General features: G+C 39.7%; 1 protein-coding gene across 1 annotated transcript; it reads right to left on the reverse strand.

Moving 5' to 3' along the window:
* Positions 1 to 1,185: 1,185 nt before the first annotated feature.
* Positions 1,186 to 37,801, reverse strand: LOC104275773 (prolyl endopeptidase-like; the record flags this gene model as incomplete). Its single annotated transcript, XM_009871817.1, has 5 exons — positions 37,724 to 37,801; positions 35,258 to 35,486; positions 26,137 to 26,334; positions 21,200 to 21,303; positions 1,186 to 1,322 (listed from the first exon to the last, which is right to left on the reverse strand). Coding segments are annotated over exons 1-5 (746 nt in total), but the record flags the coding sequence as incomplete, so codon positions are not given.
* Positions 37,802 to 54,047: the final 16,246 nt, after the last annotated feature.

The raw sequence follows: 54,047 nt of genomic DNA on the forward strand, positions 1-54,047 counted from the left end.
TCTTCGTTTGCAAAGCCTAGCCATGATGATAGTCAGTAGTTAAGTGAGTCAGGACTTCAATCTTTTAGGTTCTGGTTATATAACTGCATCTCTCAAAACCTGAAGGAAATTAAAAATGTAGCTTTACAAAGCAAATAAAAAGCTTTCAAATAATCATAGAACACAAGATGGGGAGTCCATTGTTAGACAAGGTATTTGCTAGAGAGAACGAGAAACTGTAAATGCTATTTAGAAATACAATCAGTGACCTGGAAAAGCAAGTACTACAAAGGATTTCTCAAAATGCGCTGATGCCAAAGCAAGACAGGTAGCACCTAAACTTAATAGTATGTTTCATAATAGATTATTTTTGTGTTGGTGAGTTGCTCCTCTATTTGGAAAACTGCTCTCCATTCAGTCCTTTGCACTTCTGTTTTCTTCTGTCTCACCTAGGAGCATTTCTTATGTATTACAGAGAATCACTGCCTCTTGGTAAATGTATTCAAATCCCCTTGCTGAAGAAATAAGCCTCTTCTTGAAAGAGATCATCTATTCAATAAAGCTTATGGCTTTTGAGGGCTACAAATCCTGTTATGCACACAGCATTTTTTAGTTTACAAAGCACTGCTTTGCATATGCAGAGCCCATACCACGTGCATCTCAAGACAGAATCATCCTTCCTCTTCCACGAACATATGGGAATACAGTAGGAGTTTGCTTCTGATGTAATCTCTTCAAAAGTATAACATGAAAATACAGCCATATTTTAATTACTGACATTCTGATTTTCTATAATGTTTAGGTATAGGTAATTGTATAACTTGTAAAACAAGAGAACTTCCCATGTTAGTAGTTCAGCAAAGGTCTCAAATATTTGCTCAGTCTATGTCCACATGCTTTTCTGCTGAGCTCAGTGATCGAGCAGGAAAAGCTTCAAGTGTAATCCAAAGGGCAGGGTGCCTGCTCTAAAACTCACAAAGAGCACAGCACTTCTCTGCTCTGACATAAATTTATTCTGTGACCCTGGGTGAAACCCCTGAATTTAGAACTAACAAAGGAGACCAACGATGCCTGGACACTGACAGCACCCCTGGTCCGGGACCTGAAATACCTTACTCTGTCAGAGCCACAGCCCTCGCTGCCTTTGGTCTGTGGCAGCTGCTAACACTAGACACTTCAGAAGACGGTATAAATTACCTCGCTTACCTGTAGCTTGGTGTAATTGATATGTTGAAGCCTCCATATCCATACAAGAAGGCAGGATGAGAACCATCCAATTTAATTCCTTTCTTGTGAATAATAAACATTGGGATCTTCGTACCATCTTTGCTGGGGTAGAAAACCTAAGACAAGAGAAGAACAAACCCGAAAGGCTGTTATAGTCACTACACAACTTGGTAACAAGAATCAGAGGTGATCACTTCTATGGTGTCCAATAAGTAAAACTTTCCAAGCAATCTGCACCAATTACCCAGGTAAAGTTCAGTAATGGCCATCACCTGCTTTGTTGCTTAACAGCTCCAGAAAATGTGTTAAAATGAGACAATACAAACATTATCATTTTTATCAATTATCACATAATTTATTGCATCAATCAACCAATTTATTGTATCATATCAATCAATCATTTATCATATCAATTATAATTTTATCATTATCATATTTATCAATTCTATACACATGGGAATTAAGAAAATGCTACAAAAACAATACAATTCTCTGCAAGAAAAGACTGGCCTTGCAAAAACGCAAGAACTGCATGGTCCATCATATATGAAAGCAGCAAAGACTGAACTGTCAAGGGCAATGAAGAGAACTAAAACCAGATTTCCAATCTAAAGTTATAATTTGTAAAAATGTCTCTTTTTCTAAATTCAAAATTTCAGACACTAGAGGACAGTGGACAGAGAAAAAACTCGTAGAGTGGTGACTTATTGAGAGCCCACTAAACATTATACTTTTGGATAACAAAGAGCTATGCTACTACCAAATAAATATGTAAAACTCTCTGAAGACCCAGTCCTGTACTGCTGACAACAGAGAGAATTCTTTGGAACAGCTGATGCAGCAGTCTTTGCTTGTAAAAACATAACGCAGAAGGCCAAAGACACTTGAAAAGTCCCATTATTTTGCTTTTAGTATTAATAATAATGCTGCAGAACCTCCAAACCCATTCAGCAAGACAAGTGAACTACCCGCTGGCTTCCAGTAAATCAGCTCCCAAAACACCAGGTACCCACATAGCACATGCTTTCATATGTCAATCACTGCCACAGCACTGTCTGAACTTAAAAGCTAAATTCCATGTACACACAGACTGCAATTGCTTAACACGGTTCCCATGTTTTGTTGTTTTGGTGCACATATCTGCCTCTGCACCCTAGGATCCGGTGTGACTTATTTTGCCAGCCAAGCAAAACACGTGGGTATGAACGCAGTTTACTGCTTGACGTGGAATTCTGGTCGACCACTTTTCATTGCTTTCACTTTAGCATCATTATTTGCAGCTTCTAGTCTAATTAGACCAAAGAAGAGGTAAATGAAGAATGACATTCTTATCATTTTGTTGCATGTTCGTAACCTCTGTGTATTTAAAGGAAATAGACCTACCATGCTTTATAAAAGCACATGATCAACAAGATCTATTTTTATAACCCATGAACCTCAACAGTAATATGAACCTGTGCAACACGTTTATTCTGAGCATTGCCTGTAATGTGAAACATGTAAATCCACGTGGCATGTTGAAAACAAAATAATGACATTTAATTTTATTTTAACCATTGCTGAGGAAATGTGAGAAATTTTAAATGACACCACATCTACTTCTGAAGGCTTCATCAAAACTTGTAGACATATTCCAGATAAAATTCAGTATTTCAGAGGCCCCAGCAGATGGAAAAAGTCAGAACAAAAGCCTGAAGGCATTTTCACACAGATGAAATCACTGTTTCCAGCTACTGCCACAACTATAACTTTACTGACAAAGTGCCGATCAGAACTCACTGCAGTAGAATACAAATGATTTTAAGTATTTAACTGATTGCTACAAACAAATAAAAGGTCTGATAGATAGGAGAACTGCTGAGGCTGGTAATGAGGAGTTCCAGAGAGACTCCTCTCTAAAACGCTATCCGTCAGTTCCAGCTGTTGGTGACAATTCACATGAAGTGAGCATCTTACCTTCCTATGTTTCCAGCAATGTACTGCTCTTGGCCAGTCCTTTCCCAACGATTAAAGGATGACGCTAATTTTAGTGTTTATTCTGAACAAGGGACTTTTCTTTTTTTAAAAAACCCAACTCTCTGAAAACTGACTTTAGTAGAACTTGGGGGCTTGCACTAGATGATCTTTCGAGGTCCCTTCCAATCTCTAACATTCTGTGATTCTGCAAACTTTTATCATCATCTGTTAAGATTAAATAACATACCATTAAATGAAAAGCAAAAAAAGAAAGATGCATGTCAAGGTGACATTTGCAATTTAAGAGTGTTCACTCCTATCTTTGCTAAAATAATGATTCTCCCTCCCTCCAAGAGAAACAAATGAGAGGGGGGTGGAAATCAATTCAGTGAGACACTGAGATATGTGAAGCTATTTAAGCTTCTCCAAACAGACAATTTTCAACAACTGATTCAATCTCACCTTTAAATTAGGTGTTATCTCTGAAGCAAGTCCAATGGTTTATTCATGTAACCGATAAAGGGACGTGCTTCTATCTCAGAGATTAAGGTAAACTGGAAAGGGCAAGCCCTAAAAAGAAAAATTTCTCAAGATGGTATTTCATGCCTAAATTTAGAAGCTGTCAACCTAGACAGCATTAAATGCTCATAAAAGGGTACCACCGTTTTCTGCTTTATCACACATAGGAGTGGATCCACTTGTACTGGTCACATTACATTACTCATCGCTCATATGTATTTTCAAACAAAGACTCATATCACTACAGCCATTAGCATATATAAGACAACAAATTTGCAAAGCGATATTAGAGGGAAAAGGATGGAGAACAATGCTTCAGAAATATTATTATGAATGCTGAAACTCACAATTCAAGTAGGGACATGCTAAAAATAAATATTTTCAGCCTCCAGGAATGCACCAGCAGTGCTGTGTGGTTGACAGGGCAGTCGTGCTGCATGCAACACTTTGTGCTATTCCAGGAGCATACGCTGGAGCAGCACAGCAGCCCTGAAATAGTTGTAGCTCACTTCATCTCACCCCAATGTCCCTATCTGTCGCACAGCAGAGGGGCCTCACTGCCAGAAAGTCTTGCTTTCAATTCAGATGCCGGAACCTGTGGCATAAATTTATAGTCCCTATTCTTATTATGACTCAGGGAGAAAACAACAGTTTGTACAATTACTCATTTCTATAAACTCCATGAAGAAAAGGTTATATAAGCTACACAAACAACAATCTTAGTCATTCTTCTTTAGTGGTGTTTTGTTTTGTTTCTTTCTGCTTGTTTGTTTGTTTTAAGCTTAACATTTGAAAGCAATTTATACTCTATTTTCACCTAAAAAAGACAATGGAAGTTTACTTCCAAAATAGTTTATGGAGTAAGTTTTACAAGTAGATACAGTTACTGCCTGTGTCAGAGGATTTGTAAATCTACCTAGGAGTTAAGTAAGATAAAAATCTGTACATTCACTCTTGGGGAGGACTTTGTCCTCCTAATTATTATTTGTGCAGTATTTATATTACGTGAATCTTCACTTCGGGAAGAGGTGCACAATCAGCAAGCATTGGAGACACAGACCTAAATTTAGAAAGACTAAGTTTATCCACTTCTGCCTCTACAGTGACAAGAAGTATCCTCTCCATCTCAAGTCATCAGGAGGCAAACTCCAAGTATTTTAGCTTTTGAAAAGCTTAAAAAGATTTGAAAGGGTGAGGCTGGAGACCCAGTTTTTCTATTGCTTGTCTATAGAGATAATATAGCCAGACACTGAGACTTACAAATAGAACTAAAATTAATTCTAGCGATCATACACTATGCACTTCTCCTGTGAGTAAATATGAAATCAGTATCTTTGAATATTAAAGGAAGTGATTCAATCATCACAACAAATAAACAAAACTAATCTGTCTGAATGCTCATATCATGCCACACAATTAAAAGTACCTAAACCTACTGAAATTGAGTAGAAACTTGCATTTTTAAAAATTAAAAAACTCAGCAATTTGTGAGTATTCAGTTTCACTTTTCTTCCTGTTAGAAATGTTTCCTCTGTTTATGCAATGGAGAGATTAATAGCTGTATGTAATTACAGGTGTTCGGGAAAAGTGCATGTATATCTGAATTCATCTTACTTTTACAATACTAAAAATCTTTCTAATAAAAAAAAACAACCCCAAAATTGTCCAGAGCTAAAATCAACCTTTTAAAAGTAAGATTCAACACAGGTTTTGAAATACTGTTGTAAAACACAAATAAAATTTATCTTATCCAGACAGGTCTCATGCACATATTTTAAAAGCTGTGAACAATATCTGAATGTCTAGAAACCTCTTCTAATTTTTCTGACTCACTCATTAATGGCAAAGAGAATTAAAATCCAATTAAAAAGTGATTAGTTTGACTTTTCAGAAGAATTATTTCTTGCAGATAATACATCGATTTTACATATGAAAAGAAACTTTGACTTCTGGGACTTGAAAACACCCCCTAAGTCACAGTAGGCTCATTATTCTTAGAAAGCCACTAGCAATTCTAAAAATTTCTCTCTCAACTTCTCTTTCGTGATTAGGTACTACATGCCAGAGATGCCAATTCTTCCCATTTCTTTGTGTGCTTGATCAAAACCAGGTAAGAGTTACACTTGTCATTAGACTGACATCCACCGTGCAAAAAGCCAAAGAAGTTTACAATGAGTGACTAAAAAGTATAAATCATGCTGGAATACTCCTCACTGAAAATGCGCATTCAACAATTTAGGTTTAATAACACCATGAAAATGCCTTTAGAATTCCTTTTGTTCCCATGTCTTCTATATAGTTTCACCAAGACAATTCCTTTTCACTTGGAACAACTGGAAGAACGTAGCAGCCTTGTGAAACCCAGTACTTGTCTTCTGCTTCTAGATAAGAACGGCTGCCCTCACGCAGGGCTGCCGAGATTCCATCAGTGACTACTGCAAAGCTACAGCCTTTCAAGCATCCGGTTTCATGTAAAGTATTCCCTTCATTAAGCACGAGATGAAGATTTCTCCTCACACACCAACATTTGAGATTTGGGGAAGAAAAGCACGAGGAATTTATTGTAAATTACACAATGTCATTCACATCTTCCAAAATGTCCCAAGTGCTTTTTTATAGGCTCATTATTTTAAAAAACCCACAGAACCATCTTTGAAAGATGACTGGAAGAGTAAACTTAAGGAAGTATTCCCTGGAGAAAGTTTCTTACACACAGGAGCACCACTTCCTGATGCTAGTCTGGGCCTAAAGACTATACAGCACACAGAATCTAGAATCATAGAATGCTCGGTGTTGGAAGGGACCTCTATAGATCATCGAGTCCAACCTCCCTGCCAGAGCAGGATCCCCTAGGGCAGCCACACAGGAACGCATCCAGGTGGGTTTTGAAAGTCTCCAGAGAAGGAGACTCCACAACCTCTCTGGGCAGCCTGTGCTCTGTCACCCTCATGATAGGGAAATTTCTCCTCATGTTGAGGAATTTCCTATGTTCTAACTTAAACCCATTATTCCTTGTCCTATTACTGAGCACCCCTGTGAAGAGACTAGCACCTTCCTCTTGACACCCACTCCTCAGATACTTATACACATTAATAAGATCTCCTCTCAGCCTCTCTTTTCAAGACTAAACAGCCCCAGTTCTCTCAGTCTCTCTTCCTATGGGAGATGTTCAGGTCCCTTGATCATCCTCGTAGCTCTCCATTGGACTCTCTCCAGTAGGTCCCTGTCTCTCTTGAATTGGGGACCTCAAAACTAGACACAATATTCCAGGTGCGGTCTCACCAGGGCAGAGTAGAGGGGCAGGAGAACCTCCCTAGACCTGCTGGACACACTTTCCTTAATGCACCCCAGCATCCCATTGGCCTTCTCGGCCACAAGGGCACATTGCTGTCCCATGGACAACTGACTGTCCACTAGGACTCCAAGGTCTTTCTTTATGGGGCTGCTTTCCAGCAGGATAACCCCTAATCTGAACTGGTGCCTGGTGTTATTCCTCCCCAGATGCAGGACTCTACACTTGTCCTTATTGAACTTCATGAGGTTCCCCTTTGCCCAGCTCTCCAGCCTGTTCAGATCTCGTTGGGTGGCAGCACAGTCTTCCTGTGTGTCAGCCACCCCCCCAGTTTCATATAATCAGCGAACATGCTGAGGATCTATCCCCTCATCCAGGTCGTTGATGAAGATATTGAAGAAAACTGGACCCAGCACTGATCCCTGGGGAACACCACTGGCCACAGGCCTCCAGCTTGACTCTGTGCCGCTGATCACAACACTCTGAACTCTGTTGCTGAGCCAGTTCTCAGTCCACCTCACGGTCCAATCATCTATCCCACACTTCTTGAGTTTTCCTATGAGGATGTTGTAGGAGCCAGTATCAAAACTCTTACTGAAGTCAAGGTATATGACATCCACTGCTCTCCTTTCATCTACCCATTTGGTCACACTATCATAGAAGGATATCAGATTAGTCAAGCAGGATTTCCCCTTAGTAAACCTACGTTGGCTACTCCTGATATACTTCTTGCATTTTGTTAGAGATGGCCTTCAGAATGAGCTCTTCCATCACCTTCCCAGGGATGGAGGTGAGGCTGACTGGTCTGTAGTTGCCTGGGTCCTCCTCCTTGTCCTTTCTGAAGACTAGAGTGACATTGGCTTTCTTCCAGTCCTCAGGCACCTCTCCCATTCTCCATGATTTTTCAAAAATGATGGAGAGGGGCTCAGCAACAATGTCAGTCAGCTCTCTCAGCACATGTGGATGCACTCCACTGGGAGCCATGGATTTCTGCATTTTCAGTTGCTCCAAGAGGTCTCTATCTCAATTCTCACTGACCAGTGGAGAGTCTTCCTCACTCCAGTTTTGCTCCCTTACTTGTAGTGACTGGAATTCCTGAGGGCTGGTCTTAGGAGTAAAGACTGAGGCAAAGGAGGCATTCAGTAATTCTGCCATCTCTGCATCCTCTGTTATTGGATCTCCCACCTCATTTAGCAGTGGACCCACTCTCTCCCTACTCTTCCTTTTCTCACTGATTTATTTGAAAAATTTCTTCTTGTTAACTTTCACCACCCTAGCCAGACTAAATTCCAAGGGAGCCTTGGCCTTTCTTGTTGAGTCTCTCCCAAGCAATACACCTTATTTATTGCAGCAGTGGCATAGACACAAGCTGGCCCCATGGACAGCTCTGGCAGCCAGCCAACGGCCACCTGTAAGAGCAGCTCTTACTAATCACCAGCCTCTGTATTTCTACATACAGGATGAATCAGATGTTAGGAGAATAGAGAACTACTACCACGACACAGTAAATCCATGGGATCTGATGTTTGCTTTCCTCAGAAGGGAACCCTCATCAAACTTATTTAAGCCTCTTAAATTAGCTTCAAAGCAATTCTGTGTGTGTTGCAAGGGCTGATTAATACAGAACTGGACAGGGACAAAAGTAACTCAGTACAGTAAAAATTTATGCAGGTAAAACCCATAAAGAACACCCACTACAGACATTTGCAAAAGCACGATGAAAATAATCAAGGAACCTTTTAGAAGAAATTGTTTCTCCACCCCCCACTGGGGCAAAAAGCAGCCTCATGATGACAAAGTGCCAGGAGATGGTCTTTTAGAAGAAATGCCTCCTTACTAAGTACAGCTGCCTGGCTGCAAAAGACCGCAGGGAGGTATCTCACAGTGGTGGTGTGAGGAGGGAGGGGAAGGCAAGAGAAAAATAAAGCTTGAAGTTCAGAAATCTTGCAAGACCAGCATGGCAGAAATTGCTTTTAAATGTCTCTTTTCCAGATTAGTTATCTAGTGGAGTCCTTCAGGGGTCGGTACTGGTACCAGTACTATTCAATATATTCATCAGCGACCTGGATGAGGGAATAGAGAGCACTGTCAGCAAGTTTGCTGATGACATGAAACTGGGAGGAGTGGCTGACACACCAGAAGGCTGTGCTGCCATTCAGAGAGACCTAGACAGACTGGAGGGCTGGGAGGGGAGAAATGTTATTAAATACAACAAGGGCGAGTGTAGAGGCTTGCAACTGGGAAAGAACAACCCCATGTGCCAGTACAGGTTGGGGACTGACCTGTCGGAGAGCAGCATAGGAGAAAGGGACCTGGGGGTCCTGGTGGACAGCAGGATGACCATGAGCCAGCAATGTGCCCTCGTGGCCAAGAAGGCCAATGGCATCCTGGGGTGTATTAGAAGGGGAGTAGCTAGTAGGTCACGAGAGGTTCTCCTGCCCCTCTGCTCTGCCCTGGTGAGGCCACATCTGGAATATTGTGTCCAGTTCTGGGCCCCTCAGCTCAATAAGGAGAGGGAACTGCTTGAGAGAGTCCAGCGCAGAGCCACAGAGATGATGAAGGGAGTGGAACATCTCCCTTGTGAGGAAAGGCTAAAGGAGCTGGGTCTCTTTAGCCTGGAGAAGAGGAAACTCAGGGGTGACCTCATTAATGTTTATAAATATGTCAAGGCGGAGTGTCAGGAGGATGGAGCCAGGCTCTTCTCGAGGATGACCAGTGATAAGACAAGGGGCAAGGGGCGCAAGCTGGAACACAGGAGGTTCCACAAAACCATTAGGAAAAACTCTTTCACTGTGAGGGTGACAGAGCACTGGCACAGGCTGCCCAGAGGCTGTGTAGTCTCCTTCTCTGGAGACATTCAAAACCCATCTGGATGCATTCCCGTGTGACCTGCTCTAGGTGATCCTGCTTTGACAAGAGTTGGACTAGATGATCTTTCAAAGATCCCTTCCAACCTCTAACATTGTGCAATTCTGTGAAAAGGCAGCATGCTCTTTGCACAAAGCCTTTGTGGCAAATGAGATCTAGCAAGCCCCCTCCTTCTACTCCACTTTTGCAACGTGAAAGATTTCTTGCCTCTTGTCTAAATGTTTATTCTCTGCCCCTTTCAGTGTGGTCTCAGAGCTTCCTGCAGCAGAATAATTAGCATGTGCCACAAATAGTTATTCCTGTTATCAATTTGCCTTAGAGAAAACTTAAGTGTATAGTGCAGAGACAGAAAGGTATCAGACAGCTAACATTTACCTTCTGAGTTTAATACATATTGTAGCCATGATAAACAAAAAAATGTTCCAGGGGGCTTTACAAGTTACATTCTCTTTCCTGAACTACCTCTGTGTTTATGCATTCAAGAGATGTATTACTATGAAGTACTATAGCATAAGATAAGCAAAGGACTGTCTCAATGGAAGTAGCACACCGTTATAAATAAAAACGTAAGTAACAGCTGTTGGTTAGTGCAATTTCTTTCATTAAATCAAGCTTCACTTCATTGAGAAAACTGTTCTGACAGTAGACAGCTCACTATAATAGCATGTTGGCATTAGAAAGTAAACACTACTCATCTTTGCCATGCTGGAAATCAGTTCAAGTTGTAATGAGAAATGCTGTAAGTATAGAAATGCAGAGGTACCATAACCATGGCATAAGCAAGGGGGAGAAAATGGCTTATGCAAGCTACTGCACACTAACTGTTCTTATTTATGGTTTTATGCTGTGGTAGGTGCACACATCTAATTCAACATGCTGAGAAAGAGATATATTCACTCAAACTGGGCTAATTTGCAGCTTCTATGTTTCTGACTCCATCTCGCTCAAAACTTTCTTGGTTATCTCAACACAGCCCCACTGTTGAGCTTTTACAACCTCCAAAAAGACGACACAATCACTGTTGTTTTTTCTCCCTAAGCAGGGGCATCTCCACAGTTCAGGGTGCTCAGATTTCACCTGTAATTCTGCATCCAAAAATTTTTGCACAGAACAAACCCAGTCTTGACACTGGTGATGCCAAGTGCACAGCTTGTTTCAAAGCCCCAAGACAATCCACATATTCCACTCATGCTGCCAAGAAGCTTTATTTACAATTCTCAATAGCTGGAAAATTTCAGAGCACTCTGCACTCTGTTCCTTAGAGAATCAGACAATGTTTCTTCTGATTCTCTCCCCATCCCACTGCAGAGAAGGGAGTGAGCGGCTGTGTGGGGCTTAGTTGCTGGCTCGGGATAAAGCATGACAGCCAGTATCCTTCCTCTTGGACTGCTGGGTTAGATGAGCTTTTAAGATTGTTTTTACATATATTTTATATGATTTCAAGACGAGAGGCTTCAAAAGTAGAAATGAAGAAGCAAATACTCTGAAAGAGAACAAATGCCCTCCTTCACGCTGCCTTTCACCTTTCACAAAACTGTAATTGTTTGACAGGTGTAGAAGCCATCCAGGGAGTTTACATGTATAATAAAATCTACATGAACAGCTGGTGAGAACAGAGATACATTCAAAAATCCACGACTTGCACTTAGAATCTGCATTGGCTAAATTTCAGAAAATGGTTTAAACAATTAGATATTAAAATTTTAAATGTTAAAATTAAAAAGAAAATATTCTAAAACTTCCCCATATATATTAACAGATGCGTAGACACCTACAACAATATATTATTGTCAAGCAGTATGGGCTTCACTAACAAGTAAACAACTGTAATTACTACTGTTCTGTAAATCTGCTTGAATTTAAAAATCCTGGGGCAGAGACAGATACGTCCCTGCGTTTATAACTCCTACTAAATGTGAATTCTCTTCTTTGGAAACTTAATGACTATTTATCAGACTTACACGACACTGTTAGCACAGTACTGAAAAGGACAACCAGAAAAGTCTGATTATCTGGGTGGCCCAATAAAGAAATTCAACGTGTTTCCCCGCTAGATCAGTGGCTCGAATGCTGGCCCAGCCAGCGGTGACTGATAACTGCAATCGTCTAACGATCTTTTGCCATCTGTGTGAACAAAACCAGTGACTGCGGTCCCAGGGCGACCTGTCCTCAGTGCAGCATTATCATCACAATTTAACACCCTCCTGGGTAGGCTCCATGAGGCCAAGCAACGGGTGGGCAGATGGACAGAAAACCTCCCACACTTGCAGAGGAGCACTCTCATTCTGAACAATGCTGGCACGCTGAAGTTTGACATTTAGCCTCAAAAAGGAACAGAGAAAAGTGGTAGCTACTACTTCTTTGTTTCAGTAGAAGACTTTATATACAGTCCTTAGTGTGCTGAAGTTTTCCATTTTTATGACTGCTTAGTCTAAGTAAGACTTGAACAGCCACAAAGAAGCTTCATAACCAGTGTGGGGTTTTTTTGGTGGAAGCATCCTCTAAGTTTGATCCTCCATCGGTGATGGAAATGGCCCTTCAGTCTGCACTATATGAGACACACAAACACCACGCTGATCAAAAGACAGCATTCTGTCAGCATTTAATACTACTAGAGATAACAAGAGTGGGAGCTTTTTATTGATGCTGAAGTTTTATGAACTGCTACGTGTATAAGACTTTGATAATTGGCTTGATTAAGTTTTCAAACTACATCTGAAAACTCAGCTCTGAGGATCAGCAAAAAGAGGAGCAGCAAACCACTGCCATTAGAAGAGCAAACCATGAAAACATGCCACCTCCTCAGTGTGCAACCATGGACAAATTTAGTTCCGAATGCTTCTGCTCCTGTAGAATGAGGCTAGTAATATTCACTACCTTTGAGAAATAACACTGATACACAAAAGGGAGAAGAACAGTTCAAGGAAGATTCCCACTGAGAACCATTAAATAGAATTCTTACTTATGACTAAGGGAGTTAATTAAAACAGTAATGTGTTCACGGTTAATTACTGGAGGTGAGATCAATCATGGGAGTTAATACGAAAGCTGGAGAGAAAAAAGTAGGGAAGAAATCTTCAGTGACTTTAGAAAGAAGACAAGAATAAACATTTCCACTACAACAACATTCTCATTTTAATCTCTCTATATCAGCAAAGAATCTACCTACTGAGATCCCTGAAGGCTTAAAACCAAACATTCATTTAAGATATCTGAGTGAATGACTTTTTATATCTTTTTCCTGATGGGAAAATGTATTTTGCCATTTATTGTAAAAATCAAAGCTTCCACGATTAACAAGGCAATTGTTTAAGACATAGGTGGCTGTAAAACAGTTCTTTAAGCTCTATTATAATTGCTTAAGTTCTTGTTTAAAACTCCTGTGTGTAAAAAGGCATTCTCTACACTACGTTCAATGGTTACAGCTCTGTTTCAATCTGTTATTTCACCTTGTGTTTTAAGGAATTCTGAGAAAGAAACAGAGCACAAAACGTAGCTTGGGATCAAGTACGCCATCTAACCTCTCCATTCACTAGAAAAGTGAAAGACAAACCACAGAAGTTCAAACAAAAGTTCCACTGAGTAAGGTATACGAATATTTCACAACGAGTTTTAGTTAAACTACTAAGCAATCACTTCTCTCATAGTCTTAAAACAAATGAACCTCTTTATAATGTCTTGAGCATGAAGCTTCTACAGATTTTAACATTTTAAGAAGCTCTTCAATTCCCTGCACACTTAGCAGAAAAGTAAACTAATGTTAAAAGCTTGGAACTAGTGATTCACAATGCCTATACTATGATTCAAAAGAACACAGAATCTGGTATTTTAGTATTATCCCTCACACTGTGCGGTCTGCTATTCTGCTAAGTCTTCCTAAGAGCACTTCCGTACTCCCCCACCCCAAACCACAATTCCATTGTTCTGTGTTTTGCTGAACAAAAGCTCCCAACATCCTAAACTGTGCGACTATCCCCTGTGGTATGAAAGGGGATAAAGTAACCCCAGACATTTAGACCTGAAAACACGATTTGAACTGGATCAGGGAAGAAAGTAAAGTCCTAACACTTCATCCTTTTACTTGGAATAAAGAGATCTGGTTCCCACTCCAGACACTTAGGGAATATCATGGTAGGTGAGAATTACTGGTGTGAATTATCTGAAGTGCACTGAATGGGGCTATTTAAATGTAATGGCTGTAGAGTCAAATGCTACTCCTCTGCTCAGGCACAAGTTTTTCCAAGTTCAAGAGCATATAAGGTCTTTATGGGAAATCTTTCCCTTGATATTCTTCTAGACACAAAGTCCTTCATACTGACAACTTCTCCCCTTGAAATGGAGTGTACTGTGGCTGCAAGTCTGTAATAGTTAATATACGGTATCTTGGTGTTCAGTAAATACTGGACCCTAAAACTAGAGAACTGCATTTCCAGCTACATGCCTCTTCACTGACCCGCAAAAAGAGGTAACGGCAGATTAAAGCGGTGTTTATAACAACCACATGCCAAGGATGTAAGATACTAAATTCACATAGGCAAATAGCCAAACAGTTGTCACCATGATTTTGTTGATGTCCTCCAGAGTGAGACTGTTGTCTTGGTGCCAAAACCACAGCCGCTGCCAAAGCACTGGCAGAGAGTAAAGCTGAAGACTTCAGCCTTCTTCCTGGGAGCTCTGATGGAAGCAGCACAAAGCTCATTTTCCCCCTGCAAGAGGGCAGGTGCCTGCCACACTGTGGCAAGGACTAAAATTTGTGCACGTTCACATTCCTTTCTCCCCCTCCCCAATATTTCTACCTTACTGCAATACAGAACCAGAAGGAAAAAAAAAAAGAAAAAAAAAGAATAAGGTAGAAACAAATGACAATAAGCAACTTGTTTCCCCAAATACTAATTCTACCCTCCCATCCAATGAGATCAAGGCAGGATTCAAACCCCAAATACTGGGGTCCAAGTCCTCCAAAATCAACCCCCTTCTGGGTGTGCTGGAATCTCGAGAGTGGGAAGAAAATTATGCCAAAACAACTTACTCTTCTGAATAAAGGGTGAGAAGTCTTTGTCTCTGCTCAGAACCAACATGAAAAGTACATGTCTGTCTTCTCTGGCATGAGTGCTTTTTCTCAACAGAGATAGATTCAAAGCTACTGAATTTCTCTCCTAACTCCAATAATCTGTTCATATAGATGTAGGTAGAAGAAAGAGAACATAAAGACCATCTCTAGAACCACAGTGAAAACCCAATGATAATATCAGCTCTTGCAGTGCTTGGCAGGTGGAGCTTACTACGGCTTTCACAGGACACTGCTTCCTTTTGCTGCCCTCTGTTACTTTTTATTTTAAAGAGGGAATCTAACGCTCATGGAATGACACCACTGGCAATGGTGAGATCCCGGAATAGCGTGGGCAGGTGCTGTGCATAAGTTACTCCCACAGCTCTGCCAATCAACCCCAAGCCTGACTCATCTTCTTCCAGTGTTGTATTTTCCTGAAACAGAGATTAACCACTGTGCCAAACTGTACAGTGTAAAGTTCTGCTAGAAATTAGAGTGACTGTTGACAAATTTTCCCTATCAATGACTCATAACTCGAAATCAGTGCTGTAAGGGCTTGGAGATGGGGGTGAAACACTGAAAATAAAATGATAACCTTCTGACGATAACTGCTTCACCTAAAAAAATAATTCCTGCAAAAGAAAGAGGAGGAAATTCACCCTAGACCCAAGAAAAGAAATATCCTTTTAATGACTTGTTCTTTTTCATCTCTGCAACAATACCTGAACAGCAGCTGCTTTTAAATCAAACTAAGTTGTAAAACTAAGTTGTGTTATGATTTTCACCGTTCCACAAGAGCTAATCAAAAGTGCATCTGTCAATAGCAACAACTATTTTTGGTTCATCTCCAACTATTTTAAGGACAGCATTGGAAAGTATTCAAAGAATGGTGAAAGGAGCCAAACAGCATTTTTATTGTTGCAATTTCAACACTTACAAGCCTGCATATCAGCCTAAAAGTAGGTGAGTTGTGAGCCAGGCCAGAAGACTCTTTGTCCACAATTAAGTGTCACTGTGAGGTGCTTATATGGAGAGGCATATAGTTGGGAACTTTGTAAAGATAAATTAAAGATTTTTTTATTTAAAATAGCAGTTGAGTTATTTATGTAGTAAATAGCTTATGGTAAACACTGTTTTAAGTTTCTGAAAAAGTGGTTTTTCCTCCTGTGAAATGCACCCCAGGCTATATCCTGAAAACATCTAACATTGTGATGGATGGAAGCATGCAGGGAAGCAAAGACAAATTTCAAGAAGCGTTTGGCAAAGGGAAACATTAATTAAACTTAATATATCATTTAATGAAAGTAGCCAGGATAAATTTTTGACGTGTAGCAAGCACTTTAAACAGTGACTTTTTTATGACAGTCACCAAGTCTTTCAAGGTAAGGGCATACACGCAAGTTACTGCACGGGAAGGTAAGAGGCCGTCACATAAAGCCAACAACCTGCAGGCGCTCTTACCCTGGTGCAAATGTCAGGTATTCTGAAACAGATCTCCCTTTGGTGCAAGACAAGTTGGCTAATTTCTTCTTACTTTAGCTGCCAAAGGGTAAGAATCTAACCTCAGGTACTACAAATCGGTCTACTATAAATTTACTTAGTCTAGTAAAACGGTCCACACTTGCACTACACAGCATCTATAAGATACTGTAAAGTGGATACAAAAGAGCAAAAAGCAGGCACTGCAGCCTTTTCTAATTGCCCTTAATTCAGGTTTCATATACACATGACACTTTACACTTCAGATCAAAACTTCCCAACTCAGTTATGTTCAAAGACTGCTGAAGAACTCATTAAAGTTTCATAAACGTTATACCGACAAAGCTAGCAAGATTGCAAGTCTTCGTAGGTTGCGTTTCCTCAGGTATATGAGAATAAAGGAAGAACCTTGGCAAGAGACCTGCCTTTCATTAAGGACATAGATCAGAACAGAGCCAGCAACATTTTTCTTCACTACTTAGTAACTCTGATGCGAAGTAGAATTATGAAATAAATTCTCTGGTGTTGATCATTCCTCTCTGTCTACTCTCAGTGTATTTCTTGCATTCTAAATTTTGAGGTTTTTTTCACAATTCCCTGCAATGTGGCCCGAGTTTTGCAATGGCTACGTGAACCTTTCATCTAGGCCAACAGCCATTTATAAAATGCTTTGATAAGCATTTCCCTCCTTAAAGCAGAAGCATCCTCAGGGGTTCAAGTGGGACCCCAACAAATGGGAAGGGGATCTGGAGTCTGGCAGAAATGTGTAGCACCGGCAGGCTGAGTTACTACAAAGGGGACCAGGCAGTCCCAGCCCTGATCTGACCAACAGTCTCTTTCACAGCTCAGTTGAGATTTCTCCATGGATCTGGAATGACACGAGAAGCGAATTTGTAAAACGTTGGCACACTGAGATAATTAGACGATAAAAGGCAAAACTGGGTGACCGGTAAGCCAAGAGTGTCCTTTATAAGCACTGATCTCAGTGCAACCACACAGGTCACACCTCCCTAGGGCTGGTACCGAGCAGGAACGAGTAAGGACTTGCACACCACTACAGCCCAGGGTTAAAGCTCCACCAGCTTACAAAGTGAAGGTTTCCAAGGGCATAGCAACAGCATGCTTCCTCTTGAAATTACTCATATTACTGTTCTTCTTTACCTTAATTTAGCATGTAATTGATGTAAATGTAAAACAAGATTTTGTTTCCCCAGACATTTATTTCCTAAGATTTGATTTACTAGAAAAAATACATTATTTCTAATTTATGGCAATCTCTTCTAAAATCTTTTCAATTACATGGGTGTTTGTGTTCCATTATTATCTTTCTCAGTTTGATGGCAGTATTATAACTGCACCAAGTTCTTTCCTAAAGAGAATGCTGGGTTTTTTTCCTCTTTTTCAGCTCACTGTACCCTGAAGTTATCCTGCAGATGATCCTTAATGAATTCAAGTGAAGCAGTGAAACCACATTCTCTGCGAGAACATTTCCAGCAAACTGTCCTCTACAACACTCTTATTTCTGTTTGGAGATGCAGAGACAAACAGATGGGGCTGTTTACAATCACCTCATGCACACACACAACTGTCTTTACGCTTTTTGAGAACTGGTCCTGTGCACATGCCAGAGGCAAAATTAAAAATAAGAGATTAAGAAAAATATCTAATCTCCTTTCAAAGACTCCAAGCCATGCTGCCACACTGTTGATTAACTTTATCTCCTAGGTCCTTTCACCTTTTCCCAGGCTAAGCTTAGTTAAGTTCCACTTTAGGCAGTGGATCATGTTATACCTTTATTTATAGAAAGAAAAATTCTCTGTTTCAGTCTTATCCTACATATAAAGTAATTAATCCATCCTCCAATATTTCTTCTATAAATTGCAGGTATTAAATATGCTAAGCATCAGAATACAATGTCTGTTTTTCTAGACCCCAGTTATTTTGGTTGAATCAACATCCCTGGAGGCATTTACAAGCTGTGTAGGTATGGTGCTCAGGGACATGGTATTGCCAGGTTTACAGTTAGACTTGATGATCTTTAAGTCTTTTCCAAACTAAATGATTCTATGACCTCAACAAATTTCAATGTCCTCTCTCTAGAAGGTCCATATATTTTTTAAAAATCCTGTCCAGGGTAGAGTATTTTATCAGGGCTTTCCAAAGCTGTGTTAGCAGAAAGACCATTTACTACTTTAAAATGTGTATTTTGCATCATCTTTTTAATCACAATACTTGTTATGAGGTTAAAGCAGTTGTCTATGAAGAGCCCTGTATTTTCCCGAACCTGTTCTGTATCATCTGTAGCTTACACTGTTTTCCATACGAGTATTTTCTCTTAACTTTAAAAGTCTTTGTCCTGCTTTTGTCTGGGACAGAGTTAATTTTCTTCAGAGTAGCTAGTAGGGGTCTGTGCTTTGGAAAAACATATTATGTTTATGGGCCTACATGCTGGAAGCAAAGTTAATAATGCAGGGTTATTTTTGTTATTGTTAAGCAGTGCTTACGCAGAGTCAAGGCATTTTCTGCTTCTCACCCCACACCAGCAGTGAAGACGCTGGCGGTGCACAAGAAGTTGGGAGGGGACACAGCCAGGACAGCTGACCACAACTGACCAAATGGATATTCCAGACCATAGGACATCATGCTCAGCATAGAAAGCTGGGGAAAGAAGGAAGGGGGTGGTGTTTGGAGTGAAGTAATTTTTCTTCCCAAGTAACTGTTACATGGGATGGAGCCCTGCTTTCCTGAAGATGACTGAATATCTGCTTCCCTATGGGTAGCAAGTTCCCCAGTTTGCTTTACTTGTGTGCGTGTCTTTTGCTCTCCCTATTAAACTGTCTTTATCTCAACCCACAAGTATTCCCATTTTTACTCTTCTCATTCTTTCTGATTTCTTCTCTCCAGCCAGCAGGTTGTGAAAGAGCAGCTGTGTGGTGTTTAGTTGCCAACTGGGGTTAAACCGCAACAGCCTTAAACTTAGCTAATTCTTACTTGTCTTCATGTAACATGTGAGGAATAGGCACCTCCAAAGAAATCTCCATGACACTAAACTGAGATACCTGTCCGCACCTTTGGAACACTTACAATAGCATTTCAGCACAAAATATAAGTGTAGTTCTAAAGCAAGTCTCCTCACCACTCTCACTTCCCACAGCAGAGAGGTTTCAGTGTATGCAGACTGGATTCCTTCCAGATGAGACTCAAGTAGCAGATACACTCCAGAAGTGCTACCAAAAGCACTTCAGTATGTACTTCCATTAATGGCAATTCAGTTCATAGGACAGGACAAAGTACAATTCTGAAAATGGACACTGGATCCTCAGCACAAGCCATTTCACTCCCGTGATTATTATGCCACATTGCTTCTTACTGCAGATGTAGCTTATGGCCTTTCAGAGACTGCAAAGAGAATTCTGGGAGACACAGTCTACCTGATATTTCAAATTTTAAAGTGGGATTGACATAATGAGACCATTTAACAAGCAGTTCACACTGTTCTACATCAGCAACTTGCTGTCCTTCCTTCCTTTGCTATCTGCCAGTCTTTGTTGACTACAAATACTTTTATATCCAGGGGCCTTTGTTTTATCAAGACAAAAAGCCTCTTAACAAATTTGAGCCTTTGATGACTTTATAAACCATTCATACAATCTTGTCCTCTCAAGAGACAGTAGGCATATCTGACAACACCCATTTTAAATTAAACAATGCTACATAGGGCAAATATGTTTGTCTTTTAATTCTTGGGAAACAGGAAAACAAATTATTAATGCAGTGCAAACCTACTATTTATTAAGTACTGAAGCAATATTGCACGGACCCAGATCCTACAGTACTAGGCGGTGCAAAGATAGGATGGAAGGGTCCCTGTCCCAAATAGTTAAATATCTAATTCTAAAAGCTGTTACAATTGTACAATAATTGCTTCATGGGATTTTACATTAGAAATGTTAATTACATACACGCATGTATTTTAAATTGATTTTATCTTTTGCTTCGTGTTCTAGTTGCTCCAGCATTGCAAGTAAAGGGTCTAATCTTGGTCTTATGAAAATCAAAGTGAGTTTCTCCCAGTATAACTGCATCGATGCATTAATTAACACCATACACTATGGCACTTTATGGAAAGGTGGACAGAATGGGAAATTAATACACAGCACAAACAAATATTATTTTTCTGTTCACATCACTAGATATGTTCCCACTTTCCTTCCAAATAATCATTGTTAATTCAGATCTTTCTTAGTTCTATGGTGGCTTTTATATTTGATGCTAGCTACAAATGTGTTTCCTTCTTTCCTCTCAATTTCTTCTTGAGGTCTTAACATAGATCCACAGTACGAACTTGTGGCAAAACTCATCATTATTTTTATACAAGAGTGGTGAAGAGAGAAATGATTTAACTATTGTTGACACTGGAACACTGCAGAAGTGCTGGGAAGACAACCAGCTCTTCTGAGTTTCCTCTGTTTCTTGACTGTCTCTTTTGCCTTGCCCTATCACAACAGGAGCCATGCCACGTTGCTCTGGTGGAAGAAATACATAAACATGAAAAACCAGCAGCTTGATGCTAAACCAAATACCAAAGAATACCATAACATGGGAAAAAATTAGAGAATATATTGCCTCATAATGTAAGACGGCTGAGAACTGAGTCTGCGCCGTTTACTTGCAGTAGCCTCTTCCAATCTCTCTAACAAGATCTGGTGGAACACACACAGGCTTGCAACCCAGGAGCTAATCAAGGCACTCTCACCCTTAGCCAAGTGCTGTTTTGTAAACTCTTGTATAAAAGATTACAGCAAGAGAGCAGGATTCATGTTCATTACCTGAATTGTCTGGTAAACTGAAGGATCAAATCCTTTCACAGTCACCTCTCGGAAAACTCTTGGCTCCAGTTCCTCTTTGGTCAGATCACAGTGATATATAATGCCTAAAATAGAGTGCAAGTTTGTCAGCTTAGTGTATGTCCATCACTAAAAGGATGTTGGTTTAGGAATTGCGATAGAATAATTAAAGGCTGAGCTAACCCAAGAGAGAGAAAAACAGTAGCTCCAGACACATTCTTTCATTTAATATGTAATTCAAGACATACATAGAAGCACTTCGTCTAGGGAGTGTGCAAAGGCTTTCCGTACAGGAAGAATAATTCTCACCACCCATAAAAAGCCAGGTACCCAAACTGGGTTATGCAAAATGGAAAAAATATTTGTTTTCATAAAGTTACACAGCACTTATTGAGAATGGTAATGTTGGACTAAACAAAAAATACAAATTCAATTTTAAAACACCACCTCTAGAGACATCAGACTGACAATAAATAGAACAAGAAATTCAGGGCAATACTTTTCTCTTTATGATAAAATAGTTTGAAATTACAATTCAAACAGACACTCAGATAACAGAAAGGCCCGAGTATCCACTTGAAATTGCAGCAGACTAGCACAGGTCACCTATGTAACTGAACAGAATTTGGTCTCATATAATTTATTTTACATCCTGATCATGCAGGTTTCATTAGCTTGAGCTGTGCCTATGATTTCCAAAGGATTGTGCATATGAGAAAACTTAGGACTAGAAGCAGTATAAAACTTCTAGGTTGCAGCAGAGGCAGATACACAGACACTGTAGCAATCTACACACTACACAGACGTGTAGAAGAAGAATTCTGTATTTAGACTGTAAATCATATGTCAGTCAGCCCTGATAACATTTAAGCACGTGTCATAGAATGTGACTATCGCTGTGCTTGCACATTGGTTAACACACTATAAAATCCTAATATTCATGGATATACCACAGATACATATGATACGTAAAATCAACCTCAGTGTTAATTATTCTTTGTTTTTCTGCTATAAAACAAGTTGATCCCTAAAATTTAAAAAATCTATTAGGGAAAAGAGCACTAAAAGCTAAGGCAACAAGCCTTCTACAGGGATTCTCAATATAATAAAATAAATCAAGGTGGACATGACTTGACTGAAACACTGCTGTATTGTGTATTTTAGATACTTCCAGGAAATGAGAAGTAATTATTACAGAATTTATAGCTATAAAAAGTTATATTGAAACATGAAATAATGAGGAAATCTATCTAATACAAGGGAATTGCCTCATTAAATCACCTTTGTAAACTGTGGAAAATCAAAAAGATACAAATTGGCGAAAGAACACCAATGAAACCAAACATTTCTAATAACTGATAAAGCCTCTTTCCATAATGGTGAATTAACAGAGGAATAAAAGTAGGACTCATTTAATATGTTGGCAATTTTTTTTATTTTGTTGGTCACAAGGTGGCTAGCAAGGCTAATGGCAGGGCAACAGGTACAAACAAATGTTAAAGCACCATTTCCCTGAAAGATGAGGATCCAGTGATGGGAAAGCACAAAGGAAAGACCGCCAGGCTGTAAGAAGCAGAGCGGTCATTTGACATATATGCAGCTGCCCGAGCTGGATCATGTATTGGCAATCACCACACACAGAGCAGGCAGAGCAGCTGCTTATTAGGAAACCACATGATGAGGTATAAGCACAGTCATAAGACTGCATTACGGGAGTCAATCAAACTATTACAGCAAATGCAACTGAACTCCTAGGACCGCACAACTTGTTGTATTTTTAGTGGCATGGTGGTTAATGTCCCAAAACACAGTAATGCTGGGGACTGGGCTCTTTTGCTGGCTGCTAATTAAATGCAAAACGCTGGAGTGCTCACCTAAGTGTCTGACTGGAGTGGACAGCAGGGATAAGCATATTTTTCAGGGAATAGCGACAATTATTTTTATGGTGACAGCATCGATGGTGTTAAAACTGCTTTATTCATTATTTCATATATGTTTACTGTTACTTTTGTTATAGGTATTTAAGACCAGTACATGATAATTTGTTACTCATTAGAAAAAAACCCCACAAACATAAAACAGTGCAACTCAATACAAGTGTAAATTGTATTGATTTCTAATAGTAAAGTAGGACCAATCACATACCTTTTGCCTGATTATTCCACTGATAGGGCAAATGGAAGTTGCAAGCAGACCTCTCTGGTCTGCTTTCCTCCTCCTTTCCTTATTCCCATACAGTCTAGCTCCATTCCTTCCATTCCTCTTTCTTCTAGATACCAGGTCGCTCTGTCCCAGTTAATAGAGCTACACCATGGCAAATTCTCTGTAAGTGCTATGCACAGGGATGAAAGGGAGAAAAAAAGGTCTTCCTGAGCCACTAGCAGGCAAAGAGAGCAGCCACTGCTGCCTGGTTGGCAAACCACAGGCTAAAACTGATCTCCAGGCTCTTCCCTTCCACATGTTCAGCAGCTGCAGAGACTGCTGCCTCAGCTGAGACGAACAGTGCAGGCTTTTAAGACCAGCAGTCACAGATAAGTGTTTTAAATCACTTATATCACATGTCGTGGCATCAGCAGACCCTGCTGACTACATCAATTTGTCACAGTGGAGTGAGATTTAGGTCACTTAAAGAATCACCATCAAAGATATTAGCAAAAGTGACTTTTAATATGAATTTGTAAAAGTGTGTCTTAACAAGTTCTATGGCAAGGTTCACTACATGGAAGAAATGTGGAAGATCAAATCAGAATTGGGCTAGAATGATTTACATAGAGATTGGGGATGAAAAGGGTAAGGGAGGCTCTTCCTATTAAGTCACAAGGTTCGGAATGGACCCTCTTGCTTTCTAAACTCCGCAGAGAGGAGTCTAAGTGCAGCTAGATGCAATCTTAGTCTCAGACTTTGTCAATGGTTTATGTCTCAAGGAATTAGGTACAGACATTTCAGTGGTATTGATTTAACCTGGTATTATGGGTCTTGTATAGCTTTGAGGCACTTACATAATAAATCATAAGACTAGACTGTATTATTTTCAAGCAATACTTTATCAGTAATCAACAATCTGCTATAATCAGACTGACTTAGCTAAAGATTCAACAAAGTCAAATCGCGTGCACTCACACAGAGGTATAGAGGTTATCCTATGATTGAGATGTTTCTTCCTCTGCAGATTATAGTAATTTTTGATACCCAGTGATTTTTGAAACCTTGTGAGAAACCAATTATAGGGAATTATTCACTTTTCCTTCATTGGCATTTACCAGTGGACTAAAGACTAGGAGTCTTTTACCCCTTATTTCTCATCAGCACCTACCAGTGGACAATCAGTGTTATGCCACAAACACTACCTTGAACCTGGCAAAAGTCTACCTAGAGGCATCCCAGCTCAGGGGGAGATACTGGGTCACAGCCCACTGTGATCCCAAGAGAGCTCAAAGAAGCTCACTTAGGATTGGTACTTAGGGGGTCATAAGATGATTGACTTTGGTCAGTACTTTTTCACTGTGACCATTCTTCTTGCCAGGCAATCTTGGCACCCTTCAGAGCAGACTGCAGAACTCGGCAGGAGGAGCTCTGAGTACGTTTCCTCAGGCAATAGGAGCTTCAAGTGCTGTTAGGAAGTGCCTAAACGTCCTAATCCACTGTACCTGTACCCAAGACAAGAGAGTACCAGGTTGTCTCAACTCACTGCTCCAGTAGACAAGTTCAGGAAGTGTCACATTGTCCCAGCATGCCGGGCTTTTAGTCAGAACAAGAGCACAATGTTGACTGGGGCTGACATTGCAGCCCAGGGGCAGGGGTGTGGAGGGGGCTGCATCTGGCCCATGATGTGGGATGTGAGCATGTGAACTCATCAAGTTGGGATGAAGTTAGAGGTAAATGTAAGTGTCCTTGAGCTCTTCTCCAGTTGCAATGTCTGCAATGATCTAAATGTTGTTTAAAAGTTTAGTCAAGAGGAACTGGACACATACTATTACGTAAACAGTAAGGTTATAGGAATTTCATCACACTTATCTGCTAAGCCTGAAAAACAATTTTGATAATTTGACACAAATCTTCCTAGCAAAATCAGCAAACCTATCAAAACCATTATACGGCCATTTTGCAACGTGGCTGTGCTCTAACTGAAACAGCAAAAATATACAGCAGATACTATATGAACATTTTTCATCATCTTACAATCAATGATCACTCACAAACCTGGAAGAATAAAGCTTCTGGAGCCTATCTACCTTCTCCATATTCAACTGCTGTCCTTTACTAACTATTGATTGTTTGGGAAAGAAAGATGGAAGTGACCCATAACAGCAAATAAATTTTATTGTCATATACTAACTTGACACTTGTGCAGAGACTCCCCCCTTCCTATTCAAAATCCTAGAATTCTTACTGGTGTGCCACACATTTATCACATAAAGCTCTTAGCTTTGCAGTATCGTACAAAGAGTATTCCTACAGCAATCCAGTAATGCCAAGTGCTGTAAGGGCAGACAGCAAGGACGTGCTTAAGAGGCTAGACATAAATGAATCATAAAGGTGTCAGAAAAAGAATTCTTGTGACTTTTATTGACATTCTAAATTCTGATGAAAATCACATTAAACACATTAACAATTGTCTGCAATGGAGTTTCTAAACATATCTTGGTGCATGAATCAAGAGCTGTGAGAAAGTTACAATTTCATCTCTAGTACAAACCAGTATTGAGTAACTTCTCCACGCAGGTCTCTCAAGTAGGTGTATTATTTAAGTTTCATGAATCAAGGACTGGTACATTTTGAAGTGCAAAACCACTACTTACTACATGCGAGGAAGCAGTTTTATATGCATCCTAAACATACCTAATAAATACTAAACAACAGAAACCAAGAAAAATATAGTTCCCAGGAAAAGGAATAATAACTAAGGAAAAAAGTCTTACCTGGAGATAAAAAGGAAGTAAACTGATAGAATATTTCAGTGTCCTTCTTTTGGCCACTATAACCAACAATACTGCCAACCTCTAGGGGAAAAGTCTTGAGATGTGCACCAGTAGCTAAGTCATGAAGTTGCAGGATATTCTTCACATCGTGCAGATAGCACAAAACCAGGAAGTTGGACCTCACACAAGCAACCCATTCTGTGGAATGTGAAAAAGAAAAACAAAGCCACAGAAAAGATAGTAAAAAAAATTATAAGAAAGAAAAAAATCAGATATAATCTGATTCTAAAATGCGTTAGCATACCTAAATACATGCACCAATATTTCCACAGATGTTGAATTTAACTCTTACATCTTTAGAAGTCATCTGCCTTCTGAAACAAAAAGTGTACCCAAAAGTAAAGGCTGACATTTTTTTTGGAAATACATTAACCATACCACTTAAAGCTAATTTATGCAGGCATAGGAATAAAGAATTGCTTAACCAAAATGATTATGCATCTGAGGTGGTTATAGATCAATACAATAGATCTTAAATATCACATATTTCAGTGCAAAACCCAAACAAAACACCAATCTTTGCCAGCAACACTTCTGGAAATGCATGAAAATCAAAACAATCATTATGATTTAGACTCAAGCTAAACTAATAAGAACCAGAAGACATGTGATCCTGTATTGCACATTAAAGTATAGAACCTAGACTGCTATTCATCTTGTTTTTCCTGCCTAGGTATTCAGAAGCTGTTCTCATAAGCAAGGTCTACCAGGTGTAAGAAAAGGGTCATTCCGAGGTGACGTCCATGGCATGCCATCGAAAAAAACGCAACATGTTTATTCACAAAGCTAACGTTGTTAAACAGCACTCTTTGGACTGTAAGGTAGTAGGAAGAGGATGCAGTACAGTGAACTCAATAAGGCAAAAGGACCCAGGAGCAAAATGTTCATTTCCTTTACACCTCTCCTGGCAGCGCCGGGGTCCCTGTGGAGCTGCCCACCTCAGCTGTGCAGCTGTGCAGAAACGAGAGCTTCTGCTTCACAGAACCTTTCATATTCTGAGTTTGCTCCACAGAAGAATTACCAGAGATATGTGAGCTTTTTAAGAGAATGCTAATTTTTCAATTGGACTTTAGGAAATCCAAGCTGATTAAACACAAAATAAAGTCTGGGCTGGCAATTTCCACAAAAAATCCCCACAGTTCTACTGACCGTCTCACTTCTATCCCCATCTGTGAAGTTCAGAACTGCTTCCGTTCACCCAGAATGTATCACATAACACACTCTCTTCTGTCTCTTGGACCACTGGCTTTAGGCGTTTAGCGACACATCTATTTATTTACTCATGCAGGCAGAAAAAAAGACTGAAACGCCTTCGTCTCTCTTAGTATTTCTGTCATGTATGAAACTGGCTACCCTACTTTGCAACAAAAGTGTTTCCACTTCTCATTAATTCACAAATCAAATACAAACAAAGTACAGACAATGTTAAAAGTCAAGAAAAAATATCTGCAAAGAGGGAATGATAGACATGTTCTTATTTGTAGGACTAGGTGAGGCAGTGATTCTTGTCCTCTTCCTACTATATATGTGCAACTTCTCCCCTGACAAGTCAGACTGGAAATCTAAATTCTTTCTGAATTGAAGGTAAGAACTCATCGTTCTGTAACAATTAGCTTCTTTACCAGTCTCTGCACTTACATACAGTTAAGGTCTGTCATGACCCCGCAGAGCTCAAAGACCTTCAAATCCTAATAGCTCAACAGATTTTACTTTCTTTTTAGCTTGTTCCTGAAGGACCAGTGAAATTTAAAACTAGTCTGACTTTCTAGCCTTATGAATTTGTCTTACATAAGCATCAAAATAAACCTTACTACTCTTCCCAAAGACCACCAGTGACTTTTTTTTTTTTTTTACCTTCAGATTTTCTGACTCTATCAAGAGCTTCTGGCCTAAATTTGGGAATTTTCTAAGCGAAGCCCCAGAGTACAACACTAATTGAAATTTCAACCATGAAGCCATGACCTGAAATAACAAGATACAGCACAACATACCACTGTCTATAAATTAGTAATTGATGTGCAATTTTAGCTCTGAAGTGACTTAAATTTCTTAAGTGAGGCTTTGTAAGTTTAGTTGTTATATCCAACTACATATTTTGAAATATAAAACCATAGTTGTATGAACAAGGAGAAAATGCAGTAATTTAAAATATTTATTGCATTGTCACTGTGTTAATCTGCCAACATTCATTTAACTAGTTTATAAGCACAAAATATAAACTAAAAACAATAGCATTCCTACAGTAACACCACTTTTCCCTGTGGAATTAACAGCTCTGCAGTAAGTATGAGATCCCATGAACTTCACCGATATTTTCAGTAACATCTGTAACTAAAACGTCCAATTTTACTCCTGAAAATTCCTAACACTTAGAAGTTTCACAAAAAGGATTAGAGATGCTCTCAAGTCAACTTCAAACATATATAATATGTAGGTCTGCTTCAGCAAAAATACTACTTAAGAAATCTTTATTTTAAAATTAAATTGTGATGACCCTTAATTCCTCACTAATCACTTGATGAAACACTGCGGTTTAATGGATGTCTTCATTAAAAGTCGAAGTACATTATTACTTTGACTTACATATTACAAAGAGATATTACTCTTTATTTAGAAAGATTTAAAAAGCCCAGAGATAAGGCCGCTGTCTTATGTGGGAATTCCTCCTATTGAAGAACTTCCCTAGGAAGCAGCAATATTAATTCTCCCTCACCTCTTCGGTTTACAAATTAGATGCTTTCACCAAGGTGAAGGTAACAGATGGGAAGACAATATAGAATGTGTTAAAAACACCTCATAAGACTTAGGAACAAAGCTTCTGTGTACAATACCTATATTATAACAGGTTTTGGTGCACTGCTAACTGCCTTCAAAACTTAAAGTAATGGAAGCTACAAAGAAATGCAAAAACCAAAGCAGAGCAAAACACTGAAGCAGACTTGGAAGAGCAGAAGAAACAAAGAAGACACTAAGAACCAACACTTGTATACACGGCAAGTTAAAAGAATGCTGAATTATTAACAAGAGCTATTTTTTGAACTGCAAGCTACAAGAGGAGTCTCTGTTACTCCCATGCTTGGCACTGACAACTGCAGATACTGTCAAGTTGGTTGCATTAATAGTCAGCCTTCCTGGTTTTGCACACACTTTGCAGAGCATGCCCTGTGTGCCTCTCTGCTTCCTGGAAGCTTTTCAGCTTGAGGGCCTGCAGACCTTAACATGTCTAAAAGTTAAGACCGACACCACTGCTGCAGGCTAACTTTACAGACAACAGGAAGAAACAGGCACCTCTAGAACGTGGTTCACCCAATGATACCCTCTTTCGGGATACTGTGAATTGCTTGCTGAGCAGTTTCACACACACAAGTGGTTTGTTGTGGATTTTTTTTTTAAAAAAAAAAACTTAATCATCTGAGACCTCTCCAATGTATAGGGTCAGTTTATTTTCAGTTAATACCAATGAACAGAGTAGTTATTCTCACGTTTAAATCTAAAGTCAGCAATTGTTCTCCAATCCATCTACATACAATACTTATCAGGCAAAGGATTTATTTTACCAAACAAAAACCATAGAGGTTGCCTCTTCCAACCTAAGCCTCTTGGCTGTGGCACAAGAGAGAAATGGACATGCTTGGAGGCACTCATAGGTACTGAAAGCGCACGAGAAGAATTACCCTTAGTACTGCCCATTTCTCTCTGAAAATGACAGTGACCACTTGATGACTACAATAGGTTACACATGATTCCTCAGTAGCTAAACTTGGGCTAGAGAAATTATACTTCTTACCAAGTCTTAGAAAATTGAGCTCCAGAGGTTCTCATTCAACCTTTTAAAAATTCAAATACAGCTACTTTGCAAAAAGGCTTTTATTATGACAGCTTTGATTAGTAGCAAAGGCATGCCACTAACCTGGCACCTGCAACACTCCTATGAACAACTTTTGAAATGTTTCAGGAAAAAAACAGGTTGAATCATCACACCAAATATCTGTGCCACTAACCTTAATTACTTATGACAGTTCTGACCTTTAATTTCTGCAGCAGGAGCTACAGCATGTTAAGTGTTTGACTGTGCAAACGTGCTTTGATAGATGCAGGCTGCAATGTTGATGGAGAAGAACATGCCAAGCTACAAGAGCTAGGTAGCTGTAAGTCTTCAGCAGAAAACTGCTGAGCTATTTGCTGCAGAATGCGCTTGTGCATCCACTCAACAAATAATGACTATATTTCAATGGACTGTCAGAGTTTCAGGTGGAAAACAGAGCTGGCAGATCATTTGGATTTCTTTGGTCATCACAGACAGTGGCTATCATCTTCAGTGTCTCTGCAGATTAACACGTATCCATGCTGATCTCAAATACAGTGACCCGTAACCACCCCTCAAGGCTACTTGTGGGTAGACTTGCAAGCAAAGCATGGGCAATTTACAGAATAAAATATGAATCATTCTCAAACACGTGAGTAAATGTTGATGAGGCTCACAAGAAAGCATATGTCTCCTCTTAGATCCCATTCTCAGTGACAGCCTGCCATGTGTAAATTAATGGAAAAGCTCAAGCCAGATCAACAAGACAAAGATTTTACACCCTGCATGTTCTACGTACGAGACACACAACTGAGAGACGGAGCGGGGAGAAGCAAATCTCCTTTTGAAGCTGCAAATATCAAGACTAATGCTTCCTTAAGTAACGTACAGGTTTCAGTCACCTGTGAATGATGCAGATTTTCCATGGCAAACAGAGTTAAACAGAGCCACAAAAGCCCTACCAGGCAAGCGAAATAAAACTTTCACTCAGGGACACGCATCTGGCGTGGCCAGATCTTAAAGGGTGCTTTTTGTTGCTGGGAAAGACTGGACCTAAGTCACATTCCAGTTGGTTTGGTTGTTGGCAGTTTGTTTGGGTTTTTTTTCCCTTCATTTCAAAGTAGAGGCTTATCAGACTGGTCATTCGTGTTGGAGACAGTTTCCTCCTTTCTGCCACACCTCTGCACTAGCCGTCTCCACAGCATGCGTTTGTCTGGGCTATACACAGAAGGTCACGCAACTGCTCCTCAGAAGTCACACAATCATTCATGCCCCCTCTTCACGAGCAAAACTCAAGCGTGTAAAGCTATGAATCCTCTGAGAAACACCACAGGGTAAAAGAGCACACAAGCTTCCCGATGGCTGAGATGAGGGATTACTCATATCCATGCACAACCTTGTCATTCAGGATCAACAATTTCACAGTATTCTTTCCAGACTTTGCCTCCTGGTTTCACTATAATGCCAAAAGATACACTGCAGTTGCAGTAACTCCCTTTCCCAAATTCCTAGGCATTTATGAATTAGCTAGCAGGCTCCAGGTATGAAGAAAAATACTATTTTCACTTGGAGTGCACACTGTAGTTGAGGGAAGGGAAGCCTTTGACATACACTGGTGTGTACAGGGTACAGCAGCATTGCTAGTTTTACCCCTGCTGGTAAAATGGTCAACTGAGATTCGAGGAACTGTTCAAGAACACTTATCTCATAGAATCATAAAGGTTGGAAAGGACCTTTAAGCTACAGCCTTACACCACCCTAATACTAAACCATCTCCTGAAGTGTCAGATCCAACCGTTTTTTAAACATGTCCAGCGATTTGTCTCTAATCTTCAGGTAAGTAGAACAGATATGCTTCATTTCCAGAAAAGATATCATGAAAAGAAATACAAACAAAATAAACACATGGCAGGGAATATGCAGACATGCTCACTACTGGAATAAGTTTTTTGTGCAGAAAGTGAAGGCTGGGAACTCAATGCTTAAAAGAAAAAAGAATAGCGACACTGTCCCATCAAATGATTCTCCTCTATCCTGGAATGTGTATCAGGCAGAATGTCCTTGATACAGAAGGAGTGTATGGGATTGTGGCATTAGACCGATTTAAAGCAAAGTAGACAGTTTTATTCTCGGCAATTCTTAATCAACGAGTCTTAGTTCAATGGTCAACTCTGCATCATGAATAAAAAGGATTCTTTTAATAAAATGTTTTCCACTTTATACCTACTACTAGTTGTTAGAATTTGAAAAACTCAGCAAAATGATGACAATCTATGACACATTCAGGAATTTGTCTTCTTTCACAGCCCTCCTTACTCAGGAGATCTATTCTGGTTTTCTTTCCACTATCCCAAATACAGGGCTGGACGTAAATGCTAGTCTCAAGTTGCCCTGAGCTACCAGTATCTGTCACTTTTGGGGTGGGGAAGATGTCACAGTTCTCAAAATCAATTAACCTTCTAAAACCAGTAAGTTTATTTTATGTCTTAGAACTAGGGTCGCAGTCTCTGCATTTACAGTTTCATAGCTGCCTTTTAACCAATCCAGCACACCTACTTGCACCTGTGTGGTCATTTAAAGAACTAGTTCAATGTTAGATATGAGTCTCTACTATGGTTCTATTTTAGAGTCCCTGAAAATTAAAGTAACACTTTATAAACACACTCCAAAGGGGAGGAAATGAGTCTCATCACACTCCAATATGTTCTGAGGCCCCTCTCAAATTTCATTTTAGAATAGCTGTCACTTATTTCTTCCTCTCAGCTCATGGAGTAGAGTCCTAAATTTACCTCAACTCTGTGTGAAATCCCTGCTGAGAGTTGTAAAATGAGGCGTGTGTACAACCTCATTGCAGAAATGTTTGATTTTTTCCCTGTATTTCCAAAATTAGCTCATTTATAAACAGTTCTGAAAACAAAAAGGTCAAAGTCAATAAAAAAGTCTACCTTGAAGAATACGCTGAAGAAACGAACTAACATTCACACCACCTTGTAGGCATGCATGTTTGTTTCTTGGTTAGATTACATTAGCTATGATACTTTGTGAAATTTCTCTTTTTACCATTGATGGACACTGGCAGAGCTTCATAACTCTTAAATCTGAATTCATTATTCATAAATAAATTTATTTCTTCACGTGCATGCTGCAGCTTTTATGAAACTGAATTTAAGTTAACACACAGAAATGAAGGCAGTCAGGGCCACTAGGCAGGTCACACCAGAGATTCCTGAGCTGAGTATCTATATCCAGGAAAACACATTTGTGACCTGGAGCATCACTAACTACATAAAGAATTTCTAATACAGCTAATTACATCTTGGTAAAGAGTCACTCCCACACATATGCAAGATTGCAAAAGCAGCAATACTCATTTACCCTTTGAATCATGGCTGTCCCAGCTTTTGCAGAAGGCATTTCATTACACTGTAATCTCAGGATCACGCAAAAATCAAATTCACTTGACTGCAAGGTTTTCAAGACAATGAATTATTAACTGCCTTCTGCTATAACTCTGTCTTTCTAAATGAAAGGGTAGAATGATTAAAACAACATGAAATAGAGACTAGCTTGCTTGCTGACTTCACCGAGAAGTCAGCAAGAGTGTGGCATTTTAATTTTTTGGGGGCTACAACCTCCAGAACATGATAAAACTCTCTTATCTTGGTGCTGAGGATGCAACACTAATTTGCAAGTGTCTGCAACAAAGAAGCAGATGAACAAACTTACCTTACTGTAGCACTAAGATATACTTATTACTCATTGTTTTACAGATACACTTTAATTTGTTGACTAAATCCCTCTATGCACCACTCCAAAAACCTGGAGAGAGAGGTGGACCTATCACCTACTCTGGTTTCACATTCAAATGATGTAGAATTTTAATGACATCAGACACCTGAAAGTCACTCTGATGGTTTAATATGATAATGTTTGCCTTCAAGTGTTTAAGAGCTGAATGCCTATTGTGTTTATAGTCTGAAGGCCAGTGCCCTCAAGCAAACCCACTTATCTGAACTTTCAGTTTTCTAAATGTAGTTCTTGGTATGTTTGTACAGTGGAGGCTGTTGTGTATAAACTGTTAAAGGAGCCTGGCACGCACTTTTTTTTTTCCTTTGCATGTGCACAAACACGAACTCAGCATGTCTTTGCTTCAGAATGAAACAAAAACTGTAGTTGAGCTAAATAATGCAGGGTAGTGAAGAGCAGATACAGTTTTTATCTTACTAGGAAGCAGTATATACAGCCAGTGCCTATATAGCCACTGGTCAAAGCTCCTCTGGCTGCCTAAACCACTTCTCAGGTTAATCCACACATAGTAACCACATTTCATGTAAATCACACGTTTCTGCTCCACTCTGTCTAGACACTCACCATCTCTTAAGTCAATTCTTCAACTTGGTCCCACTTTATAAATCGCTGTTCCTCATAGTTTAAGCATGGCTTCACATGCTGTCAGCAAATTTGCACGCCATCAGAAATTAGACTTGGAAGCAATTTTCCACTTACACCTATTATCTATTCTTTGCTTAGGACTTGAAAGGTATTGCATTTAAGGTGTGGATGGTTCTTGATTCAAAAAATTCACAATCTTCAGAAAAAGATGTGTGTCTCCCTAAGCTCTAAGTTGCTACTTTTACGTTTACCAAAATTCCTGCAATATTCTGGACTCAAGTCATTTGCAATGTCACTATAATTCTGGGCATGCTCAGAACTACCATTTACGTCACACTGAGGGCATACGCTGTCTTGGCTGCGGCAGAAATCGCACATTGTGAGATGCAGACAGAAATTCACTTTTTTTTAATATTTCCTGCAAAACAAGATTTTAAGTCAAATAGGTTTGTCTTAGTGAGGAAAGACAGAAGTTACTGTATATACACAAGTGCTGGGCTCTTTCTCTTTTCTTTGCTTATAAAGTTCCTCTTGCTGTAATGCCTTACTGTCTAGTAAACATTTACTACACTGACATGAAGTAGGAAAATATTTTCGCCTTGTTTCCTACAAACAGAATTAAAACAAGGACAGATGAAGCAACTTGACTATGGCCATGCCAGACCTTGGAGTCAGGGGCAGAGACAGAGAGATACCGGATCTCGAGTCCCAGCAAATCTTTTAACTGCAAATCCTAAACAAAGTTTGACCACAGTAAAAAAAAATAAAAATAAAAAACTATAGAAGATCATTTGATAGACTAATTATTAAATTAACTTGAAAAAAATCAGAATAGAAAGCCTTTTGCTTGACATGAATTCTTACCTAGAACATCTCTTTCATGTTCGGGGACAAGAACTTTCCATTTGGATTCCTCTGGGTCACTGAAGTCAATGTTGATTAACCGGTAATTTGGAGAATGGCGGTTTGTCTTGAAAGTGAACACTGTTCCTTCATTGGTGACATACTCATACTCAGCCTCAAAGTTATCTATCAGCTTCACCCATTGAAGAATTCCTGCAAGATCAAACATATAATGTAAATACTCGATGTCCTGAAACAAAACATTTTAACACTGGAGGGCAAGGTCTTCCTGACAATTGCTGTAAGCTCTTTCTTTAGCACAGGCAGTGACCAGAGGAGGTACAGCTATGGAAAGGGCCAAATATGTACAAAGAACTTAAAAAGAATTCTCTAGTAATAGGCTGCAGTGGAAAAATGCCTGTTCACGGACATGTTAGAATATTAAGCTTTAAGAAATTTCTAGAAGAATATACACTGACTATTGACAGAACTATAGCCAGCATTTCACCAGCTTTCCTAAGGGGCTGCTAGAGGGCTCAAGGGTTCACTACAGAAGTGCTTCTACCACACTGACTGACACGGAGCCAACATCGCCAAGCACACCAGGTTCACGGAGCTCACAATTGTCCACTTCTACACACTTCTTTGAATGAGGAGTCACAGCTGAGTCAAAAGACTCTGCACTAACCTTTCAAGTACAGTTTTATTCTTAATAGCTTGTTTTTTTAAAAAAATATTTAATTATATATTTTTTCTTTCTGAAAAAAAATCAAACATTTCCATCCTCCTTAAAAGCCTTGATTTTCCCACAAAATAGAAATGATGCTATATGAATAAATACAATAAACTTCCATATGAGGAACTTCCCTGTCAATTCAGAAACAATGTTCCTGAAGGATTGATCTGCAGAAGCTGGTCACCATCAGAGAACAAAATATTAACCTCTGGGTTTATGAAGAATGTAATTGCATGTTCCCTATCAACCCTCTAGAATGCCATGCTCACTAAGAGAAGTGCATTTCTCTTAAACATGGATTGCCTCAGTTTACTCACTCTATACCACACTGTCTTAATACTGACTAAAAGACTCACTACATTAAATTCACATTTTACTGTTTTGTAATTGGTTTAGGCACTAGTAGAGAAAAAATAGTAAGGCTAGGTCAGATATGTCGTATGCTTATTATATTTACAACTCAATCTATCAACCAAACTTATTATAAGCATCATACATTGGCTATGCTGAATAATGAGAATCCTTACTGACATGTGAAATTAAAGCTTTTATATCTTAAAATAACATTTGGCACCCTCTCTGCCTCTTTCCTGCAACTGAAGGTTGGGTCTTTGCTTTTAAGTATAAACAAATAAACCCTTCGTAAATCAGTTCATGAAACTCTATAATGTAGTGTTTGCATCAATAAAGCAGGACATCAAGTAATTTTATAGTATTAAAAGCTGAGCAGAAAAATGGAAGTAGATCATAGCTGAGCTGTAATTACTGCAAGTTTTTTTAAAAAAGAAAAGAATAATTGAGGAAGCAGTGAGATGACTAAGGTCATTTAAAATCCATTAAACATAATAAGACGGTATAGCCAGGCCTAGTACATTCACAAAGCTCAGATCTCTTAATTACCATCTTGGTTCAAGGAAAACTTCCCTGGCTCTGCATAAAAAGTGATAGATTAGCCAATTAAATTCTAGTTTTCATACTGCTGTAATACAAACTTTCCAGACAATACAAATACAGACTTAGTACCCTGTCTCTGAGTGAATTGACTGCATGTTAAATCTTGATTTTCGCTGAGGTCTAAAGTTTTGTCCTTCTCAAGAGATTTTATGTTGAAGAAAAAACCTGCAAAGTCCCTTGAGCTGCTCAAAGTTCTACAGATTGATGCCCAGTAAAACAAAGAAAATTCAGCCTATAGCAAACTCTAGAAATTGTTTTAAGATATCAAGTTTATTTAGTAAATAAAAACCACTGTATAGCACCATAACAATATTGGAACATTTGTATTTTAGTATCTGACAGGATGAAACCAGCCTGCTAAAGAAGAACAAGCCTTCATAAAAAGGAATTCCCAGGCTGTTGAATTAAAAAAAAAACAAAACACTTTTTTAATGGTAAACATGCACAATAACTGTACTCTCCATGACTGCAACACAAGTTGGATTCTGTGAAGAAAAGTGACAATAATGTGACATTAGGGATCGACAATGTTGCCTTGCAACTCGTTCTTCCACTCCCAAATGAACAGCTAGTAAAAAGCAAGAGGGTTGATGTTCTACAGGGGGACACTAAGTTGTTATTACAAAATCAAGAGCACTCATCCTATTTAAGCAGATGTTATATAGTCCTTAGAAGACAAATATTGCACATGAATTATCGCTAAACCGTTGTCTCACTCAAGTGGTTAAACAGACCAATATCTAGTCTACATTAAGAGGCAGTAACAAGGCAATCACAGGCAGCTGAAAGTCTGTTACATCGGGTCCATTTGCTATCGCACACTGTGTGCTGTAGTTCTTCGGTGAGAGGAGGAAACCCTCTGCAACAAAACGCATATCGGGCACCCACGGGTGCTGAGGGAGCTGGCAGATGAGGTTGCTAAACCCCTCTCTATTATATTCCATAAGTCATGGCAGTCAGGTGAAGTCCCCACTGACTGGAAAAAGGGAAACATAATCCCCATTTTCAAAAAGGGAAAGAAGGAGGAACTGGGGAACTACAGGCCAGTCAGTCTCACCTCCATGCCTAGTAAGATCATGGAGCAGATCCTCCTGGAGGCACTGCTGAGGCAGAAAAATAACGAAGAGGTGACTGGGTACAGTCGACGTGGCTTCACCAAGGGCAAATCATGCCTGACAGACCTGGTGGCCTTCCATGAGAAGGTCACAACATCAATAGACAAGGGAAGAGCAACTGACGTCATTTACTTGGACCTGAGCAAAGCCTTTGATACTGTCCCACATGACATCCTGGTCTCCAAGCAGATAAAATATGGATTTGATGGATGGTCAGTTAGGTGGATAAAGAACTGGCTTGATGGCCACACCCAAAGAGTGGCTGTCAACGGGTACACGTTCAAATGCAAGTCAGTGACAAGTGGAGTCCCTCAAGGATCAGTGCTGAGACCAGTCTTATCCAACATCTTTGTCACCGACACGGACAGTGGCATTGAGTGCACCCTCAGCAAGTTTGCTGATGACACCAAGCTGTGTGGGGCAGCTGACACCCTGAAGGGTATGGATGTCATCCAGAGGGACCTTGACAGGCTGGAGAGGTGGGCCCAGGCCAACCTCATGAAGTTCAACAAGACCAAGTGCAAGGTCCTCCATCTGGGTCGGGGCAATCCCAAGCACTGATATAGGCTGGGCAGTGATTGGCTTGAGAGCAGCCCTGAAGAAAAGGACTTGGGGGTGCTGGTGGGTGAGAAGCTCAACATGAGCCGTCAGTGGGCACTTGCAGCCCAGAAAGCCAATCGTGTCCTGGGTGGCATCAAGACGTGTGTGGCCAACAGGTCGAGGGAGGTGATTCTCCCCCTCTACTCCACCCTTGTGAGAAGTGTGTCCAGTTCTGGAGCCCACAGTACAAGAAAGATATGGACGTGCTGGAGCGTGTCCAGAGAAGGGCCATGAGGGTGATCAGAGGGCTGGAGCACCTCTCCTGTGCAGACAGACTGAGAGAGCTGAGGTTGTTCAGTCTGTAGAAAAGAAGACTCTGAGGAGACCTTACTGTGGCTTTCCAGTATCTCAAGGGGGCCTACAAGAAAGCTGGTGAGGGGCTTTTTAGGATGTCAAGTAGTGATAGGACTAGGGGGAATGGATTAAAGCTAGAGATGGATCGGTTCAGACTGGACATTAGGAAGAAGTTCTTCACCATGAGGGTGGTGAGACACTGGCACAGGTTGCCCAGAGAGGTGGTGGAAGCCCCGTCCCTGGAATCTTTTAAGGCCAGGCTGGATGGGGCTCTGAGCAACCTGATCTAGTGGGGGATGTCTCTGCCCATGGCGGGGGGGGTGGAACTAGATGATCTTTAAGGTCCCTTCCAACCCTGACAATTCTATGATTCTATGATAACATGATGCATCCTTATGGCTGGCTGTAGCTCATCCAGTTGCAGCCCATGACCAAAAGGAATGATTTAGTATTGCTTGAGATCACTCTGCCTGGCTCTCTCCTTTGACTACATGGGCAGCTCACTGGGCACTACCATGGCTGAAAACTGTGGGGGACACACACAATGACGGGATGACGCCACACACCATTTATCCCTGTAGCACGTCCCTGTAGCTTTACTAGCACTCTGGCCCTGCTGCTGAGTTGAACTAACACCTCGGCATCGCGAAAGAGGAGTTTGTCCTTCCTAACATTACTCCTAGCTTGCTGCTTCTATTTTGCTTATCTGCCCTAGTAGTGAGTTAAATGACACTAAAAAATCCCACACAACAGCAAACACTAGAAAAAAAAGCACTGCAAACCAACGTTTTCTGTTTCACTGCATGAACCAGTTCACTGTTCAGGCAGAGGAGTGCCACTACATACAAGGTGGCCAAGACACACAAGGCAGTGGCAGAGAGAGAGAGGCTGCAGAGAAGTAATGACATTTTGCACTAGCAATGAGCCATAAGATAAGCCTGACTGCAGAAGAAAAGCTGCTCCCTCCCATTCCTCCCTCCTCCATCACCGTGTCTCCACTTCCATGCTTGGTTTAGCATTGCCCAAGTGACTACTAAAGCTGATCAAATTATCTAACCTAGAAGAAAACTAGTCTCTATTTTATAGCGTATTTTATAGTATAGCAGGTACAATCAGAGGAGTGAAGATGCTGACTGACTCAACAGAAGGGGGTGGTGTTAGGTAATCCAGGAGCATGAGAAGACAGATGGGACATCTCTCCCTTTCATGGCAGCAACTGTTTAGCCTAGCTCTACTCATCTAACTGCTCCCTCCAGTATCCAAAACATCCAGGGGAATGGATAAGGGAGATCTTTATTAAAGACAGCACATTACACTGGGAGGAGACTTCGCTTGACCAAACACTATTTGAAGTGTGAAGCATACCTCGTCAAAGATTCTGTCTTCCTGGAAGTGTCAGGAACACATCTACAAGTCTGTCTAGACTGAAACACAGACACGCATTTCCATCTCAAACTCTGTGCAACTAGATTAAGCATCGCTCTTCTGCTTCTTCAGGTCTGCCTTTTGCTTACATGTGTGACTACCAAGTACTATACAAAGTATCTGTGTGCAGCTTTCGTCTGGCCTGGATTTAGGAGGGATGTTTCTGCAGTAACTGGTTAAACATTCAAAAGTATAGTGAATTATGCACCGAGAAGCTCAAGCCGTGCTCCCTTACTTGCAGCATGTTCTTTGTACATGCCTAACAGAGCACATTTACAGAAGCTGAATGAGCCAGGCTGAGAGCTGTTATCTAAGAAGCAGAAGAGAATGTTGCAGTGATCAGAGGGAAGCAAAAAAGCGATTTAGCAGAAAGTGCAGATGAAAGAAAGCATGCTTTATTGTGAAAGGCCCGCGCTACAACTTCTGAAAGAACAATAAAGGTATCTACACACAATCTAGATGGGACAACACAAAGCCTCCCAAGTAACTTGTTGCATGGTCACACGCACCATGTTTCCAAGGGACCCGAGAAAGTCATTGAAGGGATCGACGAACATACAGACATAGTAAAAAAAGCAGATTCCTTACTTAAGATCATATCGCTAAAGAAATATAGAGATGAATTATGTGTTTTCACTGAGACAACAGGCATCTGGAAAGGGCTCTTCAGGGGTGGATGACTGACAGTCTTTCCAGGAGCTAGGCAAGATGCAGGAAACAGAGGTTCAAAACAGATCAGAATTAATTACAGGCCTAAAACACAGTTTTCATATAAAGTGACCTATGAAAATACCTTATGCCTTACATTAGAGAAAAGATGAATACATAAGAGCATGATAAAATATATAAAACAATGAATGACTGGGGGCTGTGGTGCCCAGATTTTGTCAGAGCAAAGATGCAGGTCCTAGGCAGGTCACAGACCACAGCAAGCTCTCCACCGCATGACAGAAAATTCACGTGATCAGCACATCCATTCTACCTCCACCCTGAGGTACATGCACACATCCCATCACATGGCTGGCTGGATACTCACTGGTTACACACTTGACCAAAAGTGAATGTGCGCACAGTGTCACGTGGCTTGCATGTATCTATCCTGTTACCAAAATGGGAGACGACAATCTCAGAAACAAGGAGTGGTCTGATGATTTCCAAACAGTTGATGCAGAACAGTTCCTCCTCACCTCCAAAGCATTCTAGTAAAAAGAGCACCAAGACCCATGAATGACAGGTTGGTTACCATGATCCAGAGGCAGGTGAAATATTCTTGCTTCAGTCTCGAACGAGGAACCAACAGCCTCTCAGTAACAAAAACCCCACACTACACCTAAAGGTTAGGACTTCAACAAGTTATCCAAAACCAAGGCGAAGGATCGGCATTCTTCTTTAAAGGAAAGAAGGGGTGGGGGGCGGTGAAGAACTAGATCTTGATAGACATTTTCAGGTTTAACCAGCAGCCCTCTGAGAACATCTGTCTTTGAGAAGAGTTGTTGAAAAGGGGCATTTGTAGTCCAGGCTGCCTTATCGTTAATATCACAGCCACTGAAGACTTCAGTTTAATCCACATAAGCATACAAACAGACAGATTTATTATATATGGGAAAACCATGAGGCTGAAGATCTTGACAATTTACTGCATAGTGTTGCTATAACCTAATCCTTTCCTCTGCCAGTCCTTTCTCTAAAACACAATGCACAAGACCTATAGATGCTTTTGCCTATATATTTCATATCAGCCAGTTATCTATCATCAAATAAATGCATTACAATAGGAATTGTAGGTAAAGGTTTTGTAACCTTTATTCAATGGATTGTTCAGCCTGGAAAAGAGAAGACTTCGGGGGGGCCTAATAGCTGCCTTCCAATACCTGAAGGGAACCTACAGGAAGGCTGGGGAGGGACTTTTTACAAGAGCGTCCACTGATAGGATAAGGGGAGATGGGTTTAAATTGAAGGAGAATAGATTCAGACTGGATCTTAGGCAGAAATTCTTCAGTACGAGGGTGGCAAGACTTTGGAATAAACTGCCCAGAGACGTTGTGGCTGCCCCCTCCGTGGAGGTGTTCAAGGCCAAGTTGGACGGAGCCTTGAGTAACCTGATCTAGTTGAGAGGCGTCCCTGCCAATGACAGGGAGGTTGGACTAGATGATCTCTAAGGTCCCTTCCAGCCTAGGCCATTCTATGATTCTATGACAATAAAGTTGTGCCACACACCACAAAATCATGATCCTACAGAACTGAACCATTTTCTGCAATGTTTAGGACAAAAGGAATAGAGTTTACAGACAGAATTTCTAAACATAATTCTTGGATCCACAGAAGATCAAAAGGGAAACTATATCAATAAGCACCACAGATTAAGCTCTCAATCTTGTACCAACCTCTGAACATAGCAAAATATCCAGTGGTCTGTTAAGAGCCCTCTGTGTGATGAAGCAAGCTTGTACCTGAACGATGACAACTACAGGAGAAGGAAAACCTAATTTGAACAAACTGATGATAACTGCAAGACAGATCACAGAAAGCCTGTTATCTACCCTCTTCCAGACAGAAAGGACAGAATGGCTGAAAGTCACTGTTCATCAGTTCACAAAATGTTCTCAATACTTCCTTCCATATTTCATGTTTCATGGAAAAGCCAAGCAATCACTTCACGGCAAATAACCTCTCAACTGTGCCGGCTGGAGAGACAGGGCTTAGTGATCAACTAGAGCTATGTGTTTTTTTTAACTGCTGTGAAAAAGTTTTCAGAAGGGTAAACATTCTCTTTTGGCTTTTTTTAACGTACTGTAGCAGTCAAAATTATTAGGTGAAGATATAGATGTTAATATCCATAGATTTAGGTTCCATTCTAACTTGTCAGTTATATCTTCTGTAAGACAGACAGTTTTTCCAGAAATGGGGCAGTGCTGAGAACTCTCAGGAAGAGAATCAAGAGGTTTGGCTCATAATGATGAGACAGGCTTTACACCTGAAAGAGCCACACCAAATTTCATTACAGTACATGCACTAAGCAGGTAAACTTCTACTCGAAGAAAGATAATGATTTTTCAATGCTTAGATTTTATGCTGAATTGAATTTTCAGAGAGGTACTATAAGATAAGCATATAATGTGTTGTCTCTGAATCATAATTAGAATGTTAACAACAGAAAAAACAAACAAACCCAGACAGTCATCTTAAGCCTTAACAACCTAGCTACAGACACTACTTTCTAAAATGAATTTTGATAGCTGTTCATCAGTTACTTGAAATTCAGTTTGCCTTTCATCTTAAAGATGATAATTTGCTTGATCATTTCAATGAGGAAGATTTTTTTAAACAGAGTGAAGCTACAAATCAAAACAAAAATGCCTTTAAATCTAGTCTGCTCACAGAAAAGGCTTAAAACTAACGTAATCTTGGCTTTGCAATTCCATATATATAAAAATAACACCCATCATGAGTATCCACATGCAAAACTGTAACTGTAGAGCATATGTTTTTTGTGTATGTTTTGCACTAGAATTTTAAAACAACCACCTCCTAAACTTGAATGACCAATGCATTCAGTACTACCAGCATGGGAGACAGAGATATATGCTGGTTTAGTTCAATACTTTGCTACTGACACATTTATCAACATACACATCTATACAACAGCACATTATACCTGGATAAGGGGATAGTAACTTTACAGCCTTAATGCTTTCAGTTCCAAGAGTTGGATAGTGCAAAAAAGCCTTGCAAAAGCATAAGTCCCATAGGTACTGGTATTATTAAGCAATTTCAATGTAGTTTCTTTCATTTTCTATCTTCTCCACGTTCCTTTAAGAGAAGTACACACCTCACCAGTTTTTATAAAAGAGATCAATGCGACCTTATGTTAGGTCAAAAATCCTGTGAAGACAAAAATCTTAAGTTGTCATACAATTTAGTTCTTATTTCACTATATTTTTAAGGTAAATTTTACAAAGCCTCTGTATCTACTCTTTGAACTCTGGATTTCTTTTAATCATTTCTGGAAGGAAACAATCATAGAATCATTTAGGTTGGAAAAGATCATTGAGTCCAACTGTTAACATAGGAATGCCAGGTCCACCACTAAACTATGTCCCGAAGCACCACATTTACATGTCTTTTAAATACTTCTGGGGATGGTGACTCAACCACTTCCCTGTTCCAACACTTAATCACCCTTTCAGCAAACAAATTTTTTCCTAGTATCCAATCTAAACCTCCCCTGGCACCGCCTGAAGCCATTTCCTCATCTTACTGCTTGTTAATTGGGAAAAGAGACTGACCCCTACCTTGCTACAACTTCTGTCAGGTAGTTGTAGAGAGAGGTAAGTTCTCCTCTGAGGCTCCTTTCCTCCAGGTGACACAACCCCAGTTCTCTCAGCTGCTCCTCAGAAGACTTGTTCTTGAGACCCTTTATCAGCTTTGTTGCCCTTCTTTGGACACGTTTTGGCACCTCAATGTCTTTCTTGTAGGGAGATGCCCAAAACTGAACACAGGATTTGAGATGCAGCCTCACCAATGCTGAGTACAGGGGCATGATCACTCCCCTACCCCCACTGGCCACACTGTTCCTGATCCAGGCCAGGATGCCATTGGCCTTCTTAGCCACCTGGGCACACTGCTGGCTCCTGTACAGTCGGTTGATGGCCAACATCCCCAGGTCCTTTTCCTTCGAGCAGCTCTTCAGTCACTCCTCCCCAAGGCTGTAGCGCTGCCTGAGGTTACTGTGACTCAAGCGCAGGACTCAGCATCTGGCCTTGTTGAACCTCATACATCCCTTAACTGAGACTGCATATCAAAGGACATCACTAGCACAATCAATAATTAAATTTTACAATCTACAACTCTGTTAGTGGATTATTTTTTTTTACAGTGTCAAGAAAATGGATTAAAACCACTCCTTTCCTCATAATTTCTGCTTTTTATGTTTCCCACTGAAGAGAAAGCTCTTACTCCTCAATTTTATTTTCTTTAAAAATGACCTGCATCCTTCATAGATTCCATTTTTCAAAATTAATCACTAATCTATACAGCATGTGGTGTATTTTTATGGCTGAAAATTCATAATACATGTGTATACATATATTGATATGTATGTGTATATATTTACATATATATATATATACACACATTATGTTTTGAATACCTTTGCTCTAGCAGAGAACTATCTTTTGTCCTTGGATACTTTCACTAACAGAATTTGCTTCACTTGCTAGCTGGCAATCTCTACTCCATCTCTGCAAAACTTAATCACAGTATACATAAAGCCTTTCATCACAGGGGAAAAAAACAAACTGAAATCTCATAGCGCAATTTAAATTTTGTCTAATAGCTATATCTCCTTTTATTTACACTCTCCCATTTATAGTTTCTCCTTTGCTTTCTTGGATTGTTGTAAAGGGCAACATTTGACTATTGCATGTCACACGGCCATAGCTCATCATAAGTACCTATTGAAGTTATTCTCACCATATTTCTCATCATATCAGAGAGTATCCTGTATCTCACACTGATGACTGGATATCTGCATAACAGAGAATACAGCATTAAGCTGCTGTCATCTTTCAGAGTATGTTAGAATAACCTGAGTTTGCATTTGCATACACACAGTACATAGCTTTCAGACAGCGGTGTACTGCACCTTCCTGTGTGAAGTGAGAGCAGATCAGAGCAGATCATGGCTATATATCGATGCACTGTGCCCATCCCTCCAGTCTGTCTCAGTGGCTCTATCCTGAAAGCACAAATATATCAAATATCATCAACGCTCAGGAGATTTCTACCAGGTAGAGTATCTCTAACTGAAATAGTTTTACTCCATCTGCAATCCCTGAGCCACCCCACTAATAGTAATCTCTTCCTCCCCACCTTCCCTGTCAGCAGCTGCATCAACTGTGCATCCTGGTTTGCACCTTCCAACTGCTGAAGGCTTTTCTTCAGAAACACTCTGAAATTAAGAGTCAGCTACCCCATTCTGTAGACAATACTCCTTCCGAGACTTCTGATTTGGGTCCATGAGCAGCTTTCTTAAGAAAGATGCAAACAAAAAAACCCGCCCCCACTGCAAAACCTAAGAAGCTGTTCCTCCCTACATTTTATTCTCTGTATTTGGTACCTAGTTCAGAATTAGTTTAATGGTTAACTAATTCAGTAACATATCACACAGTTGGACACACAAAAAAAGTATTTTTAAGGAAAAATACAGTCCTGTTTCTGACATTCCCAATGTCAAAAACTTTAATTTCAACCTTAAAATTTCTGCCTTTGTTGCTGTGGATACCAAAGAAAGTCAAACTTCTTTTCTAACATAATATGAAGAGTTTTCACCCTACTAAAAAATTTCACATCATTTGGCACTAGAGAAGAGACCTATGAGGCCAGAAACCACAAGGTGTTTAGAATTATAACAGTTTATATAGCCATCATCCTTTTCTGGTGTCCCAGAATACTAACAAAAACAAACAAACAAGGTGGTAGTAGTGAATATGCTGACTGACAGATGTTTATAATCTGTAAAAGTAACAGTTATACTGACAGGCAGATGAAGGTTAATCTTTAACTTTCACCATTGCTACTTGTATGAGTCAAGCTCAATCGCATAAGGTCGCACAGCTGAGGGTGCAGTCACCATATATAAAGTATGTGAGTTTTCACAGAGAAGCACACTTTCATTGCTGAATACTGGCTCACTAAAGCAAGTCAGTCATCAGACTTATTATTTAAGATGCTCCTTGGATCCTGAAAGTCTGTACACTCAAAAGCTTCCAAATTTCACGTATCCTCTACAGGAGGAGATTTTGAAAACCAGGCTTTTACTCTGGAGTTTGTCACAATACTAATACATGATACTTTTCACCTTCAATAGAAGGCCGATAATCTCATGGTACGCAGTGTGCTTCAAATTGGAAGAGATTAGTTCAGTGTCCCAGAGATACGTTTATAACGTACCTTGGAAAACGAATGGCCGAGCATAGTCCTTCACTCAGACATCTACTGCCACATCAGAATCTAATTTCTTTTTGAATCATGCAATACTCAGCTTGCTCTCAAGCCCTCTGTCTGAGCCAGGCAACTATGCAAATGAACTCTAGGAGGTGGTTTTTTTGCTTCTTTCTTCTTCACAGCCACAAATATTTAATTTAGCGTCTCACTCTGGTCCCCAAAAGCAAAAAAAAATAAAATTTCCAAACAATTTGGGCTCCATTTAGAAGAAAGATCTCTTATAATCTCTTGGGACTTGGCTTATGAACATCTGAGGGAGTGAATTTAAGGAATGGAACGTGAGAGGACTCTCAGTATGGCTCATTTTGCAGATGATGGATGATGACTACTCAATGATCACAGAAAGTTAATGTATTTGCAATTTAAAAAAATAAATGGAAGAAGGTGATATTTATTCCTTTGAGTTAAAAAGTTCAGACATGTCAAGATATATCAAAGATAAATCCAGAAGAAAGAAATCAAGCACTTTTATGAGCAGAGATTTCTCTATCAGTTTCAAGGCTTTTATTTTACTTCCATTTGGATGATCACTCAAAAGACAGGAGAATATATATGCTCTGTTTTGAGAGACTTATAGCTTATATCCTCATGCAGCAGAACATAGCAACAGAAAAAACAGGCACTAAAAGTGATCTCTCTTTCTCACACACAACACGTTCTCTAATATACACAAAGCAAAGCAAAGCACAAACACACAATCTAACAAAGAACTTAACTGTGAATACTATTTATAAATGTGATGTCCAGTCAGACAGTAACAGCATGAAGATCTCCTTGTTCCAATTAACAGCAATCATTTGATTCCAATTTTTGCTAATCATTTGATTCCAATTAAAAAAAAATTACATCGAAAGCAAAACATTCGGAACTTGCCATTTAAAGAATAGAAACTATTTTCTTAAAGTAAACAGTCTTGTTGAGGCTTCCACATATTTTCCAAGACTCAATGGTTTCTTTCTCCCTGTTTTAGGGAACTGGCATAGAACAGCCTTGTTTCAATACCGGTTTTTGAAAGTCGTGGGTGTTTTTTAGTGTTAAATTACTTCAATCACAGCAAAGTCTTTAAAAAAAGAAAAAAAAAAAGTACTCTCCCTCCCACACCTTTCCACTCTCTAGCTGATGTTTACTGTCTCCTCACTACCCTTTTTCTCTCGTTCGTTTTCATTAAAAAAGGTTTTGATCCACTTTTTCAGGCTACACAGCACATACCGCGTCATCCCTTTGATGTTTCTGTGTATAGCACTGTTCATTGCATTTTATTTATTTATCTATTTTTTTAGGAGGGCCTTATAAATTGCAAGAGTAAACCAAAATACAAAAGGCCAGATACCTACTTTCAACGGGAAGCGGATAGACATCACCCTTTTATTTCCACCTGCCCTCAAGCCACATACACGCTTTCTTCCCCATGGAGAAAAAAAGAACACTCTTCTAAACAAAGGATGAAAAAAATTCTTATGGCCAATAACTCTGCTTTTAAATTCCTTCTTGCAATGTCTTTGCCAGTCTAGTACAAAGTAGTTCCAGCTGACCATGACTAAGCAACCATCAAGCTGCAAACTTCAGGTTTTGCTCAATTTTTATTGCATCTTTCCAAGCCAGTGGTCCTCAAATATTTTACACTAGTTCCTCTTCCCGTATCTACGTCCTCCCACCGCCTCCCACTGTTCCCATCAGACACAAACAGCCAATCTCCACGCAGCCCAGTACCAAAGCATAAAAGCCCCTACCACTGACCTCTCTCCCCAAATTCCCTGTAACTCCAATATACACAAACCTGTCTTCAGCTTCTAGGCAGTGCAATCTCTTCCAATCCAACAACCCAGGTTGTTTCCCAACTAGTCATCCCTCCAAACTTGCTGCTTTCCAGAAGTCATAGATGCCTTTCGCAGTTTCTACATGCCCAAAAGTTATAACAAGAGCTACCTTTTCTGCTCCCCGTGCTGCCTTACATCCCTCCTTTTCCCCTTCTGTTCTTGTGCGTCAGCTCCCCCCAGAAGAGCAAAGAGGGGCTCTGCCCAGAGCTCTGAGTCAGTGACTCATAAATTGGTGCTCACAACAAGAGGATCCTGATTTTTTCATGAGGCTTCCTAGCTGCCACTATGATATAAAAGAAAGGTCAACAAAGAACAACTTCAACAAGACTAATCAGCTATGTCATGTTGGTTTTATTTCATAGCCAAGGCTGATTAAAGAGCTTTCATTTATTTCTCGTTGCACACCAACAGCTTTGTGCTAAATGCCCTCTTCTCTGCACCAAACCAGGCATTCAAAAGAATAAATAGTCAAGGCTGACAATTTAATCGAAAAGAAACAATCTCATTTCTCAAGAAAAGGGAAAACCAAAATGATTACCTGGTACAGAAACAGTAAGACATGCTACAGAAAAAACAGTGCTGGTTATTTGTTTGGTTTGGAGTTTTCTTCTGTCCTTTTTTTTTCCTAAGGTGTACAAAAAGGTTTGCTAATAATTGCTTAATCACTGTGTATTTAATTATTTGGGTAAAATGAGGCAGTTGAGCAAAATAATTAATGAAAGAAGTTTTCTTGTTTGACTGGTTCAGCCTAAGAGCAAACTTGAGTGCTTATCCGTATTCTGAAACGCAAGTTTGACAAAAATAACTACTAAAAATTGTGCCTTACAATGCTCAGCTACAGGGAAAATGTTTTTTAAAGAAATACTTAGCACTAAATCAGCTTTAAATGCTTATTATAAGAGTGAAGGCTTGAAAATTTTACTTGCCATTTGGCAAGATAAGTAGGAAAATCGAGTCTTGAATGAATGATAACCTTCTAGATGTGAACCCAAAGTGCAGTCCTTCTTGACACAACATACAGCTCTTAAACCTCTGCTACTGAAATTTAATAAAGCAAAATGAAACTGTATTAGTTGGTTCAGTGTCTGAGAGAGTGGTGAAATCCTGAAAAGAACCCCATCGCTTTTATTTTCCCTAATCTTTCTAAACCCCACCCCATAAGGAACCAAAGATGGAGAAGCCTCCACTAGCCACAGCTACTCAAAGCAGAGTATACTCTATAGCAAGGGAGTTCCCCTAAAAGTTCAAAGAGTAGCCCAGCTGTTGTCTTCTACCGATGTCTTCTCCCAGTATTGTCTTGCCATGACACTGTGAATTAGGACCACAGGTATCTATTCTTGAGGAATGGAGTAGCAACAACACACTTTGATATAGAGTAAAAAAAAGGTTTTTAGAAGTGTATTTGGTCAAGTTAGTTGCAAACATAAAATTCCATTTGGTATTTTTAACACAACGAGTTTTGTGGCAACAACTAAGCCATAAACTGGTTTAACCTGGTGAGATTCACAAGGTGCATGTGGCAGTAGATGAAACAATCTCTCTGAAATCTCTTATCTTTTCAGACTAATTTAAAAATCTCATGAAAAAATAGCTATGTATTTGTCATAAGTTACTTATCATAGTGATTTTCTATTCTAAAAAGGAGTGTTCTTGGCACAAACAGCTCACAATGGCCCACTTAAAAACCTAGCAAACAATCTGAATATTTGAAGAGGAAAATGAGTCAGTCTGTATATAGTATAAAAATTGTGAAAGGGGGAAGGGAAGCATGGAAAACATTGTAGCTAACCTGGGAAGCAGAGAAGATGCTCAGATGCTCCCTGTAAAGCTCGTGGAAAGAAACAGTAACACTGCTGCATAGATTATCTTCAGGGGAGAACATATGGACAAGGATTATTACAGAAGATACCACTGTAAATTAAATTAACCTATGGGTGTTGAAGATATCATGAGTTATTACATATAGTAAAAGGGAAAGAGCGATCTGATACACTTCAAATCTCAAGTGTAAAAATAAGTCAAATCTTTTAAATTTCTTCACCATTTAGAAATAGTCTGCTCCCACTTACTAGATGTGATCTCCACTCAGTTAAGATCATTTCCTGCGCAACGCAGGGCAAGTTAACTTCCCCTGGTTCACAGGCACTGAAACGTATGAGGAACCAAGGAATGCACAAGATGTAACTGCCCTCGGTACAGCAGAACGAGTAAAAAGTCATGCTTGCACTGCATCTTTAATGATATCATGATCTCCTCACTTATAACTTATAGGGAGTACATGCAAGAAGCCACAACTCAGGCTGTGCAGGAAGTTAATGAAATGCATTAACTCAAGATTCATAAAGCAATAAAGAATTGGCAAATATAGGGCAAACCCCAGTTCATAAAAAGAAAGATAAACCAGAAGTTCCCTCTACATCAAAGCAATTTACTTTGGATTGGCTGACACCTAGAACACCATACGGAAATGCACAGAAGCTACAAAGGTCCCAGCAGATGATTTCCACTAGGAACATGTTTTCCCTGAATACTGAAAATGTCACTTTTTAGACTCTGATTTGATTAAAATACATAATATCCAAGCTAAGAAGCTAAGCTGAAGGCTAAGCATAGGGTAAATACAGAGTCTCATCCCAAGAGATAACATCCACAGTCAAAGCAAAGCCAGTGTGTGTTGTCCAAGGTATATCATTCCAGGAAAAACATCACCTTGCATACTCTGTGACACCTCAGAGAGGTAGCAACCTATTGCACACGGAATGCTTATAGCCCACGTAGTTTCTACCTCATTCTTCTCACCTCAACACTGCCTACTTCCTAACTTCAGTAGCTCAGTAGGCAGGTTATCATGCATTCTTTTCTGTGGCCCCTGTCTCTTGTTTGACTTTTATAGAATGGAAATGTAGCTCAGAACTCCAGGTTCCAGTGATAGCAAAGAATCTGAAAGATAAATACTTAAATATTTCAGTATTGATGTTGTTACAGATCTATCCAATATGGGATAAAACATGGAAATAGACATTATGTTCTTTATTTGTAAGGCCCAGTGCTGTAATCCTTCTTCACTAGCAAGAGAAGTGATGACTTCCATTCTTGAAAACAGAAGCATCAAGTTTTGTGGAAAAAAAAAGGAAATTATTTTAAAAAAACAAAGATAACTCATGCTAACTGCGCTAAAATCTAAGTTAGGTATCTTAAGACAACAAGTCATTTTGATTTAGCATCACTACCTACCAGACTCTTAGTCAGAAAGAAAGATGGGGTGGGGGAGGTTAAAGAAAAGCTTAAAGGAGCTGAACCCAACGCTATCCGGGATGAGAGACAGAGGAACAGTTACAACTATTCTGCTGCTTTGGAAAGCAGCAAGGCATTGGTCCTATTAGGTACAGTTTGTTAGCAAACAGGGCTAAAGATTTTATTTCCTTCTATTCCAGTTCTTGCTAATTCTTGTGGGATGATGTGGATCTTCCCTTTCAGACTCTAAGATTGAAAAGCTGCAGATTTACTTATTTGTATTGTCTAGATATACGATAAAAACAGGACAGCCATATAATTGAACATAAATATTGAAAAAGATCACAATTTAAGAAGGCAAAAGGTTTTCACAGCTTTGTTTTTTCAATTGGATATGCTTATCCTGTTGCATTAATCTTTTCAAAACAACTAGAAACTAATGAATTTAATTTGAAAATAAAAAGGAAATATTTTCCTTGCTATAAAAAACATGCTACAAGTAAAAAAAGAAAAAAAAGATATCTGGACTCCTGTAACTCTGTTATGGGCTATACAATTCCCACAGTAGCTGACTCATCCCTGAATTCACAGTCATCTTCTGAGTTCTGTCAGGCAGATAGCTGATAAGTGTTTTTCATTTCCACACATGAAACATATTGCTTCATTTTGCATTCCTTTTTCTTTTCCCAAGACGGATGCCCCCCATATCCCGCTTCTCCACTCTATCTTGCAAATTAAAGCAAAATAATTCAACCAGATACTGTGCTGTTTGAGGAAACTTGACTTTTTTGGTCTTTCAGACCAACAAAACAAAACTTCTGAGAGCAAGCAGGTCTCTTTATATACAGGTAAAAAAAAATTCAAAACAAATCCCACAAATGAGCTGGACAATCTTAATTCTAACAACCCTCTCTAAGTACAGCTTATTTACTCTGCTGCAATGAGAAAGTCCAATGTAACTTTCTAAGCTATGACTTTACAATATATTCAAATTCAGAACTGTGGGAAATTAGCTGATACCAGACTTGAAATATTCCACAAGTATAATCCCCTTCTATATGCCCATCTCCGTGCTGAATTAGACTAATTCAGCTAAAACAAACCACCCCCCTAAGATGAATACAATAATGAAAAAACTATATCATAAACTTTATGCATGACAGAGCAAACTTGAAGTTGGATATCCTTGTATGAAATCTGCCACCTCTCAACCTCTGATTATACTCAGCTTAATATTGCCATACTGCATGGAATTTTCCATTTTTTTTTAAGGCCTTCCTAAAATGGCAAAAATGATAAAAGCAATTACTGTTTCTAAATAAGCTGTACAGCACACCATCAAAGGGATCCAAACTATGAATCATTTCATGGCAACGTCAATGTCTTTCGCTTAATACAAGGGCCTTAACCTAGAAACCAGAACATTACTTCTCAGTATGACAAGAGCTAGCAACATGCAACATGTCTATAAAATGCCCAGGATTGTAGTAGTTCAGTACCTTCATATCTTGATCCTTCTGTAGTTAAGGGAAGCTTTATCTTTTGTTCTGCCCCACCTAGACAAGAGAAATCACATCTGCCTGTTCATCCTTTCATAATCCAGTAATCCCTTCATAATCCAGGAAATAGAA

The sequence above is a fragment of the Apaloderma vittatum genome, unplaced genomic scaffold (genome assembly GCF_000703405.1).
Source record: "Apaloderma vittatum isolate BGI_N311 unplaced genomic scaffold, ASM70340v1 scaffold20956, whole genome shotgun sequence".
Taxonomy (NCBI): Eukaryota; Metazoa; Chordata; class Aves; order Trogoniformes; family Trogonidae; genus Apaloderma; species Apaloderma vittatum.